At 39.1% G+C, this 72,089-nt stretch overlaps 3 protein-coding genes across 7 annotated transcripts; 1 reads left to right on the forward strand and 2 right to left on the reverse strand.

The window, feature by feature from the left end:
- Positions 1-3,477: 3,477 nt before the first annotated feature.
- On the reverse strand, positions 3,478-28,099 carry mlxip (MLX interacting protein). 4 transcript variants are annotated; one of them, XM_081365344.1, is made up of 17 exons: positions 27,596-28,099; positions 21,600-21,706; positions 21,422-21,507; positions 21,200-21,289; positions 21,017-21,058; positions 19,559-19,805; positions 19,379-19,468; positions 18,005-18,099; positions 16,412-16,940; positions 10,734-10,825; positions 9,596-9,716; positions 9,363-9,475; positions 8,924-9,031; positions 6,541-6,668; positions 5,440-5,563; positions 5,221-5,350; positions 3,478-4,584 (listed from the first exon to the last, which is right to left on the reverse strand). In XM_081365344.1, the coding sequence occupies exons 1-17, from the start codon at positions 27,895-27,897 to the stop codon at positions 4,469-4,471; spliced, it is 2,520 nt and encodes an 839-aa protein (XP_081221470.1). In that variant the 5' UTR covers positions 27,898-28,099; the 3' UTR covers positions 3,478-4,468. The 4 variants fall into 4 exon arrangements, with proteins under 4 accessions (XP_081221470.1, XP_081221473.1, XP_081221471.1 ...); XM_081365347.1 differs by having other exon boundaries at positions 19,559-19,736; positions 21,017-21,052; positions 27,596-28,038; XM_081365345.1 differs by having other exon boundaries at positions 21,017-21,052; positions 27,596-28,038.
- Positions 28,100-55,055: 26,956 nt separating this feature from the next.
- On the reverse strand, positions 55,056-65,976 carry unga (uracil DNA glycosylase a). Of its 2 annotated transcripts, XM_081366377.1 has the most exons (7): positions 65,755-65,976; positions 64,868-65,071; positions 64,691-64,786; positions 60,636-60,733; positions 58,249-58,337; positions 55,625-55,803; positions 55,056-55,492 (listed from the first exon to the last, which is right to left on the reverse strand). In XM_081366377.1, the coding sequence occupies exons 1-7, from the start codon at positions 65,839-65,841 to the stop codon at positions 55,352-55,354; spliced, it is 894 nt and encodes a 297-aa protein (XP_081222503.1). In that variant the 5' UTR covers positions 65,842-65,976; the 3' UTR covers positions 55,056-55,351. The 2 variants fall into 2 exon arrangements, with proteins under 2 accessions (XP_081222503.1, XP_081222502.1); XM_081366376.1 differs by lacking the exon at positions 65,755-65,976 and having other exon boundaries at positions 55,068-55,492; positions 64,868-65,412.
- Positions 65,977-69,239: 3,263 nt separating this feature from the next.
- sebox (SEBOX homeobox) lies at positions 69,240-71,099 on the forward strand (the record flags this gene model as incomplete). Its single annotated transcript, XM_081364722.1, has 3 exons — positions 69,240-69,336; positions 70,146-70,348; positions 70,440-71,099. 3 exons carry the CDS (start codon positions 69,240-69,242, stop codon positions 71,097-71,099), a joined length of 960 nt encoding a protein of 319 aa, XP_081220848.1.
- Positions 71,100-72,089: the final 990 nt, after the last annotated feature.

Consider the following 72,089-nt stretch of genomic DNA (forward strand, 5'->3'; position numbering starts at 1 on the left):
ATGTATTTACTTTTGAATGTGTAGCAAAAAAGTAGGCAAGCTTTGGGACATACTACTTCGTCATCTTTATCGGACGTATCTGTCGCGTCACTCGTGTGCATCCTGTCACTTAAACTGCCCTGTCAATCATCGTGTCACAGTTAAAATCCTCTATTAAATCTAATTTAATTTCCTACCGTTTGGAGAGAAATGTAGTGGCACGTTCATCTGCCAGTGGGTCTTTCATGGAGACTGTCCTCATGTGTTTGCAATTTGAATATAATAATGCATTTAACCCTTGTGCATTGTTTAAATTTCAATTTTTTTTTTTGCATTAATCTATTAATCAACCCCAGTCCTGTTCAAAAATATTAAATGTTTAAAAAAAAATCAGGATTTTAACTCTTTAATTGCCAAATTCGTAAATGATGTCACTGATTTGGGGGGGAAAAAAACACAAAATTACTCATTTTCAATATAAAATGTGATTGTGGACTGGATTTTTTTTTTACCTTTTATCACAGTCTTGGACATGTTGAAGATTAGAAACAACATTGGTTTTGATGCATTGTTAGTTTTTGTGCAGCATCAGATTTGAACTTTTTCTCCCTCATTTACTGTTCGTGGCTGTTTTTGCCCCATTGACTTCCATTATAACCACATTTTTTGATTGCAAAGCCATGACACCATATAATCATGCATTTTTGATTGTTGGTGGTTTTCCCTGTTGGGAAGAGGTAAAATTTGTATTTTTTACTGTTGATAACCAGGTGGCACCATTAACCCTTTAGATAGGCCTGTGCCAAAAAAAGCTTAGTTTCTGGCTTTTACATGGAGTTACAGTGCCCTCCACAATTATTGAACCCCCTGGTAAATATGATCAAAATTGGCTGTAAAAAATAAATCTGCATCGATTATCCTTGTGATCTTTCATTCAAAAAATGTGCAAAATTCTAACCTTTCATTGAAGTAAAAGAATTGAAAGTGGGGGGAAAATCACATTATGAAATAAATGTTTTTCTCCAAAACATGTTGGCCACAATTATTGAAACCCTTTTATTAAATACTTTTTGCAATCTCCTTTTGCCAAGATAACAGCTCTGAGTCTTCTCCTGTAATGCCTGATGAGTTTGGAGAATAACTGACAAGAGATCAGAGACCATTCCTCCACACAGAATCTCTCCAGATCCTTCAGATTCCCAGATCCATGTTGGTGCTTCTCCTCTTCAGTTCAGCCCACTCATCAGGTCAGGGGACTGAGACGGTCATGGCAGAAGCTTCATTTTGTGCTCCACAACAAATTTTTGTTTTGATTTTGATGTTTGTTTTGGATCGTTGTCCTGATGGAAGATCCAACCACGGCATATTAAAAGTGTGGTTTTCCACCAACGCGGAGACAACTCCCTTTCTTCAGCCTGCCAGAGGCGTGACTCCAGGGCCGACGCGCTATGCCATCACAAGGCATAGTCATACATGTTTGTATGACTGTACAAACATGTATGTGTTGACGCAAGTCATGCTGACAATGAGGTCAATCATCTCCTCCGTAAAAAACAGATTGAACACGGAATCCATGTTCTGGACCCTTGCGAAGGCATAGTGCGTCGGCCCTGGAGTCACGCCTCTGGCAGGCTGAAGAAAGGGAGTTGTCTCCGCGTTGGTGGAAAACCACACTTCGCCGTTTCTCCCAATCCACCCAGATCCAGGATCCTCCGAATCCTCCTCGCCTTCAGTGGAAGCTAGAGAGGATGATGAGGGTGCCACATCCAAATCAGGATCTGACTCTCCTGAGCCTGTGGTGTCAGAGGGAGAAGACGATACACCCTGCAGCTCGCTGGAGGGGTCAGGCTGCATAATCATCTCTAAAACTTCACTACAAGTCAAGCCCTTTCTCATGTTGCTTGCTGCTCTTCTCACCATCAAATGACCAGCAGGCTTGCATGCACGCGTTTAAATCCACTTGCTTTGTTTTTGTTTAGTCTGCATTTCTCACCATCAAAAGGCAGCAGGTGCATAAATACACTTACTTTGTTTTTGTTTACTCCATGTAGTTCTGAGAGCTGAGGTGCATATTTAGATTTTCTCAGACGCATCAAGGTGAGTTGCACACACACACGAACAGTAAATGAGGGAGAAAAAGTTCAAATCTGATGCTGCACAAAAACTAACAATGCATCAAAACCAATGTTGTTTCTAATCTTCAACATGTCCAAGACTGTGATAAAAGGTAAAAAAAAATCCAGTCCACAATCACTTTTTATATTGAAAATGAGTCATTTTGTGTGTGTTTTTTTCCCAAATCAGTGACATAATTTACGAATTTGGCAATTAAAGAGTTAAAATCATGATTTTTTTTTAAACATTTAGTATTTTTGAGCAGGACTGAGGTTGATTAATAGATTTCTGCAAAAGAATTTGAAAAAAATATTTATCTGATACATTTTTATAGCAGTTTAAAGTAGTGGCTGTTTTCAGCCACGAAACATAACGAAAGGGTAGTAAATTTGCCCACAGTGTACTGTTGAGTTTTTGAAAAATTTCAAAGCATTTTCCCAAAATATGTGTCAAAATAAGATTTGTCACCAAGAATCATTCCATTTGCTGAAACACAGAAAAAGTTATGGCCAAATTTAGACTCAAAAATACCCCATAGTGGATGAAAACATCCCCAACAGCACATAAGGGTTAAAAGTTGCTGCGCTTCACCAACGGACGTCGCCCAAATGCCTCTGGGCACAATTGGATAGACCTAAAAACCAATCAGAGCGATCGTCATCGTGTAAAGCCCGCCCCAGCGTTTCTGATTGGTGCCGCGATTTCGACGGCTTGGAAAAGGGCTTGAATGAGCTCTTTGCCAGACTACTTGCAGAGCAAATCTAAATTTGCCAGAAGTTGTTTGGGTTTTCCCAGGCTAAGTTCTGTGCAGATTCACAGAAGGGAAAAAACCAACATATTGCACCCTTGTAGTTGAGCGATGACTTTTTCAACCGCCATCAAATCCAACATGACTGCTCTGAATTAAAAATCATTATTGTAAGCCTACTATGAAGGCTTGAGGTAAGGCAAGAACTCTGAATTTACATTTTACGTATTCATTCAAAAACAAAAAGGGAGAAATCATCTAAAGTGTGTTTGTGAAACATAAAACAGAAGTTCAAGATTGAAAAAGAAATGTGAATTTAAATGATTTATGTAATGTGTTGACTGACTATTGCATTAGTGAGATTCCTTTAAGAGGCTAAAAGCCTGGGGAATGTGTGTTTTTTGCCAGAGTGTTTCAGGGTTGGCAGAGATAGATGTATGTTCAATGCTGCCTTGAGTTCAGTAAAGGTTCACCAAGTTACGAACGTCTCCTCGTGTTATTCAAGTATATTAGGATTTAGTTTAACTCTGAAAATGAAGCCTGAACTAAAAGGAGACAGTACAACTTTCTGTATGGTAAATAAGTTACTTATATCCTGACCTGCTTTGCTCAGATTAGTGAAAATACCCACCAACTTCCCATACAAATGACTTTATTTAGTCAATTGCCTTGCATATAAATGAATGCAAAATTCATACATTTTTATTGGGAACAGTCCACAGTTAATTCGTTTTTTTTGTTTGTTTGTTTTTTCACCAGGAAAATGCAGAAACAAAGTGTTGACCAAATCAGCATTCAGAACACAAAAAAATAAAAATAAATAAAAGTTCAATATTTAATAATAGATGCTTCCTGTGGGCCGTTTAATATGAACTGCTGAAATGTGTCTGACATTAAGACCCCCCACCCCCCTACTAAAAAAACAAAAACACTAATCAGCCTATCGAAAGTCCTTTAAATGTTCATCTTAAGAAACAACAAATGCACCTCACACTTACATGAGTATAAATATTTGTTTTATAGGCACATGCATCTGTCCAAGCGCTTAAATGCTTCAATAAGCCAGTCTCGATCCTGGTATTTGTTAAATGGTGTAGCAGTTTTTGGAATAAATTTCCAAAAGGTCACTAAATAATCAGAATAACAGCATCAAATACAAAATACACCAAAACATATGACAAAAAAAAACACCCTGAGTCTCAAGGCAACAGGTCTAGTAAAACTATGCAGTCGGAGACATGCCAGCTGTATGGCTCTCAAGATGATGAACGTAAACAAGAGAGATTGACTTTGGTTTGTCATTTTAAAATAAATCGCTTATGCTAAAAAAGAAAAAGAAAGGGGGCTTACTCTTTTTTTAATTGAGTGGCCATTTGTATCTTCCAGTACATATGAGAAGCAAACAATTTGACCATGTACGTAGAGTTCTCCATTTTGTCCACTTCTATGAATACATTTAAAGTAGACAATCAAGCAGTTCTCTTGCATTTCCACCATTTTGAGTGGAGTTTTCAGTAACAACAAAGCAACGACCTCACCACAGGGCAAAAGGCTCCTGAAGCCTGATACGCCTGGATAAAAAATCTTGAAATCACATTTTAGATGTCAGAGGGTTAAAACTGAGGATCATGAGGAATGTTTTTTAGGGTTGAGGACAGCTTTTTTGGCTTCCTCGGGTAACAGTGCGGGATCAGTCAAGATGGAGGTGGTGGTACACAGCTGTCGTAATGTCTTGAGTACCACTGTAGGATACAGAAAAAAAACACACAAAGAGAAATGGTGAACATTATACACAGATATACAAGATACTACATCAAAATGAAGAAACAGTAAACACCGAATAGAAAGCGCCAGGTTAAAACAAAAGAAGTTTGTGCATTTGAGACCACCAAAACACTATTACTAACATTAGATATTTCTATCATAATTTCATTTCACATCATATTTCTATTATCATTTCACAACCCATTGGCAGTTCCTGCAGACCTATTATACCCTTTTTCAAAGTCTTGGTTCAAAAAAACACATTATTTTCCCCTTATTCTACATTGTTGCAGCTCCTCTCTTCTCAGTCTGTCAGTAATGGTCTGTTTAGTTTCTGTCTCTATGAAGCCCCTCCTTCTAAAAAGTGCAAAGTGCTCTGATTGGTCGGCTGGACTAGTGTGTTGTGATTGACTAAACATGACGCTGAACAAAACAAACTATGATTGGTTGCTTGACATGTCGGTCAGACGTCCCCTTGGCAAATGAAAGCTGCTATGGAGTCCAGACCTTCTGCCGTCAGTCTGAAGGTCCGGCTAGGCGAGACTACTACTGTCCAGTCGAAGAAAAAGTTTACATTTGCAGGACATTTCAATAAAGTGGAACGGTGAACTTACTAGGTCGGAGGACAGGGAGGGCACAGTAACGATCCAGCCACTGCATGGTGGATTCACATAGCTCTGTGTTGTTGGTGGTAGACACTGCCCCATTGAAGGACTCAAACAGAGGTTGAATAATGACGCTAAACTGAGAGAGGAGGTATTAAAGAAAATAAGAGTCCAATCCAGTACAAACATTTTGTCTATTCAGTTCAATCTTTTCAGGCTTAAGGATACTATCCAGAATTTCCAGTTCTGAAGAGTTCTGTTCTTCACATAGTCCTCAAACTTCTCCCTCATGTGGTCAAAGCGATGGCGTGTGACGGGAACCCCTGTATCAGGGAGCTGTTCCTGGCACAAGCTGCAATAAATAATGGGCATCTTTTACAGAGAATAAGCAGGTCTACATGCACTAGGGCTGTCACTTTTTATTCGACATTCGAATATGCATTCGAACATGACGTGAAATATCCGAAATCGAACTATAAATAAACTATCCGGTTTTTAAAGAGCCATGTTTTGCGCATTTTTTACAGTCTATGATTAGACCGTTTGCTTTTTATTTTATTGTTTGCCATCTAAGTAGCGGCCGCTCTAAACGTATTGTAGCGTAGGCCCATGACCAAATCAAGCGAATAATAGCCAATAGCCAGCTTGTTTTGAAAATGGAAGATAACGACAAGACTAAAGAGACCGCGCTGTAATTCCTGCCTATTACACACACACACACACACACACACACGACCCACAGAAAAGACGCGTGTCAGTATCGAGTTCTCTTTCGGGCTTGAACAAACCACAACACACAAATTATGCCAAATGTCCGTTTTGTCGAGTGTCCTCATAAATAAAGTCTTAAATGAATGTAGAGATTTGCGAGAAAATGGGACGCGTGTCAGATCGCGTCTCTGTCCGCAGCGGCTGGTCTTAAAGTGTCATTAATGTTAATCAGAATTACTCACTCAGACCCGGCGCCAGGATGATTATTATACCGGTAGCCTAATAATCATGAATGTACTCCGCTATCTTTTAACACATCTCCGGCGAACGGCTTTTTCACGCAAAAGAAAAACTCTTCATGAAGTGCAGTGAAATTCAGCGACCATGTGGCGTTTCCTGATGGATCGAGGTTGTTCGTTAACTTCATTTTACTCGTAGATATTCGAATACATTGCTTGATGATGTTCGATATACGTTTGAATTTGATTTTTCTCAAACGTGACAGCCCTAACATGCACACAAAGCTTTACATTGAAATAGCCTGGCTATGAAGCAGCAGTTTTTCCAAATGTCATACTTTCAATCAGTTCCCAATATTTATTTTTAATGAACACTTACCTTATAGATGAATTAAGCTCCTCAATCTCCTCTCGTAGTCTCTTGGTCTCTTCCTGCATCTGTTGTCTCTCTAGTTGTAGCTTGCCAATGTAATCAACAGTCTTTTGAAGTGTTGAAGCATTACTGATCTGAAAACCCAGATATGGGTGACAAAAAATAAAGTTACATCACCAGCATATTCTGCTGTTTAAAGGAGAACTCCAGTCAATTTTAACATTGAGCTCATTTTTTTGTACATTTGGAGTGCTGTCAATACAGAGAACAACGACAAAAATCGGTGTTGCCTACACCGTGTTATCCTCTTTTTAAAATTTGCACCCTGTTGACTTCAATGGGGCAAGTTTTAAACCTGCTTTTAGCCTCTTAACATCCTTCATGTGTCATTACAAGTGCACAGGTCATGTGAGTGATTCCTTCAGAGTTAACACGGGTGAATCTGACTGCAGTAGATGTGAAAGAAATGGATAAAAATGATAATTCAGCCAGCGCACATACCTGTGTTTACATCCTGTTTTCGGTCGAAGTCCACAGTAGTTGATTGTCGAGTTTACGCGCATAGGTTTAGTTACCTATGATCACGCGCGTGAACTCGACTATCGACTACTGTGGACTTTGACCGAAAACAGGAAGAAAATACAGGTATTTTTGGTATTTCAGGTATTACCGATTTTTGTCGTTGTTCTCTGTATTGACAGCACTCCAAATTTATAAAAAAATTAGCTCAATGTTAAAATTGACCGGAGTTCTCCTTTAAGGGCCAAAATGAAACCGTAATTACATTATTTTACAATATTAAAGAGGCCATATGATGCTTTTTAATGTTTTCTTTTTCCTTTAGTGTGCAATGTCAGTTTGTGCATGTATAAGATCTGTGAAGCCACAACGCTCATAGTCTAACAGAGAACACTGCTCTAGACCTGCCTAAACCGCCTTGATCGAAGTGCAGATTACTACCGCACTTGTCCACGTCACAAGGGCCATGTACAAACTGTAAAGTTTCATTGTGTTCAGCAATTTTAACTTAAGCACAGTGTATTGTAAGCGTTTTTGTGGTTGTTGTTTAAGCTTGGCTCGTATATTAACGTACATTAGAGATGCATCTCTCATCATATCTCTCATAATACGTCATCAACAAATACTTGTTTTGTTCTGTACACACTGCGGAGAAATTGGTTGTCACTACCTGAATTTTTTGGTTAATTCGGTAGTAGAATGCAGTTGTCAATCCTGTAAATGAGTGAACTGTGTGTGTACAGGACAGAATTAAGCACTAAAAGGTGAATTGCAATGTACAGTATGTGAAAAATAATGTTTGGTTACACTTTATTTTATGGTGTCATTGTTACAGTACTATTAAAGGGATAGTTCACTTTGAAATTAAATTTTGGTATGTTTTAGCTTACCTCAAGGGCATCCAAGATGTAGGTGTCTTTTTTTTCCGCAGTAGTTTAAATTTTGATATTTTAGGTCAAACCGTTCTTGTCTGACAGTCATATCATGCAGGTCTGTGGTCAACACAGCCACGTCCAAGTGATCTGAGGGCACGAATGCATCCTGGTGTGTGACGTGTGCGCAGACTGGTGCATAGATATATACACTAGACGTCGCCTTGTCTACGGCAGTTCATTGGAACGAATGCCTTTAAGGCGACATCTAGTGTATATATCTATGCACCAGTCTGCGTACACGTCACACAGCATGAAGCGCCCGCGCCCTCAGATCACTTGGACGTGGCTGTGTTATAAGAGCTAAAAAACGATATAAATACTGTTTGTTTTCTCACACAAACCGCTCGTTTCGTGTCTTAGGCCATCAATGTGTACTTACGATGGGGAATTGTTTTAATTTGCATGCTCTTTGAGACAGTGACCACAGACCTGCATGATATGACTGTCAGACAAGAACGGTTTGACCTAAAAATATCAAAATTGAAACTACTGCGGAAAAAAGACACCTACATCTTGGATGCCCTTGAGGTAAGCTAAAACAAATCAAAATTTAATTTCAAAGTGAACTATCCCTTTAAGCAACTACATGTACTTACTATAGGGTTAGGGTCGGATTAGGATTTGGTTGAGGGTTAGCTGCATGTAATTATGCATAATTTACTGTTAATACTATGGTAAGTACATGTAACACATGCAATGAGGACACTGTAAAATAAACTGTTAACTAATGTTTTTTTTACATTAAAGCATGCTAACCTATTCTAGCACATCCAATAAACAAAATAATGACCTTTGAAGAGAACATCATATGGCTTCTTTAAAACACTTTCTCCCATTACAGTTACGCAGAGACAACTTCAAGCAAATTATATGCTCCACAAAAAAAAAAGGTTAATGTGGATTTTGATAATGAAGTAAGATGAATGCAGATTTACATTTGATTGAGACTTGAGGGTCGGCACAAGATTACACAATGTCTTGAAGCAGACATTTATGGTAAATCGCCTCTTCTGCTCTGCAGATATGTGAGTCACTCTGCGACTCTGTCAAAGCAAAAATGACAAAACAAGACAGACTGAGAAATTGGTAGATATTTCAACATCAAAATTAGTGACAATTATGCTCAATTGGCCAATTAAGAAAGTTGTTAGTCCCCCCCAACACACACAACAAAACATTTTTTTGAGTAAATAATCTTTAAAATTTGCCATTCATTCAATATCAGCAATTTTTTCTACTATGATTTATTGTGCAAATGTTTATATTTGAAACATTCTGTATGAATGTATGTAAATTAACCTATTGCATTTCTGGATACATCGCATCAATGTACAGTTAGACAACACTAATAGAGTGCAAACTCATGAACCGTACCTTACAGGTTTCATTTTTGCCCATGCCTGAACTGGTGCTGAGAGGTGACTGGGGGCTTGGTACCTGTTCTGGTCCCAATGGTGACCCCTGACCTGAAACACGTCCGTCGTGTGCTAAAGAAAAAGGATTAAAAACTTGCTCAGAACCCTAAATTCAGTGAATCCCAAATAAAATAATAACAAAAACACAGAGCAATTTCAGCGTAAATTGAAAGTGACAGGGCTGAATCGAACCTGTACTTGAAGACTGTACAGATGTCTTGTTGTTGGACACATTTGTGGCAGTTTCCTCTTTGGGTACGATTAGTTGGGGAGACTTCTGTGTCTGAGGGAGAATATGAAACCCAGCAGAACCCTGCAAAGTAGTGTGTACATTTTTATTGTAATTTTGGATTGCTTGGGGCCAAAATGAATTATTATTTACAAGGGTTGGGTAGAATTCAAAATTAAGAACTGGCTCCCTTTTCAATTCATGAATCAGAAACGAACCACAACCCACAGGATGCTGAATTGGAAAGATAGGAAAATTTATTTAGTGAATTGAAATTCAAAGAAATTTAAGTCACACTATAGAAAAATGGGCAAGAAATTCCCAAAAACTGTTTAAGCACAACATTCTCTCTTCCGTTTACCTATTTTCTATTGAATTAGAAAGTATGGGCGGGGCATTAAAAAAATATTGTTTACTTTTATAAAATTTACACCCATTGCTACTCATTATTGCTAGTCAGAGACAAGTGTTCTTAGGGTGAGAGAGTTGTATCATTTCATTGAACACATACATGAGTGCAAGATGAGTCAAACATTTTTGGTCTGATTTCACGGAAGAGAAATACTATATTTGTGCATGAGTTGATTGTTAACTTGTAGGAGCAGACACGGCTTCAGACCAAAACACATATACTAACGTTCAAAAGTTTGAGGTCAGTAAGTTTTATTTAAAAGAAATTGATACTTTATATAGCAAGGACGCATAAAATTGATCAAAAATGATGTCAAGACATTTATAGTGGTACAAAAGGTTTCTATTCCAAATATATGCCGTTCTTTTGAACTTAAAATTAATCAAAGAATCCTGAAATGGTTTTATCATCGTTTTAAAAAACAATCTTACCAACTTTTGAACAGTAGTGTAGATGTTGTACATGAAAATGTTAGATCTTTTTTTAGACTGAACAATGTATAAAAATTACTAATAGCCATTATCAATTCTATTTACTTTCATTCAAATTTGAATTATAATTCTGCATCCTGCTTGCGAACTCAATTAAAATTTCAGAATTTAAAATATTCTTTAAATCAATCCTGAATGATACACAACCCGTTTTATCTATTGTAAAACATGATAGGACATGAAGGGTGGAAATCTTACACAAGGAATACTGGAGGAGGCAATGAAACCAGTGGTGGGGACAACATCAGTGTTGAGAGGGGACGAGGTAACAATGACAGCACTGGCGGGACCTGGGAATGGTTATGATGGGATATGTACATGATGAGAACAATTTCAGCATTGCCAATGCTGTTGATTTTTATCCTAATATCAAGTTTTTGAATGATTTATGGGGATCCACTAATAGATGAACACACATATATAGATGAACAGACTAAAAAGTGTGAAATTGTCTCATTGTGGCAGATCAGCAGCTTGTGGAAAGCTAGCAGTAAATGTGTTTTAATTAGAACTGCAAAACTGGTTAAATTATTTAATCAAAATTAATCTTAATGACCAATATGGAGAGGTTTTCTCCAATTATTGATAGATGAAAACATAACCAGAGTCCGTCACTGTATGGCACAAAAAAAAAAGAGATAGCCATTTTAACAGTAAAACATAGTAAAATGCTATGGTTAAAAAAACCTGTTAAAGGGATAGTTCACTTTGAAATTAAATTTTGGTATGTTTTAGCTTACCTCAAGGGCATCCAAGATGTAGGTGTCTTTTTTTTCGCAGTAGTTTCAATTTTGATATTTTTAGGTCAAACCGTTCTTGTCTGACAGTCATATCATGCAGGTCTATGGTCACTGTCTCAAAGAGCATCCAAATTAAACAATTCCCCATCGTAAGTACACATTGATGGCCTAAGACACGAAACGAGCGGTTTGTGTGAGAAAACGAACAGTATTTATATAGTTTATACCTCTTATACACAGCCACGTCCAAGTGATCTGAGGGCGCGCGCGCTTCCTGCTGTGTGACGTGTGCGCAGACTGGTGCATAGATATATACACTAGATGTCGCCTTAAAGACATTCGTTCCAATGAACTGCCGTAGACAAGGCGACATCTAGTGTATATATATCTATGCACCAGTCTACGTACACGTCTCACAGCAGGATGCGCTCGCGCCCTCAGATCACTTGGACGTGGCTGTGTTACAAGAGGTAAAAACGATATAAATACTGTTCGTTTTCTCACACAAACCGCTCGTTTCGTGTCTTAGGCCATCAATGTGTACTTACGATGGGGAATTGTTTAATTTGGACGATGGGGAATTGTTTTAATTTGGACTCTGTGCATGCTCTTTCAGACAGTGACCATAGACCTGCATGATATGACTGTCAGACAAGAACGGTTTGACCTAAAAATATAAAAATTGAAACTACTGCGGAAAAAAAGACACCTACATCTTGGATGCCCTTGAGGTAAGCTAAAACATACCAAAATTTTATTTCAAAGTGAACTATCCCTTTAATTGGTTAACGGTGAGTTCCCTTACTTTATAAAGTGAAAAACTGATCTGATGAGTCATTTTCATGTTATTTTACAATGAATTGATGATGAATTTACAGTTCTCGGAAGTGAAAAAGAACAAAGCATCTTATAATTTACAGTGAAAAAAAAATAAACTGACGTTCTCAGAATTCTCTGTGCGACAGCTCACATTTGATCGTTGTTCATTGAAATCTTTGTTTCTTCTTAGTTTTGTTCTCAGTTACGTACGTTAGGGTTTTGTTAATCTTATGTTGTTAAATTATTGCATTATTTTAGTGTTGTGTTACCATGATGATGCTTTGTATTTGTGTGCATGACACATGACACCACACACCTTCTATATATATATATATATATATATATATATATATATATATATATATATATATATATATATATATATATATATACAGTGAGGAAAATAAGTATTTGAACACCCTGCTATTTTGCAAGTTCTCCCACTTAGAAATCATGGAGGGGTCTGAAATTGTCATCGTAGGTGCATGTCCACTGTGAGAGACATAATAAAAAAAAAAAATCCAGAAATCACAATGTATGATTTTTTAACTATTTATTTGTATGATACAGCTGCAAATAAGTATTTGAACACCTGAGATAATCAATGTTAATATTTGGTACAGTAGCCTTTGTTTGCAATTACAGAGGTCAAACGTTTCCTGTAGTTTTTCACCAGGTTTGCACACACTGCAGGAGGGATTTTGGCCCACTCCTCCACACAGATCTTCTCTAGATCAGTCAGGTTTCTGGGCTGTCGCTGAGAAACACGGAGTTTGAGCTCCCTCCAAAGATTCTCTATTGGGTTTAGGTCTGGAGACTGGCTAGGCCACGCCAGAACCTTGATATGCTTCTTACAGAGCCACTCCTTGGTTATCCTGGCTGTGTGCTTCGGGTCATTGTCATGTTGGAAGACCCAGCCTCGACCCATCTTCAATGCTCTAACTGAGGGAAGGAGGTTGTTCCCCAAAATCTCGCAATACATGGCCCCGGTCATCCTCTCCTTAAAACAGTGCAGTCGCCCTGTCCCATGTGCATAAAAACACCCCCAAAGCATGATGCTACCACCCCCATGCTTCACAGTAGGGATGGTGTTCTTGGGATGGTACTCATCATTCTTCTTCCTCCAAACACGTTTAGTGGAATTATGACCAAAAAGTCATATTTTGACTTTCTCCCATGACTCCTCTGGATTATCCAAATGGTCATTGGCAAACTTAAGACGGGCCTTGACATGTGCTGGTTTAAGCAGGGGAACCTTCCGTGCCATGCATGATTTCAAACCATGACGTCTTAGTGTATTACCAACAGTAACCTTGGAAACGGTGGTCCCAGCTCTTTTCAGGTCATTGACCAGCTCCTCCCGTGTAGTTCTGGGCTGATTTCTCACCTTTCTTAGGATCATTGAGACCCCACGAGGTGAGATCTTGCATGGAGCCCCAGTCCGAGGGAGATTGACAGTCATGTTTAGCTTCTTCCATTTTCTAATGATTGCTCCAACAGTGGAACTTTTTTCACCAAGCTGCTTGGCAATTTCCCCGTAGCCCTTTCCAGCCTTGTGGAGGTGTACAATTTTGTCTCTAGTGTCTTTGGACAGCTCTTTGGTCTTGGCCATGTTAGTAGTTGGATTCTTACTGATTGTATGGGGTGGACAGGTGTCTTTATGCAGCTAACGACCTCAAACAGGTGCATCTAATTTAGGATAATAAATGGAGTGGAGGTGGACATTTTAAAGGCAGACTAACAGGTCTTTGAGGGTCAGAATTCTAGCTGATAGACAGGTGTTCAAATACTTATTTGCAGCTGTATCTTACAAATAAATAGTTAAAAAATCATATATTGTGATTTCTGGATTTTTTTTTAGATTATGTCTCTCACAGTGGACATGCACCTACGATGACAATTTCAGACCCCTCCATGATTTCCAAGTGGGAGAACTTGCAAAATAGCAGGGTGTTCAAATACTTATTTTCCTCACTGTATATATATATATATATATATATATATATATATATCAGTATTTACTTTGAACTTTAATTCCTGTGGATGTAGATTTGAGTATATTAACTCTTTCTCCTAGTCTGGCTATCACCAGACCAAGCTCAATCTTTTAAGATTGAACATTAGTCTGGGGAGTCTGCTCTGTACTTTCAACTGCACAAGAGGCGTGATCAACCGGCATAGTTCGAATGACTCTGTGCGCAATTGGATAGTCCTTCAACCAATCAGACCAACGATCTGGGTGACGTACTTTGCAGCGAAAACTCCAGGCAGGAAACGTGTCAACAAACGTGTTGATCAGGGGTTTGAAGAAGCAGCAAAGGAATCGAGCGATTTTTGCAGGTTATGCAAAAAAAAAAAAAACATGAAAGTGAGTGGTATTTACACCCACTCGAGCGATTTGTTTGCTAAAAAGAAGCCATTGAGCATCGTCAAGAGGTTAAAAGGAATTGAACAGACCCGTAACAGATCTGGAATTGGATTGGATTAAACCCACCAATAGCGCGCCAGGTGGATAAGCCAGTTTGTGATTGGTTCACGCAAATTTGAAAAGGAAGCAGCAGAGATAAATGTACAGGGGCAGTATTCACAAAGAATTTTAAGGCTAAAAGTAGCTCCTAACTGGCGAATTTAGGAGCAACTCCTAAAAATAATGGCGTGTCGCTCGTAACTTTAGGACTCCTAATTTTTTTGACTAAGAGTAATTCACAATGCATTTTAGCCCTAAATGTAGCACCTAAGCCTGGGACAGCTTAAAAGAAGTCGAGAGGACTCCTAACTCACAAAGACCTATTCACAAACCGCTTTTTGTGGCATTTCACGTTGCGATGTTTTGAAATGCGTATGCGGCGGCTACAGGAGCTTCCAATCGCGAGGGAACAATTTTGCATTGTAGGCATAACTAGGGATGCAATAACGCCACCAACAACAACAACCAAAACTAGGCTACTCATTGCATGTAAACTAATTGTAACGTTTCATTGTGAATCAAATTAAAATGTTCTTCTCTTTGCAAACGTAGGCAGAGGCATATAGTGACAGATTAATTCAATAATGTTGCAAAGATATTGCATCAATCCATATGTTTCATTAGGCTACTAGACTATTTGTTTTGCCTTACTCTTTATTCATTTAGGCTATTTATTCAGTTATTCATCATCTTCCGTCCTTCGCACTACTTGTGTAGCGCACGCATTCTCAGACCTGTCACCTGTCACTCATCATCGTAGGGGAGGTGTTTGGAATCATTCCCGCGTTACAATCATCAGCCAATCAAGGTGGTCACTTCAGTCAAGCTCGTGCATGAGTAATGACGTCATCCATAGCAACGAAGACTCACTCTTAGTTTAGGAGTTGTCATTTTTCTTTACTAAGAGTAGGTCTGAAAGGCGTTGTGAATAACTTTTAAGAGAAAACTCCTAGCTAAAATCTTTTAGTGCGATTTAGGAGTTCTCCTAGTGGTAAGATAAAATGCTTTGTGAATACGGCCCCTGGTTTCAAGCCTGAGCTGCAGGGCGAAATCAAATCGCCTGTCTATCTTTCCCCGTCTTTGACAGAATTTTCCGGCTTTCAGTGATTTCACTGTTACACGGTAGGGGCACTATGACATCTTCTAATAGAGTAAAGAATCTCCTGATCAAAAGACAGGCATAGAAGATGCAGAAACAAGCGATATATGCAAGCAGATGCATATGTGAAATAACACAATCATCAACATTAAACAGCATATAAATCCAAACTGCCTAATGTTTCTGCATGAAATGTTGACCCAGGATGAGTTATAGGCTGTGCAACCTTAGGGGTGTTGATGGACTCGATCTACTCCATCTGTGTTTTGATCATCATTCTGAATCCGATCCGGATAAAGTCTTTGACAAAAATGCAAATTTCTAAGCTTTATGCTCAAAAAGTCGCTTTTTTTAAATTAAACTTACCCATATTCAAGTTTTTTTTGTATAAAAGCAGAGGGGCTGTTATTTCTTTTGATATATTGCATGTTCAGATATTCATACAACAAAATATTGTAGAGGGCCATGAAACTTTTGTGAAAATGATCAAAAATGCTAATTTCTTTGCTCATTTATAAATTTTTTCAGTAAATTTAAGTTACTACTAGCTACTGTACTTTCTTCTGTTATGTTCTTACAACCACAGCTGCCGTTTTCTAAAGCTTATGCAAGCTGTTATAAAAATATCAAACTGAAAATGTGTTGCTTATTATTAAATAGTTTACAGAAATATGTAATTGAACAACAGAATGTGTTAAATGTGTTATTATTTGTGCATTTTGTCGTGTGTGTTATTGAGCATGTTACAAACCTGTGAGTATCAGCTGGGACGGCAGTGGATTGGCCGGGACAATCTGTCTCTGTGGGTGTCTGGCTTTTTTGCTAGGAACAGAAGGCGGAATGGATTTGGGCAAGGCGAAGTTGACTGACTGTGAGTTTGGTGAGGCAGAGGTTGATGCCGCAGGCTGTGGAGACTCAAAGCTGGACCTGCGACTGAAGGTAGTGGCAGCATCAGTGGGAGTTACTGTGGAAGGGGCGGAGTGTGTTATTACAGAAGGAGATGGGATGTTTGGGGTGGGCTGAGGGACTGTAGTGACCGTAGAAACATCTCCTGTTGGGAGAGGTGGAGCTGGTGGTGGCAGCAGAGATGGGACGGAGGGGGTCACTTGCTCTGTGAAAAGAGGCATGTAGGCTTGTTGGTAGGACGGGCCGGCAGCATTACCATTGTCCTGGTTGGCGCCTGCGAGATGGCTGGGCAGTGGAGCAGACGGGATGAGGCGGTAGTCCAGAGGCAGAGAGGGAAGCTCTGAGGAGAGCGGCATGGATGACAGCAAGGGATTCTAGCAAACAACAGGCATCAATATCAGCACAATGCATACTCTTTTCAGCCTTTGCTTTGTGCGTATCATTGTTTGAGAAAAACAAGTACTAAACCTAACAAGTAGGGATATACCATTTAGTAAATATTTGCAATATTTTTGCTATTACTTTGCAAATGTGGTAGAAGATATAATACATTAATACTCATTAAAGCTACAAGAGCAGTGAGTGGTTTCTTCATTTTTGGTAATTACAGTTGTTTTAATTAATATTAACAACATGAAGTCAGCAATAGGTATTTTCAGCTATTATACTGCATTCAAACTTAGTCATTTGATTAGTGCAAAACATAAATCCTAATTTATGCAAGTTCAATTTCAGATTGCAGTAAAAGTGTTTTGAGTTCATAACATAGCATTGTGCAAGGAACAGCACAAAAATAAGCCATCAATCGATAATCTGCCTCTGTAATCATAATTTGCGTGAAAAGGAATAAAAGTTGTTGTTTACTGCAAAAATTTAGATTTGGGTTTAATGCACTTTTTATTTGAACAATAGCTTTGTAAAAGACTGCCAGTATGCTAATTTAAGGCCTCTTTCGCAGGCATGACTGTTACAGCTATATGTTTATTATAGTGTCTACAATTTAAACAAATCATGTGTATCATGTCTGAAAATGATAAAAGTCCTCCATATAAAACGTTTTAGTAAAAAATATACAGTTTTGGTCAGTTGTGGCAGAATCTGTGCAATGTTAATAATTTTAACAAAATAAGAAGGATAATAAAAATGGCATGTTTTTTTATTTTATTTTATTAGTACAGTCATGAATAAGCTATTTTAAAGCCATACATCCCATCCCTGCTGTCCATTGTAACCAACTGAGTCTTATCATAGTATGCACATTTACACAGTTCTGTAATGCATACTAATCTTTAATTATTCTAATGGGTTACAAAGACACTGCAGAGTTTCGTAATTAACATGAAGCAACTATGCATCTGCGGTGGAGGAAAGGAAGTGCACACAAAACAGGAAGAACTTCGAGCCCTACAGATCTGTGTTGCATGTTCAGGATGGTTACCTGTGTTTGGGAGCTGCTGCTGGTTAAGGGAGTGACTGGTGGGGAAGTTTGGGAAGTGAAGGGGAAGGCTTGCGGACGCAGGGTGTGAAACAGATCTAGTTGGGGACACAAAAAAGACTTTTGATCCAGTGAGTAAACTTTACAACTACTCTGACAGATTGAGTGAATTTGTAGGAGATTCATCGATGACTTTGATGAAGAATGTTCCACAAAACTGTTTGATTGATTCATGAATTCAAAATTAACAACTAAAAGAGTGATTTAGTCACAAAATCACCAGTTGCCAGTAGATGTTAGGACTTGGTTGACTATTAAGTTAAATTAATCATAATTTAATAACATTAATTACAAAACGCTTTATGCTTTGTTATTATTAATATGAAACAAAGTCAATTTTATGACAAAATTCAAACAATAAATACCATTTTGGCATAATGTGACGTGACAGATCTCTGTAGTGCTTCAGTTCAAGCGGCATGAGAACCGATCATCTCTTCCTCTTTACTAATAGTTATAGCATGAAATAAAAATGAATCAGAATGTATGTTGAAAGATACAGTGCAATGTATGTAAATGTATCATGTCTCATGTTTCAACCATGGAAAGACATCAATAAAACAGCTTTTAACTATATGTCATGTAACATTACATTTAAGAGCCAATAAATGTCCAATTAGCTTAGCTCCATAGCTTGATCGTTAGCTAGAAATATTGACTCTAGAGAGAAGTTGGGGGCACTTTTTCAATCAGTGTTGGGTTCCCATTTACAGAAATATATGTACTATATCATATTTTTACTTAACCTGTTCTTCAATATTTCTTTTATGTTTGACTAAATATGTCTTTTTATTTCAGAAAGACATTGTTTAAATGTTTATATTTAAAAAAACGGATTGGAGCAGACAAGTAATTATATCATTACAAATGTTGTTCATAAAGTTAGTATCAAAAAAATACCTTATGTGTAATTTAAATGTTTAAATACAGGTTTCCGGAAGTAAAAACACAATTTTCTCCATACAAAAATAAAATAAAAAATGTAACGATTTATATAAACCTTTAAAGAAAACTTTACTGTGGGCTACGAGGTTGTCAATCGATAGTATTTGCAGTTACACTTTATTTTAAGGTGACGTAATTACATTGTACTTACTCAAATAAGTTACTGAGTAATATTAATAAACTACATGTACTTACTATAGAGTTAAGGTTAGGCTTTGGTTTAGGGTTTGTTACTTGCAAATATTAAATTTGAAATTTGTTTCAATATCAAGCCCAAGTAGATGGAAGGCCGTAACATTTCTTCATCAACTAGTCATTGTGTCAACAAGTCAACCGTTAATCTGCAAGTTAACAAGAGGAAGCTCGCCACACCTTGCAGAGGCTCAAAAGTGTCCATGAAGTCCAGGTTGGGCTGCAGTGGGATGAGGCCTGGCTGGATCATATCTGCATTCCCTGCATGGGCTAAGAGGACAGGAGGGGGCTTGTCAGTTCATCAGTTCATCTTACTCAAGAATAAATGTGTTAACAATGCTGGCTTGACTCATTTCTCACCAATCTCCCTTGGATTGGGCCATGCTACAGGTTGATGAGAGGCCAGTGTGGAGAAGAGTGTGTCTGAGAATTCAGACATGAGCACGTCCATGTCAAAAAGGGAGTCCATCTCCATTGGAACGGGTGAATCACGACTCCTGCGGGACCTGCGACGACCTCCCACACTGACATCCTCATCCTGGCAGAAGAGGACACGGTAGGTGTCTGGCCACACTTCCCCAAAGAGCGAAAACTGTTCCTCCGCACCCTTTGGGAGGTCAAAATGCAACAAGCAGGCCAGGTCAACAGACACACTCGAGGTTCATGCAGAGCAAAATGCATCAAGCATCAAGAGTGTGTATTAGCAGCACACGCACTACCAGTTAAAAGTTAGAGGACACAACTGACTTCGTGATCTTAAAGCATTTTGATCAAAACCAGGGGTTCCCAAAATATGACAGCTGAAGTCATAAAATATATACTTGAAGTAAACCCTGTCATTTTAAGTTAATATTTCAGGACACATTTACATGTTTATGGTTCATCCGGTTATTGGCAAATGTTTTGGCATTCATCACTGCAGGCTTAAACAATTTTGGAACTGTCATTTGGCTGTAAAATAAAACCGACTTCATTCCAGTCATCAAAAGCCAGCCAACCCTCCATGTTCTTGCACTGACTGACACTTGAAGACACCGCCAACTTAACTTTGGCTTCTCCCATATTATACACATCTCCTCTCTACATGCATCTAAATACTACTATAAAACGTCTGTGCTCCACTCTAAACTTCAGTCTTGACAACATTTGTCCAGGACCAACAGCAAGGATCCAACACACTCAACAAGGAGTCACAAATTAACTTTCCAAAGCAATTTCACTGCCCCTGAGCAGAAGAATCCCAAAGGAAATTGAACAATGCAACTTTTAAACAAGGCACCTGTTCAACAACCATTATGCACTTAATATACTCAACTTACCCTTATAAGGACATGGTGATTTTATAAAATGTATATTTCAATGCTTCTGCGTTCAAAGTTTGCTCACAAAACTTTTGTGAGTGAAATAATATGACGTGGGAGTAAAACTTTTTTGCGAGTGAACGCAAAAGCATTAAATTATAAATTTGCCTCCCATCTCATATTTTATTTCCATCACTGTGTCCCTTAAGTGGCTTCAGAATATATATATATATATATATATTCCAAGATTCAATATTCCAAGATTCAAGAACCAAGATTCGTAACTGAAAATTAGTCTTTGCAAAAACTCTGAAATGCATGGATTATTAAAATCTGATGTGACATTAAGACAGGCAGTGCTGATCTCTTTATATCAATTAATTACATATGAACAACAAAGTTTGTGTAACAAATAACAGAAAACAACTGCATGCATGCGCACACTTTTTACTTGGATGCAAAATTACTTGAAAGCAAAGCTTTTTTTAACAATAGTGGAGAACATTCTAGAAATTACCTTGAGAAGGCTGGACAGGTCTTCATCCTTGTGCTTCTGTAACTATAAATTCCAATTTGTGAGTGCTATTAAAGAAATCTTATTAATTGGTGTATTTATGTTGTAAATATAAGACATTTATAAATAACATCTGAGTTACACAGTACTGTAAGTTAGTTCAATGTAAGGGGAAAACAAACATACCCTTTTCTTAAAATATGTTCTCCATTTATGATATTCCCTGATGACGATTTCAATTCTCCTTTTCCAGTACTTGCCTTCTGTTGCTATTGCCTATGAAACAGAAGAACATGGTGATCTAACTCAAGAAATGAACAGTGCAAATTCTTCAAGGGAAAAAACAGGTTTTTAGGCCTTCAGGGCTAAAATATCTGAAAAGTCAAATGACACTCCAAACATGCTCACCTCTGTTGGTCGATGTACTCCCGAATCCATATTGCCATCCAAAGGTGTGACAAAATGGCACACAGGGTTCTGTCTCTTCTCTACATCTTCAAGAAAGACAGGCATTGCAGACAGAAATCAACAAACTCCTGTGTTTTCACATTTCTAAGCAGTATGCGTGTTTCATTATTAATCTTACATTGCATATACCAGGCTCTCCAAATAGCATTGTTGAGGCGAATCTTGTCCCTCCACAGCAGCTTGAGGCCTTTGAAGTTTTTCCATTTTGGTGACACCAACCTTCCACTGTGGACACAGAATAAATATGTGTTTGTTAGGACTATCAGATCATGACATTTCGGGTGGTGATTAATTAATCGTGATACAAATAGTTGTTCTATTTGTTCATGTCAATTACAGTCTAAGCTTGATATACATTGCACATTATAGATATACCCAAATATTGCACGGTCAGGGATGGAATTAGACTAAATATTTAAAATATTTTGCTTTTGTATCCACTTAACTCCACTATTCACACTTATTTTCTGGAACCATCAACCTGAATTGTACAGTAATATGTATTATCAGGTGGCCTTAACTACTATGTACTAAGATTCAATGCCTACAAGACTATGAAATTACAGTGTAATTACATATTCAGAAAAAGTATCCAATATTCACCGCTAATGAGTTTAGGTTTAGGAGTGAAGGCAGGGTTGGGATTATAGGGGTTCGAGTTTTGGTAATGGTTGGGGTAAAGTTAACTACAGATGTTATCAAATGCAAGTACTTTAAATATCATTACAATGCACCAAAATGTATGTAAATAAGTCAATTGAGTCAAACGATTAAGGCCACTTTATATAAAGTGTGACCATTATTATATTGGTTGGTGTTGCTGTTATGCATATTACAATGCAGTGAAAATATTAAAATATTTCTTCATGCATCACTGTGGTCTTGACTTATAAAAGGCCACATTTTTTGCCATTATGCCAATATATAAATAAAATAAAACCGTTTTTCTCAATTTTCAATTGATTATCATCATAATCGGTCTATTGTATTGTTTCATTTCTTGTTGTGTTGAGTATTTGGGCCACATAGGCCTTTACATATACTCAAATGTGACTAATCTGGTTAAAAGAAACACTTGCAGCTGGAGTAAACTTGAAGAGAATCCTCATGAGAGGATCGCATTGCATTGTGGTCATAATACCACCTCAGGGAGCAGTAATGTTAAATAACGAAATGATCTGTTGTCAATTATTCCTTATTAAACCAACAGATTACTTTGGAATATGGCTGTACAGGCTAAATTCATTCTACTACTTGTAAAAAACAGTTAAATAACACTCTAGAGCAACTCTAATCGAAAAAATTAAATCACAAATACAATGATGGTTGTTTTGCTTTCTTTCTAGGCATAATTCATTCACAAGCACAATGATAATTATATTTTCCATGCGTGCCCATGTGACGTTGTTCAGTCAATGTCTTGATTGAGCAATAAAGTAAATAAGGAACACTCAAGCGCTCCACTTGTTTTGGATATGTAGCAAACAACCAAAAAAAAAAAAAACCTGACATGGTAGTCCTGACACTCAAATCTATATTTCATCACGGCCAGATGAAAACGCTAAATTATCCAAATTGACAGAGTGTGTTAAAGATATAAAAGATTGGATGACGCATAATTTTCTTTTATTAAATCCAGACAAGACAGAGGTACTACTTATCGGTTCAAAAAACCACCCACAAAACCTCTCACAATACAACTTTAACATAGTAGGATGTCCTGTTACTTCATCCTCTACAGTAAAAGACCTGGGTGTTATATTAGACTGCAACCTGTCTTTTGAAAATCATATTTCATATGTTACAAGAACAGCCTTTTTCCACCTTAGAAACATTGCTAAGCTACGTAATATGCTATCAGTTTCTGACGCAGAAAAGTTAGTTCATGCATTCATGACCTCGAGACTAGATTACTGTAATGCGTTATTAGCCGGTTGTCCTGCATCCTTAATAAACAAGCTACAGTTAGTCCAAAATGCCGCCGCTAGAGTTCTAACTAGATCAAGAAAATATGATCATATAACACCGATTTTATCATCCCTACATTGGTTACCTATAAAGTCCCGTATTAATTACAAGGTATTGCTACTGACTTATAAAGCCCTAAACGGCTTAGCTCCAGTCTATTTAACCGATCTTCTATCGCCCTATAATCCATCGCGCTCTTTAAGATCACTAAATTCGAGGCTTTTGGTCATACCTAGGATATCCAGATCCACCAAAGGAGGGAGAGCATTTTCACATTTAGCACCAAAACTCTGGAATAGTCTTCCGGATACTGTTCGTTGCTCAGACTCACTCTCCCAGTTTAAAACTAGATTAAAGACGCATCTCTTCAGCCAGGCATTCATATAATACTTTTAATCCTACAGTTAAATCCGACCTCTAGTTCATAAACGCCAGAGGAGAACTGGCCCCCGACTGAGCCCGGGTTCTCCCAAGGTTTTTTTTTTTTCTCCATTAGGTCACCTGATGGAGTTTTTCGGTTCCTTGCCACTGTTGCCTTTGGCTTGCTCAGTTGGGGATATTTGGGGATATTTAATTGAATTAATCAATCAACGATACTATTGATCAGCATTACCGAACGTAGACGTTCCACTAGAAACAAACATTGATGTATTGTTCTAATTTATTACTGTGAAGCTGCTTTGATACAACCTGTGTTGTGAAAAGCGCTATATAAATAAACTTGACTTGACTTGACTTGACTAGTCCAGGCAACTAAGCAACGTAATTCAGACAAAACTACACGAGCAAGATCTGAATGAGATAGCAGGGTCATGACATGTATGATTTCCACAAGGCGGAACAAAATTGTGAAATTTGGGTTTGAACTGCGAGATTATAATTTGAAGACGGAAATCTAAAAAGACAAAAAGATAACCACAGTATTTAAGTCTCAATTTAAATGTCACTTTGACTTGAACGGATGCCGGTGAATGAAAACAAGTGTTTGTTGTCAGTTTGAGATGAACATGCTTGGTAATAAAACAACCAACACAGATGCTAAAAAAAGGATATTTGGGACAGAACCATTTCTGAGGATTTGTAAAGTGACTGTGAAAACTAGACTGTTCTGCTATCATACTAAATTCAATAGCACAACTGATTCATGCATTGTCCACATAACATGAAAACCCTGAAAACAAGGCACAACCCTTAAAGCTACAATTAACAATCACTGGATGTGAGATTTAATGTTTTTTATTCTCTAAAACTAAAACTCAACTATTAAAGATGAAAGAAAAAAGAAGCAGCATCCTTGTATAGTAATTACATACTATCAAATGGCTTTACACTTAATCCATATTATCACTCATCAAAATGTAGTGTATTCTGGGCAAGCGCACTAAACTTGACAACTGTAATCCTTTTGAGCTCATTTTCCAAAGCTAAAATCTGTAAAAATGTAATAGGCTACAGGATACTTCTACAGTCAACATTATATATTTCTATACACAGTAGTCAACATTTGAAGTGGACCAAACCGTTCATCAAAGTTATACATGAATTTAGGACAACCTTGATGAACTACTGTAAATATCAAAGCATTTAAAAGAGCATAATAATCATCAGAACATTTCTAGTCACAAAGAACACGTTTTCACAAACTGTCTAATCTTCAGTAAAGCATCATAATACAGTGTTTTAATGCGTTTACTGTATTAAGCGCATGTAAACTTTTTTGTTATTTTGTCTTGAGTACTATATGTAAACGTCTGTTATGTGAAACTAAAACTCAAAAAATGACATGCAATTTTTATGCGTTTAGGACCCCAGATTGGTCTAAAACGGGGGACTGAAGGGGGTGGACTGGAATGCACCGCTGCTACAATGTATATAAGTGATTATAATCAAGGTATTAATCAATATGTTTCCTTCTAAATATCAAATGAGTTGAATGAGTTCTCTGGAGATTTCACTTTGTTATAGAGGTAACCACTGTGATTACTGAAATGATCTTTTCATGTATTCTTTAATGTCTGTATTTGATATCTGAATGCAGTGCTTGCTTATTTAACCCGGCTTCCAGAAATGAAATAGGGACTTGTTTGTGTTTGAGAAAGGTCTTCAACATGTTAAAACATATAGGACTTTCCTGTTTATAGTTAGAGCCTGGCCAAACCCAACCTTGAAAAAGCTGTGTGTCGGTGTGTGTGTTAGTCTTCTTGGTTGCAGGTTAAGGAACCACTGGCATTATTGGAGATTGACTGAGTTGTTGTTCTGGACATGCTGGCGGCCGGCAACCCAAATCTGCGAACTGGAAGGTCACGACGTGCCTGACTTCAGGGTCTGAGTGTCAGCCGCATTATCGATGGAGATATGCTTCTGTCTATCTGTATATGTGTGGAAAATTACTGTTTATCTATTTCTTAGCCAATCAGAAACTGCAACCTAAGCAATGACGTAGCTTAGACCTTGGTGTAGGGTATAACTGCTGTGTGTGTGTGTGTGTGTGTGTGTGTGTGTGTGTGTGTGGTGAAGGGTATAACTGCTGTGATCTTTGTAACTGTAAGCGGGGCGGCCTACGAACTCCAGTGTGAGTCCTGAAGCTGAACTTCTGCTGATGAAACTGCAAACTATCTTCAGTAAAACTTTTCTTCAATTTATTGTAATTCTGACTCCGGGTCTTCTTTCAAACATCTGGTCCTTGGGTCCTAAACTGTTACCCTCTAAAAGTGTGTGCATCTGTGTATGTGTATGCGTGTGTGTATGTGTGTGTGTGTGTATATACAGTACAGGTCAAAAGTTTGGAAACATTATTATTTTTTTTATTTTTTTGAAAGAAGTCTCTAATGCTTATCAAGGCTGCGTTTATTTGATCAAAAATACAGAAAAAAAAACAGTAATATTGTGAAATATTATTACAACTTAAAATAATAGGTTTTCTATTTGAATATACTTTTAGAAATAATTTATTCCTGTGATGCAAAGCTGAATTTTCAGCATCATTACTCCAGTCTTCAGTGTCACGTGACATTCGGTCTATCACATGATCCTTTAGAAATCATTCTAATATCCTGATTTATTATGAGTGTTGGAAACAGTTCTGCTGCCTAATATATTTGATGAATAAAAGGTTAAAAAGAACTGCATTTATTCATAAAATAAAAAAATATTTTCTAATAATATAAATCTTCTTTCCTATCACTTTTGATCAATTTAACACAACCTTGCTGAATAAAAGTATTGATTTATTTCAAAAAAAAGAAAGAAAAAAAATTACTGACCCCAAATTACTGACCAGTCGTGTATATTGTTGTTACAAAAGATTTCTATTTTTAAAACATTTGCTTTTTTTTTTTTTACTTCTTATTCATCAAAGTATCCTAAAAAGGCATCACAGGTTATGAAAAAATATGAATCAGCAGAACTGTTTCCAACTTTGATAATGAATAATCATATTAGAACGATTTCTAAAGGATCATGTGATAGACTGGAGTAATGATCCTGAAAATTCAGCTTTGCATCACAGAAATAAATGATAATTTAAAGTATAATAAATTGACCTGTAAATTTCCAAACTTTTGACCTGTACTGTATATATAAACACCAAAAATAATTTTTATTCAGAAATTATAAACATGTCCATCGCAGAATGATTGTGTATGAATTTATAGTGCATTCATTTCTGAATAAATAAACAGATCTGAAAATAAATCTCGAATTTTTATAGACACATTACTTAAATAATAATGTTTTGACTCTCTGTGTGTAGTAGGTTGCTAAGATTGGAAGGGGAAAACAACTATGCAACACTTCCTCACAAAAGTGGCGTCTGATTTTGTAAACAGTTTCACATATTAGATTTAGTCTATTATGTCATGCCTAAAGTCAAAGTTGATGAGTTTTATTCAAACTAAAAGTACAACCCTAAACAGGCTAATACAATTGTATTTGTGCCTAACAAAAAACCTAGGAGTTGTCGGCTGTTAAACACCCTGATAAAACACAAACAACACCTCGGGGAAATGAAAAGCCAAGTCTCTTTTGTCCCAGCTAGCAGTGCGCTAACATCTTCACAGGAATGATGGAATAACATTTAATGTGGCCCAACTAAAGTCTTCGCACAAAGAGGTAGTAAATCGCTCTTTTGTTCACTAATAAACCCACCTGTAGGCAAGGGTCATGCACTCGAAGAGCTTCGTCAGGGAGGCATCAATAGAGAGATGCGACGTGCTAGTCTTCCCGAAATGATACGTCTGGCAGGTTTGTTTATTCACAGTGTCGAAATCGTAACCTTTCTTTGGGGGGTGATCGGTGTGAGGAGAAGACACCATAAAATGACCACTATGGATGATCTGAGATTCGCGTCCATCAGGTTTCTTTAACGAAATAGTCGATTCCTCTGCGTCAGAGTCGTCGTCCTGCTCTTGCTTGATAGGAGCTCTCCGGTATTGCCGTGTATTAGCCATATTAAAAGACTTTTGCTACAATTTTTGGCACTGGCGATACTTCACATTATGCCACGACTTTCGTCCATTGCTACTGGGTTGATTTATATAGTTGTAGAAGCTATTTAGGTGGCCAGACTTTGCCGCTCGCCCTCAATATTAGCATGCATGCTAGTAACCTGGAGATTCGGTGGTGAACTGAACTCAAGACGGTCGTTACGTCGATTGGTTGACTAGAAAGCACACCCACTTAACGCTGGGAAACACAATGAGGGCTGCAACTGTGCAAGTCAGTCAAAACATATTTTCCTTCGGTTTCACAAGCACGGTTTAAAGGGATAGTTCACCCAAAAATCTAAATTCTGTCATTAATAATCACCCTCATGTCGTTTCAACCCCGCAAGCAGTAGCATTCATCTCCACAGAGGCCAAGAGTACGTAAAAATTACGTGAAAATATCTAGAAATAAAAATCTTGTATTGTGATTTCAGCATGAGATTTTTAATTTGATAATAATTTAAATACACAGAAATTTAAATCCAGTTAAAATAATTAAAATAAAAATTATCTTTGGTAAAATATGGAAAAATTATATATAATTTAAGTTCCATTTAATATTACACCAGATCCTTTTTTTAAAGGTAATTTTGTTTTCTTTTTGTTTTACAATAAACAGGACCCAAAATATGCATTATTGGGGACAGCTACATTCGCCGTGGGGAAAAACATGCGAGGGAGACCATCGGGACCAACCTGGGTCTGAATGCCCAGGTCCGGTGGTTTGGCTGGGGTGGCATGGTTTGGAGAAATCTCCTCTCCTTCCTCCATCAGTGCCTTCGAGGAAGAGCTGTGCCAGAAGTCCTGATGATCCACTGTGGCGTCAATGACCTTGGGGCCGTCAAAAGCCTAAAGCTTGTTGCAGGGATCAAGCAGGACTTGCAAGACCTAACAGTGTGATGTCTTCCTTTGTTCATACTCTTGGTGGAAAGATTGTACATCATCCTCAGATAAAGCATAGAGATCCTGGACAATTTTTGTTCATTTCACCCCTCTGGGAAATGATATATTTTTAAAAAATATTGCCCGGTGTCTAAAAGACCAAATCCAGTAGAGTGATGCTGGATTTGGATTTCACACCAAAAGTTTTGGCATTAAAAGTTGTCCAGGATTTTTATACTTTATGTGATGATCAATGTGCAGTCTTTTGTTAATGTACAAAGGTAGGCATCACACTGTTCTGTCACAGCTCTTCCTCTCCCTTCCTTTTCCTTTTCCTCTTTCTCCAAACCCCTTGCTTTACCCCAGCCATTCCACCTGATATGACTCCCTCAATTGTTTCCCCACGCACGGTGAATGTAGTCAGGAGTTTGTATATACCTGTAGTTGTTTATTATTTTTGTTTGAATAAATACTGTATATATTTTAACTTTTAAGTCTCTTTATTTTTTATTCCAGAGTAAATGTATTGGCTCAACATAAAGACCTCCACGTGAGGTTTTATTGTCTTCTGTCTGTCAAAGAAAGCATACATTACTTTAAAAAATAAATTTCTCATACTCCTGGGATGAAGACAGAAGACTCGGAACTCGGATAAGGAAACCATTGGAGAAGTTGATGACATTTTTAATGAATTATTTCATCAGTATCGACCTATCCATCTTGTCTATGTGTAACTTATTACTTTCTTACAACACCTATTGCAGGTTTAAATGACAATACATTGTGTGGCCTTTTAGAATTTTTATTAAGTTTTTCATTTACAAACAGATACTCCAATATTAAGGCAAAGAATCACATAAACCAGAGGTCTTCAATCCTGCTCCTGGAGGGCCACTGTCCTGCAAAGTTTAGTTCCAACCCTAATGAAACACACCTGAGTCAGCTCATCAAGCTCTTCAGAATCGCTTGAGTATTCAAAGGCAGGGGTGCTGAAGCAGGTTGGAACTAAACTCAGACAGTGGCCCTCCAGGAGCAGGATTGAAGACCTCTGACATAAACGATATGGATGAGAACTACACATTTGGTGAGTCCTCAATGTTGTCGCGGGCTGGCAGTGCTAGGTGTGAGGTAACTGATGCTACCTACTGGACAGGTTGCATGAATCTGAGAAGCATAAAACAGAGTGGTTTTACTGAGAGAGATTTGCAGATCAGTCACAGGAAAAATGCAATAAGGATTAGTCCACCCAAAGATATTATCCTTCATTGAGTATCCATCAAGTATCCTTTCTCTTCAGCATCTCCAATGAACCTAAGACAGGAGCAGATACATTTTTTTTTTTTTTTTTACACACCAGATCCAACAAACATTTCAACGTACTGTAGGTGGCCTATCTCAGTTGAAAGCCCACTCACCACGACAAGGTGCAGGCCATGAGTGGGGACACAAGACAAGACATACTTGACAAACAAGACAAATGCAGACGGGACGAAACACAGATAAAGAAATTGAAAGTCCTAACTATATACAAAAATATAAACAATACAACAAAAATATAACATTTACATAGATGTAACATAAATAACGTGAACATTTTCATTTTATCAAACTCAAATGAAAGGAATGCTTAAAGTTTTTTGATATAACTTTTATTTATGAACATAGCCAAGTATAAACTGTAGGAACTGATAGTTACAAAACTCATAATGTACTCTAAACTTGAAACTCTTGAGTACAAACTGTTTTTAGAAAAACACTGTCAAACTATTAACTTAAAGGATTATTACAATTACATTATTAGTATATAATTACATTAAACTTATTTACATGGAAGTGCAGTAAAACATTAATTTATTCACAAGTGCTTCCTGTGATTAAACAGCTTATGAGTAATCTAGTCAATGATTCAGTCCTGTTTATGCGGACTGTAAATCATCACCATCAGCAACAGAACTTCAGGAGGATCGGTTGAGTCGATGTTTCTTCTGTCAATGATTCAGTCCTGTTTATGCGGACTGTAAATCATCACCATCAGCAACAGAACTTCAGGAGAATCAGTTGAGTCGATGGGCCCTATCTTGCACCCAGTGCAATTGACTTTGTACACCGACGCATGTATCATTCCTATTTTGCACCCGCGCAAAGCGCACTTTTCCCTCCACAGAAGCACGTCGCTAAACTAGGGAATGAACTTGCGCATGTTATTCATATGCTATTTTAAGGGCGCATGCTTGGCCATAATCAACGTAGCGTGTGCACAACGCGCATACACTTTGATTCTCTCATCTACACAGAAGCAGCAGTTTTCATTTTTGCAAATCATACATTATTACGATAGATAGATAGATAGATAGATAGATAGATAGATAGATAGATAGATAGATAGATAGATAGATAGATAGATAGATAGATAGATAGATAGATAGATAGATAGATAGATAGATAGATAGATAGATAGATAATTTATTATAAAAGCATACATCTAGCTTACACATTTACCCAAATTATTATACGCCTTTTTAACCGAAGTTAATTTGGGTGGGTTTCTCCATCCCCAACGTCCCTGACGAGAGCGTTGCTCTCCTTGGCTGTGAACGCTCCTGGCGCGCGCCTGGCAAATCCGCCGTTATAATAGCTCTTAAAGGGAATGTGAGATGACGCTCTGATTGGTTTATTTCACGTTACGCCCAAACCACACCTATGAATAATAAAGCTACTTCAGACCAACCCCTTTTAGATTTGCGCCTGGCGCAAGAGTCATTTATCCTGCCGGGAAAATAGCAACAGCGCCAAGACCCGCCCACAAAGTTACTTGCGCTTTGACACTTGCGTTTCAGATCGCTAAAATAGGGCCCGATGTTTCTTCTGTCAATGATTCAGTCCTGTTTATGCGGACTGTAAATCAACACCATTAGCAACAGAACTTCAGGAGGATGTAAACCCCCTTCCCACCACAAGCAACAATGTCGCTGGGTGTCGCTTTTATAATGGCCCTGTTTCACTAGTGGGATTCTAATAAATATATAACTGTATAGTATGCATGCGTTTAATAATAACTATTATTTAAATTATATATAATTAATTATATATTATAATATATATCATATATTTGTTATATACTTAATTTATTATTTACTTATTATTGATTTAATTGCATTATTAATAATAACCTATGTGAAAACATACGTATACAGTGAGGAAAATAAGTATTTGAACACCCTGCTATTTTGCAAGTTCTCCCACTTAGAAATCATGGAGGGGTCTGAAATTGTCATCGTAGGTGCATGTCCACTGTGAGAGACAATCTAAAAAAAAAAAAAATCCAGAAATCACAATGTATGATTTTTTAACTATTTATTTGTATGATACAGCTGCAAATAAGTATTTGAACACCTGAGAAAATCAATGTTAATATTTGGTACAGTAGCCTTTGTTTGCAATTACAGAGGTCAAACGTTTCCTGTAGTTTTTCACCAGGTTTGCACACACTGCAGGAGGGATTTTGGCCCACTCCTCCACACAGATCTTCTCTAGATCAGTCAGGTTTCTGGGCTGTCGCTGAGAAACACGGAGTTTGAGCTCCCTCCAAAGATTCTCTATTGGGTTTAGGTCTGGAGACTGGCTAGGCCACGCCAGAACCTTGATATGCTTCTTACAGAGCCACTCCTTGGTTATCCTGGCTGTGTGCTTCGGGTCATTGTCATGTTGTAAGACCCAGCCTCGACCCATCTTCAATGCTCTAACTGAGGGAAGGAGGTTGTTCCCCAAAATCTCGCAATACATGGCCCCGGTCATCCTCTCCTTAATACAGTGCAGTCGCCCTGTCCCATGTGCAGAAAAACACCCCCAAAGCATGATGCTACCACCCCCATGCTTCACAGTAGGGATGGTGTTCTTGGGATGGTACTCATCATTCTTCTTCCTCCAAACACGTTTAGTGGAATTATGACCAAAAAGTCATATTTTGACTTTCTCCCATGACTCCTCTGGATCATCCAAATGGTCATTGGCAAACTTAAGACGGGCCTTGACATGTGCTGGTTTAAGCAGGGGAACCTTCCGTGCCATGCATGATTTCAAACCATGACGTCTTAGTGTATTACCAACAGTAACCTTGGAAACGGTGGTCCCAGCTCTTTTCAGGTCATTGACCAGCTCCTCCCGTGTAGTTCTGGGCTGATTTCTCACCTTTCTTAGGATCATTGAGACCCCACGAGGTGAGATCTTGCATGGAGCCCCAGTCCGAGGGAGATTGACAGTCATGTTTAGCTTCTTCCATTTTCTAATGATTGCTCCAACAGTGGACCTTTTTTCACCAAGCTGCTTGGCAATTTCCCCGTAGCCCTTTCCAGCCTTGTGGAGGTGTACAATTTTGTCTCTAGTGTCTTTGGACAGCTCTTTGGTCTTGGCCATGTTAGTAGTTGGATTCTTACTGATTGTATGGGGTGGACAGGTGTCTTTATGCAGCTAACGACCTCAAACAGGTGCATCTAATTTAGGATAATAAATGGAGTGGAGGTGGACATTTTAAAGGCAGACTAACAGGTCTTTGAGGGTCAGAATTCTAGCTGATAGACAGGTGTTCAAATACTTATTTGCAGCTGTATCATACAAATAAATAGTTAAAAAATCATACATTGTGATTTCTGGATTTTTTTTTAGATTATGTCTCTCACAGTGGACATGCACCTACGATGACAATTTCATACCCCTCCATGATTTCCAAGTGGGAGAACTTGCAAAATAGCAGGGTGTTCAAATACTTATTTTCCTCACTGTATTCTAATACATAAATAACTAGTTGCGTCATTACCATGATTGCATGCTCATGGTGTGAATGGGGCTGAAATCATCACTAGCAGAGGATAAATTTGGTAGGTGGTGACGGCGACAAATATACTGAAATTACTCGCCATAAAAATGGATCAATTTAGTCAGCTGTCTGCGAACCATCTTGCCAGATTTTGCTATTTCAGTTTTCCTTCTTGCAAAGTGATTAAATCTGACTTTGCAATACCACAAGGAGGCCATCTTCACTAGAAATTGAATGTGGTTCACTTCAACACATGTATCAAACATATGGTTGTGGAGATGTGGGAAAAGATCTTTATCAGCACAATCTGCAAGAACCTGATTGACAATGGTCAATGTGACTCCACGTCCATGGGGAAGCTCACCTCCATTTGTTTTGATCCTCCTCTGAATGCATTTCTCTGTGGCCAGACACACAGACACCATGCCTGGTGCTGGTTTCTGCAGACCGCCTCTGTCTTTTAAATGAATGAAATCATGTGCAGCACCATCAGTTGTCAATGCCTGTGAGCAAGGCAAGCAGGAGATTTTCTCTTTCATCTTAACCACAAATCCTGTGATGTAGCTGATCGCTGCCTCTTTGTTTTCAGAAAGGCTGCATACATCTGGGAGGTCAGGAATGGTGTCATCTTCAGGCACACCCACTTCCACCAACTGCACTTCCATTCTGCGGGCAACATTTACAGCTGCAGGTGTTGAGTTGAGAATGTAAGTGTTGTCTCGAAGCAAACAGTTGCCTGTGCCTGTTTTCACTTGGTGCCTCACAAGTAGGCGTTTGTATGCTCCCCTGAACTGCCTGGCATTGGGGTTGTCATTGTGCCCACCCCTTGCTCTTATGGCAGAAAAAAAGAGCTCCAAGTGGTCCTGACTAAGTTTGTAGGTCAGAAGATATCTGCATGGTGCATTGGCCCTCTCAACAAGATCATGGTAGATGTTGAGTGCACTTCTGCCATTAGCAATAAAGCCATATATGGCAGTCTTCTTTTTTGTTGTGTGAAGTGTCACTATCTTGTTGTACTGCTGAACCTTCAACTCACGGAGCAGAGTGTCTGCCTGCTTCAAAATGGTCTCAACCCGGTCTTTAGTTGTTGGCTTGATTGGGGCTTTGGGACCTTTTCCGAGAGGATTACGGCTGTTCAGTACATCAAAAGCTGCATCTACAGTGCGCACAAACTGCACAGTTGCAGCACAACCCTTGAACTCCTCTAACTTCAAGCCTTGCTCACAGAACTCCATAGCGTCTGCCACACTGCTGCTGAAGAGCTGTGCTGCCAGGTGAACTTTCATTTTTTGCTTCCTCCACTGTATATGAGCCATCTTTAGCCTGTTTCCAAGTCGCAGACCTTCTTTCTCCTGAAGTTCATTGAGGGCTTCAAAGTACTTCCACTTAATCTTCCTTCCATCCTCTGTCTCAAATTCCAGTGAAGATGCAAAGGCATTCCGAAGAAGCTTTAGCATGTGGCATGCATCCAAGAACACATGTACTTTATGTTCAGGGTCCTCAGGATGCAAGAAGTAGGGCTTCATGTTGTTGATGTTTAGGTCAGCGCCAAGTTCCCTTATCATGCTCAAGTTGCTTGTGGGGGCATCACACGTAAGTGAGACAACTTTAACACCAACCTCATGAAGCCTGCTAAGGCTCTCCCTTATAACATTTGCCTTCTCTTTTCCATCCATACCTGTGATGAGGAAGTATGCTATAGGAATTTTCTATGACTCGTTGACAGCAACAACCATGAGTACCAAGGCCTGGGTGGCCATTGTGTTGTCAATTTCTCCAGTCCCAATGTCCACATAGCCATGGAACTGGTCCCCTGCAAATTCAGTCATCTTGTGAATGTACATTTCATCCATCATTAGGGCACAAACAGTTTCTTTTCCTATCTCTTTGTTTGCCTGTACATGACTTCGTAGTGCTGTGAAAGACGCCACAGTAAATCCAGGATCGGCTGAGATGCGGCTGTACCAATTGCGGATGGTGTGACTATGTGGCAGAGCTTTTTGAAAATTGTTTCGGACATACTCATATGCCTTTGGGGAGTAAAAGTGCAGTGTGGTGGCAAACTGCTTCAGCTCCTCTGAGTACTGTGCTGACTTTTTCCCCTGCTGTATTGTCCGCAAGATGTGTTTCGGCACTTCATTAATTGACTCAAGCAAAGAGGCACACTGATTTGATATTAACATATTCTTCCTGAGTTATTTTGTGACCCCCTTTAAGGTGCAGACTTTTCTTTTTAAACGTCTGGACTTTTGGCATTGTCTTCTTGAAGAATTTGCTCTGTGGCCTGATTTTTCCGTTTCAAAGTCCTTGGAGACTCAAGGTTGTAGCTGTGATCTTCCCGAAAGTTGTCGCATTTTGCATATTTAGCAGTTGAAGCTGCATAACTGTGATCCTCAGTATTTATATCCACTGTTACAGCAGTGTCAGCTTGACAGATGTCATTGCCAAGCAGGATGTTCCCATTGGCATCTTCAGTCAGGGTGGCATTGCTGTTATCGGCAGCAGATTTCACGCTAAAGTAGAGCTTAGATCGGGCCCAACAAATCAAGCCCGACCCTACCCGAGCCCGAGCACGTTGTGTCCGAGCCCGGCCCGACACATTCACTGTAATTATGAGCCCGAGCCCGATTTAAACCCGACCATTTTTAATATGTGGGCCGTTATAACCAGGGGCGGTGCCAGAATTTTTTTTAACGCAGGTGCTGCTGTGCTAGATCATTTAGGCTACAGGGGGGAGCTGCGCAGTTATATATATTATATAAATACTATTAATAAATGAGAAAAAATTGGCCACTCAATATTAAATATTCAATTATTTTAATTATTACAATTAAAGTTTAAATTTTATTAAATATCTGTGCATATCTTTTTTTGCTGTCATAGGCGAGCAGCGTGCCGCATTTAATGCACGAGACAAAGCCAACACATATTGTCACTCCGCACGACTAGTTTAAAATGTTTCCATACCTTCCTCCAAACTTGCTCAAAGTTAATTCTCCTGTTTTAATTTTTTTCTTTGCTTCTTCAAGCTCCATGTTGCACTTAAGCAGCAGAATAGTAGCCTACAGCACGCACAGCAGGTGTGATGCGTCACGCGTGCGAGACTGCGAGTGAGAGTGGACGAGACGCTGCACATGACACGTAACGTGCTTTATCAAGGGCCCGACCCGACCCGACCCGGCCCAAGGACAGTGGCGGGAAATATCGGCCCGACCCGGGGCTCGGGCTCGGGCAGAGAATCTAAGCTCTACGCTTAAGTGGCAGTTGTCAACTGGGGAATCCTCGTTTTTGTCCCCTGACATTTTGGATAACAAAGGGGCACTTACCTCTGTATTATTACTGCCTAAAATCTTGCGTCTTACACTCTTACCCTTGGACCTCACTAGATGAGTTGAGAAGATAGTTGGGACTGCTGTGCTCTTAAGGCGAAGATTTCCCTAAAGAACCAAAATAATGAAAATAAGAAAATACAGGAAAAGATTCAAATATAATTATGTTTGTTGAACCATACTACTCTAGATGCCATTAAAAACGTGTTCTCAGTCTTATATGAATGTTAAGTATGTTAATGTCATTTTAAGAAAGGACATGGATCAGTTAATTTCTGTTTATTTTGATTGTTACTAAAATTACTTCACATGTCTACTTACATAACAATGTTGTCAAAATGATGTCTACTATCAAATGAGGATGTCAAATACAATTTTGAATTTTAAATATTCTTCGAATGTACAATAAAAATTCCCAGTCAAATGCTTAACTGTGTATTCAGATTTTTCCACCATAATAAAGCTTGAGTCTGTGAGACTATTGAGTCTGTAGGAACGTACTATTGTTCCAGCATTCATCTAACACCTTGAATATTGTAGCATTTAATTTCTCCTTTTCCTTTCTTCACTTAACTACATGTTTTCACTTTATTATTGCACACACATTTGTTAACAGCAAGCTGCCAGCAAGGTACTGTATGTTCTTGAGTACAAAGCTAATGCATGTCTCAAACTGGTCAAGCAAAAAGAAAAAGCAGATTTAGGTAGGCAGATTTTTACATTTGAGTCCTTGGTGAAGTCATTCTCTTCAAAATGAGCACTGCAAAGACAAGATGATGTTGTTGGTCTCCAGTCCTTCCGTCTCATGTTCACCAACCATTGTTTAAGTCTTAATGCTTCATGCTTACCTAAAGGAAAACTGCGAATATATATATATTTAATAATGTTTTAATTATATGCCTTGAGAAATGGACAATGCAAGATTTGATCATTTGTAAATATAGGAATGATTTTTAAGGTTAAGGTTTGTCCAAGTAAAGTACAATTAGGTTAGCAAAAGTAAAGACAGGCTTCACTTTTCAGGGCTTGTGCGGCTATCTTTACTATCTTAAACTTCACACTCGCTTTCTTTGATTAAGCTGAAAGATCTAAATATAACTGCATTACCCACAAAACCATTTGTATTACTTTGTTCTATTTTGTATGATTTATAATTACAAGTGTCCTTTGCTGAAATTAAGATTTCACCTTGTGACAAGCCATCTTTGGTTCTGATGTTATCATTGACCTCGTCCAAGTCTTCTGAGTCTGGAAATTGCCCACAAAGCAGCGCAAACAAGAGTATCAGCGAATTTCAGCACCACCTGATCAACAAAAAAAAAATGGATTTGTGTTAATTATTTACAATGTGTGTGCAGAGTTCATATCATTTCAGTCAGATCAGACATGTTCAATGTCACGAATTTAAATTCTGATCATGTAGAGCATGTCTAACAATTTAAACAGGTCTGAAAGGTCAAGTGCTCTAAGTAGTGAACATAAGATACACTGAGAACGCTTGAAAAGAAGAGATTGATTCGAGTATAAGATAGGGCAAGAACACTTTGATAGATAAATCATGCAAGTAAAATAAGTAATACCTCAAGGCCATATTTCGGGTGAATCCCTGAATAAACGCTTCCAAAGCCTCCTTCACCGAGCTTCCTGCCGATTTCATAGCTGTAGAAACCGACGTCTGTTAAAAGAAAAATAAGAAGAGTTCATATGAAAATTGCTTTGTGCCTGAGTAAAGACATATATTGTATCAAGCGTGTGTTTGTCTTGTGTTATGTCGGAGTTTTGACAGTAAACTTACCAATAATCTCATTATCTTCAGGCTGACAAATAAAATATTTAAACCAGTTGTGGAGACAGACAATGTCCAATTCAAGCCGCTTCTTTGGGTTTCTTTGCAGGAGAGAGCAAAGTAATTTGCAGCATTCTGTGAAGAAAGAAAAGAGAAGTCCTATTACTATCTTAAACTTCACACTCGCTCTCTTTGATTAAGCAGAAAGATCTAAATATTACTGCATTACCCACACAACAATTTTTCTATTATTACTTTGTTATTATTACTTAGTATTACTTTGTTCTATTTTGTATGATTTATAATTACAAGTGTCCTTTGCTGAAATTAAGATCTCACCTTGTGACAAGCCATCTTTGGTCCAGATGTTATCAATGAGCTTGTCTGTCATGATTCATGTCTGTGTTCCTCTATCTTGTCCTTGTCCCTGATAGGACCTTGGAGGCTGTGCCGCCATGGTATCCTGAACTGTCTGGTCCGCCCTGCAACCCTGAACCGTCTGCTCTGCCCCGGCCTCCTGAAGGGTCTTTTCCTCCCTGGCCTCCTGAAGGGTCGTCTCCTCCCTGGCCTCCTGAAAGGTCGTCTCCTCCCTTGCGTCCTGAAGGGTCGTCTCCTCCCTGGCCACCTGAAAGGTCGTCTCCTCCCTTGCGTCCTGAAGGGTCGTCTCCTCCCGGGCCTCCTAAAGGGTCGTCTCCTCCCTGGCCTCCTGAAGGGTCGTATCCTCCCGGGCCTCCTGAAGGGTCGTCTCCTTCCTGGCCTCCTGATGGGTCGTCTCCTCCCTGGCCGCCTGAACTGTCTGCTCCGCCCTGGCCGCCTGAAGGGTTGTCTCCTCCCTTGCGTCCTGAAGGGTCGTCTCCTCCCTGGCCTCCTGAACTGTCTGCTCCGCCCTGGCCTCCTGAAGGGTCGTCTCCTCCCTGGCCTCCTGAAGGGTCGTCTCCTCCCGGGCCTCCTGAAGGGTCATCTCCTCCCTGGCCTCCTGAACTGTCTGCTCCGCCCTGGCCTCCTGAAGGGTCGTCTCCTCCCTGGCCTCCTGAACTGTCTGCTCCGCCCTGGCCTCCTGAAGTGTCGTCTCCTCCCTGGCCTCCTGAAGGGTCGTCTCCTCCCGGGCCTCCTGAAGGGTCATCTCCTCCCTGGCCTCCTGAACTGTCTGCTCCGCCCTGGCCTCCTGAAGGGTCGTCTCCTCCCTGGCCTCCTGAAGGGTCGTATCCTCCCGGGCCTCCTGAAGGGTCATCTCCTCCCTGGCCGCCTGAACTGTGTGCTCCGCCCTGGCCGCCAGAAGGGTTGTCTCCTCCCGGGCCTCCTGAAGGGTCGTCTCCTCCCTGGCCTCCTGAAGGGTCGTCTCCTCCCTGGCCGCCTGAAGGGTCGTCTCCTCCCTGGCCTCCTGAAGGGTCGTCTCCTCCCTGGCCTCCTGAAGGGTCGTCTCCTCCCTGGCCTCCTGAAGGGTCGTCTCCTCCCTGGCCTCCTGAAGGGTCGTCTCCTCCCTGGCCGCCTGAAGGGTCGTCTCCTCCCTGGCCTCCTGAAGGGTCGTCTCCTCCCTGGCCTCCTGAAGGGTCATCTCCTCCCTGGCCGCCTGAACTGTGTGCTCCGCCCTGGCCGCCAGAAGGGTTGTCTCCTCCCGGGCCTCCTGAAGGGTCGTCTCCTCCCTGGCCTCCTGAAGGGTCGTCTCCTCCCTGGCCGCCTGAAGGGTCGTCTCCTCCCTGGCCTCCTGAAGGGTCGTCTCCGCCCTGGTCTCCTGAAGGGTCGTCTCCTCCTTGGCCTCCTGAAGGGTCGTCTCCTCCCTGGCCTCCTGAACTGTCTGCTCCGCCCTGGTCTCCTGAAGGGTCGTCTCCTCCGGGGCCTCCTGAAGGGTCGTCTCCTCCCTGGCCACCTGAAGGGTCGTCTCCTCCCTGGCCTCTCCTCCCTGGCCTCCTGAAGGGTCGTCTCCTCCCTGGCCTCCTGAAGGGTCGTCTCCTCCCTGGCCACCTGAAGGGTCGTCTCCTCCCTGGTCTCCTGAAGGGTCGTCTTCTCCCTGGCCTCCTGAAGGGTCGTCTCCTCCCTGGCCACCTGAAAGGTCGTCTCCTCCCTGGCCTCCTGAAGGGTTGTCTCCTCCCTGGCCTCCTGAAGGGTCGTCTCCTCCCGGGCCTCCTGAAGGGTCGTCTCCTCCCTGGCCTCCTGAAGGGTCGTCTCCTCCCGGGCCTCCTGAAGTCGTCTCCTCCCTGGCCTCTCCTCCCTGGCCTCCTGAAGGGTCGTCTCCTCCCTGGCCTCCTGAAGGGTCGTCTCCTCCCTGGCCTCCTGAAGGGTCGTCTCCTCCCTGGCCTCCTGAAGGGTCATCTCCTTATCAATAATCTCATTATCTTCAGGCTGACAAATAAAATATTTAAACCAGTTGTGGAGATCGACATTGTCCAATTCGAGCCGCTTCTCTGGGTTTCTTTGCAGGAGAGAGCAAAGTAATTTGCAGCATTCTGTGAGGAAAGAGAAGAGAAGTCTTATTACTATCTTAAACTTCACACTCGCTCTCTTCGATTAAGCTGAAAGATCTAAATATTACTGCATTACCCACAAAACCACTTGTATTACTTTGTTCTATTTTGTATGAATTAGAATTATAAGTGTCCTTTGCTGAAATGAAGATCTCACCTTGTGACAAGCCATCTTTGGTCCAGATGTTATCATTGAGCTTGTCCAAGTCTTCTGACTTTGGAAGTTGCCCACACAGCAGCTCAAACAAGACTATCCCGAGTGACCAAACTGTCGCTGGTTCTCCATGATACTTGCCGTATAAATCATACTCAGGGGGGCGGTACTGTTCTGTGCCTGGAAGAAAGAGATTTTGTCTGATTTATAAACTTGTATTAAAGCAACATTTTGACTAGGTATTCATTAGCATGGAAGAAATTATTTGATGCTATTGATTCACAATGGTGGATTCCATTACATGATGCTTTGTAAGACCTTGACTCATTCAAGTCGAATGGTCTCAAACTCGTCATCTAAGTTTGAGACCCACCTTACAGCTCTGAGGAATAATACATACCAGCAAAGGACGTGTATCCTGCATTGGTCAGGATTTCACCGCACCCAAAGTCAATCAGTTTGACTTCCAAGGTGTCCGGGTTAATCAGCAGGTTTTCCAGCTTTATGTCGCGGTGCAGCACTCCACGTTGGCAGCATGCTTGAGCTGCGAGTGTTGCCTGCTTCATGATAGCCTTTGCTACGTTCTCTGCGATGTCGCCTTTGTGGCGTCCTAGAAATTCAAACAAGTTCTCACAGGGTGTAGGCAGCTCTAGAACCATGATGTATTGTTCTGGCTCTTCGACCCAGTCCAGAAGCTGGATGATCTGGGGAACCCAGGGGCCTTTGCTGGCAAGAATCAGCAGACCGATCTCCTGTGGAACGGGTTCAGGATGACCCTCCTAGAAGAAAGACAATTGTTATGATCTTACATGGAGAAAGGATGTAGACCACTACTAAACTACTGACAATACCAGTTTGTCTATTGAGAAATAGACTGAGAGAAACAGAGTACTTACAATGTCGATCCATTCTGTCCCCACTTTGTCAGCGAATTTCAGCGCCACCTGATCAACAAAACAAAAAATGGATTTGTGTTAGAATTGTTTACAATGTGTGTGCAGAGTTCATATCATTTCAGTCATTAACCTTGAACAGATGTTCAGTTTCAATGAATTTAAATTCTAATCATGAAGAGTCAAGTCAAGTCAAGTTTATTTATATAGCGCTTTTCACAATACAGATTGTATCAAAGCAATCTGTATATAGCATTTCTAACAATTTAAACAGGTCTGAGAGGTCGAGAGGTCAAGTGCTCTAAGTAGTGAACATAAGATACACTGAGAATGCGTGAAAAGAAGAGATTGATTCGAGTATAAGATAGGGCAAGAACACTTTGATAGATAAATAATGCAAGTAAAATAAGTAATACCTCAAGGCCATCTATCAAACGAATCCCTGCATAAACGCTTCCAAAGCCTCCTTCACCGAGCTTCCTGCCGATTTCATAGCTGTAGAAACCGACGTCTGTTAAAAGAAAAATAAGAAGAGTTGATATGAAAATTGCTTTGTGCCTGAGTAAAGAAATATATTGTATCAAATGTGTGTTTGTCTTGTGTTATGTCAGAGTTATGAAAGTAAACTTACCAATTATCTTTACTTCAGGCTGACAAATAAAATATTTAAACCAGTTGTGGAGATCGACATTGTCCAATTCGAGCCGCTTCTCTGGGTTTCTTTGCAGGAGAGAGCAAAGTAATTTGCAGCATTCTGTGACGAAAGAGAAGAGAAGTCCTATTACTATCTTAAACTTCACACTCGCTCTCTTTGATTAAGCTGAAAGACCTAAATATTACTGAATTACCCACAAAACCATTTGTATTACTTTGTTCTATTTTGTATGATTTATAATTATAAGTGTCCTTTGCTGAAATGAAGATCTTACCTTGTGACAAGTCATCCATGGTCCAGATGTTATCATTGAGCTCGTCCAAGTCTTCTGACTTTGGAAATTGCCCACACAGCAGCGCAAACAAGACTATCCCGAGTGACCAAACTGTCGCTGGTTCTCCATGATACTCGCCGTATAAATCATACTCAGGGGGGCGGTACAGTTCTGTGCCTGGAAGAAAGAGATTTTGTCTGATTTATAAACTTGTTTTAAAGCAACATTTTGACTAGGTATTCATTAGCATGGATGAAATTATTTGATGCTATTGATTCACAATGGTGGATTCCATTACATGATGCTTTGTAAGACCTTGACTCATTCAAGTCGAACGGTCTCAAACTCGTCATCAAAGTTTGAGACCCACCTTACAGCTCTGAGGAATAATACATACCAGCAAAGGACGTGTATCCTGCATTGGTCAGGATTTCGCCGCACCCAAAGTCAATCAGTTTGACTTCCAAGGTGTCCGGGTTAATCAGCAGGTTTTCCAGCTTTATGTCGCGGTGCAGCACTCCACGTTGGCAGCATGCTTGAGCTGCGAGTGTTGCCTGCTTCATGATAGCCTTTGCTACTTTCTCTTCGATGTCGCCTTTGTGGCGGTCTAGAAATTGGATCAAGTTCTCACAGGGTGTAGGCAGCTCTAGAACCATGATGTATTGTTCTGGCTCTTCGACCCAGTCCAGAAGCTGGATGATCTGGGGAACCCAGGGGCCTTTGTTGGCAAGAATCATCAGACCGATCTCCTGTGGAACGGGTTCAGGATGACCCTCCTACAAGAAAGACAATTGTTATGATCTTACATGGAGAAAGGATGTAGACCACTACTAAACTACTGACAATACCAGTTTGTCTATTGAAAAATAGACTGAGAGAAACAGAGTACTTACAATGTCAATCCATTCTGTCCCCACTGTGTTAGCGAATTTCAGCGCCACCTGATCAACAAAACAAAAAATGGATTTGTGTTAGAATTGTTTACAATGTGTGTGCAGAGTTCATATCATTTCAGACATTAACATTGAACAGACATGTTCAATTTCATGCATTTAAATTCTAATCATGTAGAGCATGTCTAACAATTTAAACAGGTCTGAGAGGTCAAGTGCTCTAAGTAGTGAACATAAGATACACTGAGAACGCTTGAAAAGAAGAGAATGATTCGAGTATAAGATAGGGCAAGAACACTTTGGCCTCGTTTACACTGCAGGTCTTGATGCCCAATTCTGATTTGTTGCCTATATTCCATTTTTTTCACCGTCCGTTTACATGTTCTTTCAATTGTGACCCATATCGATTCATGTGTTTACACTTGCCATGTGTTTGAAAATGCAAGCATAAGGCTGTATACACTTCTTGCACTAGGCTTTACTGCCTTCATGATCCATGGCTTTCTTCCAGACTCAATGATGTCTGTGATGCTGACTCCTGTGATTAAGGATAAAGCAGGAAAAGTGGGTTCCTCAGACAACTATAGACCCATCGCCCTAGCTAATATATTATCAGAAGTTGTGGAATTAATTCTCCTTGAGTGGATCAATGAATTAATTATCTCTGCAGATAATCAATTTGGTTTTAAACCAAAGCATGGCACGGATATGTGCATATATGTCCTGAAGGAACTACTAAGCAACTATAAGAGAAAAAACTCAACTGTTTTTATATGTTTTTTAGATGCATCTAAGGCATTCGACCGGGTGAATCATTGGAAATTATTTAAAAAATTGGATGCAGCAGGAGTCCCTAAATACATTGTCAGAATCCTATCATATTGGTATGCCCAACAGACCATGCAAGTGAAATGGGACAGCTGTATGTCGGCTCCTTTTCATATCAGTAGGCTAATGGAGTAAGACAAGGGAGCATCTTATCCCCCATTTTATTCAATTTTTACATGAATGATTTATCATATAATCTAAACCGAGGTAAAACTGGCTTGTATGGTCGGCAATACAGTGATGAACCATCTTATGTATGCAGATGATTGTGTGATTTTTAGCCCGAGCTCAGCTGGACTGCAGCATCTTCTTAGCATATTTTCTGCGTTTGGGGAAGAACATGATGTAAAGTACAATGATTCCAAAAGTGTTATCATGATTTGCAGAACCGCAGAAGACAGACATTTAACCTTTCCTGTTTTTAGGCTCGCAGGTAATGTTCTTAATATCTGCAGTAAAGTGAAATATCTTGGTCATCTGATTACAGATCAGCTTACAGATGACGATGACATTAATCGTCAGTGCCGTATGCTGTATGTGCGGGCAAATGTTCTGGTACGCAAATTTGGTTGCTGCACTGCTGGAGTCAAGTTAACCCTATTTAAAGCATACTGTTCGCCTCTGTACACTGCACATCTGTGGCTGAACTATAAAAAAGCTAGTCTTCAGAAATTGCAAGTAGCATTCAATGACGCTCTGAGGATGTTACTAAAAAAGCCCAGATCAACTTGTGCGACTGAGTTGTTTGTGAGCACCAGAGTGGACACACTGCAGTCTGTCCTGCGAAAAGCGATGTTCAGGTTCATTTGTCGGCTGAATGATTCTGTAAATCAAGCTGTTGTGTTGCTGGTGAATGTTAGGTACAGTGCCACACGCTGCATGTCTCAGTTTTGGGAACACTGGTATAAGTGTCTTTTAAAAACGAGTCATTTGTAACTTTGTGTTGTGTATTTTGTGTTGTTGTTTTTTTGTATTTGTATTACTATTTTTTTTGTATGGATGGACCATGAGTCTGAATAAAAAGATACTACTACTACTACTACATACTATCTGAAACATTGCGCATGCTTAAAGGGTTAAATTCTCTTGCACAGATGGACAAACACGAAATATGCTTGATGCTAGCTCTGCGATGCGAAGTTCGCCAAACATCACCATGATTTTGAGGCGGAGGAGGATGAAAAGAGCCATCATTGCAGCCTGTGCTCATGCTTCAGTTATTGAGTGCGAGAGATCTCTGGACTCGTGGGAGCATTTTGTGTATAAAATATTGGCTTTAACGAGGAGCGGTCGGTCCGAAATTTTAGGATGAGCAAGCCAACCTTTAATATGTTGTGTCAACATTTGTCCACATTCCTCTCCTACAACAACACAATGTTTCGTCCCTTCGCAGATGCGAGTCGGGGTTGCTCTCGTCATTAAACCGCGGAGATGTAGATAATGCCTTAGAAAATCCGATCTGCCTGTTTACATGACAGTCGCATTGGCACATATCTGATTTTTTTCCACATATGAACGAGGCCTTAAAACCGATCTCGAAATATTTGAATGCATGCGTTTTTTTCTGCTTACGCGGTCATAGAACACATCCGATCTGCGTCACACGTGAGCAAAAAATCGGAATTGGGTCACATTTCACTGACAGTGTAAGCGAGGCCTTTGATAGATAAATAATGTAAGTAAAATAAGTGATACCTCAAGGCCATCGTTCAAGCGAATCCCCGCATAAACGCTTCCAAAGCCTCCTTCACCAAGCTTCCTGTCGATTGCATAGGTGTAGAAACCGATGTCTGTTAAAAGAAAAATAGGAGTTGACTTTAGTAAAGACAGATATATCAAAAGTTTGTCTGTATTGTGTTATGTTGGAGTCATGACAGTCAACTTACCAATAATCATATTACTCTCCAGTTGCTTCAACTGAGGTGATACAGTGTCCCCTGTCGGTCCGACATGGGGGACGTTGACTCTACAGTCTGACGTGGCACAGACTGGAACTTGAGGGACATCAACAAACAAGTCAGCCACATTCAAGCCTGGAGATGATGTGGCACAGACTGTAAATTGAGGGACATCATCTCTACAGTCTGATATTTCACAGACTGTAACTTTAGGGACATCAACACAACAGTCAGCCACATCCAAGCCTGGAGCTGATGTGGTACTGACTGGGACTTGGGGGACGTCCACACTGCAGTCTGCCACATCTCGGACTGGAACTCGAGGGACACTGGCTCTATCGTAGGCCACTTCACAGACTGGAACTGGAGGGACACTGGCTCCATCGTAGGCCACTTCACAGACTGGAACTGGAGGGACACTGGCTCCATCGTAGGCCACTTCACAGACTGGAACTGGAGGGACACTGGCTCTATCGTAGGCCACTTCACAGACTGGAACTGGAGGGACACTGGCTCCATCGTAGGCCACTTCACAGACTGGAACTGGAGGGACACTGGCTCTATCGTAGGCCACTTCACAGACTGGAACTGGAGGGACACTGGCTCCATCGTAGGCCACTTCACAGACTGGAACTGGAGGGACACTGGCTCCATCGTAGGCCACTTCACAGACTGGAACTGGAGGGACACTGGCTCTATCGTAGGCCACTTCACGGACTGGAACTCGAGGGACACTGGCTCCATCGTAGGCCACTTCACAGACTGGAACTGGAGGGACACTGGCTCTATCGTAGGCCACTTCACGGACTGGAACTCGAGGGACACTGGCTCCATCGTAGGCCACTTCACAGACTGGAACTGGAGGGACACTGGCTCTATCGTAGGCCACTTCACAGACTGGAACTCGTGGGACACTGGCTCTATCGTAGGCCACTTCACAGACTGGAACTCGAGGGACACTGGCTCTATCGTAGGCCACTTCACAGACTGGAACTGGAGGGACACTGGCTCTATTGTAGGCCACTTCACAGACTGGAACTCGAGGGACACTGGCTCTATCGTAGGCCACTTCACGGACTGGAACTCGAAGGACACTGGCTCTATCGTAGGCCACTTCACGGACTGGAACTCGAAGGACACTGGCTCTATCGTAGGCCACTTCACGGACTGGAACTCGAGGGACACTGGCTCTATCGTAGGCCACTTCACAGACTGGAACTCGAGGGACACTGGCTCCATCGTAGGCCACTTCACAGACTGGAACTCGAGGGACACTGGCTCTATCGTAGGCCACTTCACGGACTGGAACTCGAAGGACACTGGCTCTATAGTAGGCCACATCTCGGACTGGAACTCTATTGTCGGATGTAGCACAGACTGTAGCTTGGAGGACGTCAACACTCAAGTCAGTCGCAACACAGACTGGAGTTTGGAGATTATTGACATTAAAGTCCGAAAAGATACAGCTCAAAGAGTTGAGGACGTCGGCACCCCATTCTGACGAATCTCCGACTAAGTCCAGGAAGGCGTCATCACTCCACTCGTCATCGACTTCATCATCAACAGGTTCCTCTGCAACGCTGAGGACTTTGGCCTCACTGGTACTGGTGACATGCTGAGAAGTCTGATCTAAAGAGGGAAATTATATAACCAAAAGATGGTTTTAATGAAATACTATTAATAAAGATTGATAACCGTATACATTACTAGACACTAATATTGCTGCAGCTAAGCTTGCTGTAAATTATGAAGTGAGTTTTTGGGGCTTTCAGACAGGAATGTTCTGTTCTCTGTTTAAGTGTCAATTTAAAAATAGTTCAACTTTTCAAAACATACCCCAAATAAGTTTCATTAAGTTTACATTCATTAAGTTAGTTTTACATTAAGTTCCATTCATTTGTGTGTGTGAATATCAATGGGGCAATCCAGATGTTGCTTGGTAACCCTTTAGGAACCATAACAGTTACATGCTCAAATGTAGAATTAATTAATTTGCCATCTGATTAGCACAACATTTTCATTTTCAGACTTGAATTCGGCCCACTGGGCAAACATCACGCAGCATAATTATTATTCTTGAGCAATTTCACCTTGTTAGGACTTAAGTTGTAAAGACAGCATAAAAACTTCAATAAAAATCTGAGGTAATACATTTTAAAGTCTGTTTAAAGCCATCTACGCATCTTTCATCAATATATGTCAAGTATATTATGTTACTGAATTCTCTAGTAGTTTTTCAATTCATGGTTGAGCATTATTATTATTTATTAGACTTTAGTTAGTTCTTATTCGCTAGTTCACATTCTGGTCCTCTTTCTAACCTTGTCTTGATCTGGTCTTGAGCTTGGTTTTTGCCTTCTTCTTGACTTTCTTTTTTGTGTGTAAATTGTCCTCACGGTCAGAATCATCTACACATTTAACACAAGAAAATTTTGAACCCATTTTCAAATGCTAAATAACGGCGCTACAAGAAATGCCTGTAGTCAGAAAACTGTCAAAGTAATTAACAGAATCCGTCTATGACGCATCTCAATGCAGACTCAGGCTGCGCGTCACTGATTAGCTTCACTCTGTGGGCGGGGCTTCTGCGTAACTGAAAATTTGAAATGGTTTAAACTGCGTTTACGTAGCCTATCTGAAATTACCCAGGTTTAATCGGATTTAATGTAAACTATTTTTAATAATGATGTCTAGCCTGAAAAGAGACTGAGGCACATATTGTATAGCAGCAGCACGATTAAGTCAATCATTAAAAGATCGCGATCTCGATTCAATCAAACACGCGATACAACGATTCAGCTATTAAAATTTGACAAGTAATTTAATCAATTATCAATTGTTTGATTAAATAAAACCTTGCTTACTCAAGGTATGCTGGTTATAAATACTCGTCCGGGAGTAACAGATAGCAATTACGTTTGGGCCACATGTGGGTATTATCTGGCATATATGGCCTAACGTTATGTGGCATGGCTGAACAGATATGGGCCAAATTGTAGCCATATTTGTTTTGCCATAACTTTAAAATCTGCGGGAAATGCTCTCTTGGTTCACAACTGATTTTGAGGTATATGGCCCAGATAACAACGAACACATGATAGCCATATGTGGTTGAGCTATGACACACAGTGAGAAACACCGACTTGAGGTAAACATTTTGCTTATACGTGGAAAAACATAGGAATCCTGAAATCAAGTGCGGCAAACATTTGCCGTTCCGCACCTCAGGTTGCTCTGCATCTTCCCTCCTATGGTGGCATTTTAAAGTCATAATTGAAATATGCACCATTATGTGTCAATATTGCATATTATTATGCGTTTAGTTATTCGTTTCATCGAGGAAAGGGTTGAACTAGCTAATATTTTCCTCAGTATACTGTGCTATACAATAAACTTTAATAGGCTATAGCAGTTCGCTGGTTTGCCGTTTTAAATTAAGATGTTTTTGTTTATAAATCAACATCACACTGTCATACACATATAAAATAGTATAGTTTGACATGTGTAGTAGCCTATTTGTGAATTAAGGCGACTAGGTGTTAGCCTAGCCTACTGTTTGTCAAAAAACCTAAATCCTAATTTGTGTTCACAATCATTCAACTAATCATAATAATATAAAAATGCCAAGAATAAACACATTAATACGTGTGCATTATTGTATGTATCTTTTTATTTAACTCTGAAATGATATTCAACCAAGACTTTTTCTCATGACTTTTCCCTCTTTAAAATTAAAGTTGTAGCGTTAGGCTAGTGTCAAGTCACAATACCAAAATTATGACTTTCGATACAGTACCTGATTAAAATACCTTGTTTACATGAACTAATAATGAACTGCACTTCTACATCATGCATTAATATGTGTTAATGTTAATTTCAACATTTACTAACACATTCAAATAAAAAATTGTAGGCTACTTGTTAACTTTAGTATGCACTGTGAACTAACATGAACAAACAATGAATTGCTGTATTTCTGTTAACTATCAATTAATTGAATGTCCATTCACTGCCATTATAAAGCTTGGAAGAGGCAGGACATTTTTATAATTACTCTGATTTCTAACGATAGAGATTATATACCATGCTATGGTATACTGTCATACCGCCCAGCCCTAATGTGCGGTATGGGTGGGGCAATGACAATAATTTCCATATTAAAAACCTAGAAAATGTGGTTTCAGATGGAGTAAGTAATAGTTTATAGTTCATTTTTGAATATAAAAGCACTTTCATTTTAGGGTGGTCTATTTAAATGCATATTTCAACCACTTACACAATGTTTTTTTATTTTTTTCCTATCAGATTACCTATCTGGGTTTGGTTGGTGGCTTTGACCTGAATAACACTGTGTGGAGAGTGCTGAAAGCCACTTTTACAACTGCTGTGGCATGTTATGAATTGGAGAGAAGTCAGTGGGAAGATTGGTGTCCAACGCCTGGTCGTAAAGGAAGTTGTCATTGGTGAGACCTTTTTTAGAAGTCACTTTTATTTGTATAGCACTTTGCACAATACACAACTTTTCAAAACCACTTTACAGAACATTGTATCTTTATTTCTGTTATCTCAGTAATAGTAATAGTCACTAATTCATGGTTCAAAGCTTAAAGGGATGGTTTCAGAGTAAAATCAACCTATAGGGTCATTTGCACCATGAGATCGAGCCAAACACATTTACATTACATTATCACGATTTATATTAGAGTGTGCATGTCTTAAAAAAAAAAGCAGAATACATGCAGTGCTGTAAATTTTAACCGGTTGGTGCAAAAATATTCTAAAAATCTAAAAATGATGGTATAATTCTGGCCCACATATTGAAAAATACAATTTGCAGTTCCTTTTGATAATTTACTGGAAAAAAACTTTCATAGAGTGGTGATTCAGAGGTGTTTAATTTGTTAATAATTGCAATTAAAATATTAAAGGAAATTTACATTAATGATTTTTTTTTTCATTATCCTGCAGCTCTAGCTTCCAGGTTGTATTGCTGCTAACATTATTTAAATTCTTCTTTATTGCAGGTGCAGTCAGGCAGAATCCCCTTACTGGAAAAGGTCAACACATTGCCGACCCTCATTGGAGACTTCTCTGCACATCAACACACTTCTCAACTCTTTACCTTTCAAGTTTGCTTTAACTTTCTCAATTTCTCTTTAAAGTTCTCTTTACCAAGTTAGTGTGATTTATTACTCTCATTAGACTAATTGAACATAACATTAATATACGCTTTGATCGAGTGTTTTGAACTTTGGTGTAAAAAATGTACTTTGAATGCTATTTATATTATTAATTTGTATTCTTAAATGTTTTCAACTGAATTCTACTTAAAATAAGTACAACTGAGTAGCTGTAATTCTATGTATTCTTAAATGTTTTCAACTGAATACTACTGTAATTAAGTACAAAACTTTAGCTGTAATTATTTAAATGCTTGTCAAAATAAATAGTTTTGAGTACATTTGTTGTTGAGTGTTTAATTTACCTGTGAGTTAGTAAGACTTTAAATACTGTCAGCTGCATGTGGGCCACATAAGGGCCGTTAGATTTTAACAGAACTCAAGTTGCAGGCTCACATATGGGCCTCATGAAATTGTAGTATTTGGCTCATGCTTGGTGGAGTTATGGCAGTCCTTTGGTTCAGCTCTGGCAAAGGAGATGTGGGCCATATCTGGGCCGGCAAACACAAACTAATCTGGGCAACAGCTCAGCTGTTTATCTGGCCCACATCTTTGCCAAAGGAAATTTGCTGACTGGGAGCCAACCTAGATAGTATGTTCACGGTTAACTATGAATCGACGAGTCACCATGGAAACGGAGGTTAAGAAAAAGCGCGCCATTCTACTTTCTTCTTTTGTTTAATGCCGATTTACATACTTGGTAAATATATCGCCACCTATTTGGTGATTGTAATCATTTTTCAGTCTTTTATTTTAATAATCTTTAATCACTGTGAATAAGAACTATATTGTTTGTTTGATGCTAATCATATAATAAAAAGAAAGACTGATTAAACAGTCTGTGCTTGCAAAGATAACACGGCTGTGAAGTTTATTCTTTATGTTTGGTCATTTTGCCTCCATATTGCTTGAAAGTTAAGATATATCATGTTTTTATTATAGAAACACATTATGCATAGAAAACGTCCTGTTGCGCCCTGTTTGTTGTCATGGTTTCAGATTATAGTTGTTAATCATTTCAGGTGTGTTATTATATATCCTTGTTTGCACGTGTTCCAGAGTTCCTGTTTCTGTTCATTGCTGTCTTGTCTCGTCTGTGTCTAGATGTGTTTTATGCTGCTGTCTTTGTGCTGCTTTATGCTACTTATACGTGTGGATTTTTAGCCTGAGGGAAGTCCGTTTGACCAGGTGTGCGATCCTGTTGTACCATCCATCGTCGTGGGAGTTCCAGTGGAGTTCGAGGGGATTGGAGCGAGCCCCACACTCCCGCCACTGAGAGTCTGGGCCGGATTATCCTATGGGCACGGGGCCAGGGGCCAATGCGCACTTGGGGCCCAAACAGGGGGAAGAAAACATTTTTACATTTCTGATAATGGAGTGGCTCTAAGTGTAAATAACCTGATTTTTTGGCTAAAAGACACAGTCCACTTAACGTCTGCTGTGGAGGAGGCCGTAGGGAGTGTGGCATCTGCATGAAGCCTTTGACACATTCGACCAGAGTTTGAAATCGCCTTTTACCCATCACATATCTGATTGGAAAGGCATTTATTTTCAATAAAAATGAAGAAAATATTTGAAAAGTGGATATAAAATGCCCAACGACTGTTTAATAATAAAATGTTTATTGGAAACATTATTTTTATTTTTAATAGAATCAGCAGTCCTTAAAGCAAAAAAGCATATAAAATAATAAACATCACATTTCAACCCTTTTAACCATTATTTAAGAAAACGGATGAGACAATATTATTATATATTCTAAACACATTATTATCCAAATTGTTGTGATTTTTAGAATGCATATTAGCTTCCCCGTCCCTCAAAACTGGATTCACCTTCAATGTTTAGTAATTGTTGATTTTCAAAGCACTAAACTGACACTAAAGGTCGTCATCCAAAACATATTACAGTTTTCTTTAAAGGTGGTATCAGTGATTTCAGGCCCAAAAATATTTTTATCACATTCATCTAATCTTTCCTAACGATCCGCTAGCTGCCCACCCCATAAGCATGCAGTCAAAAAAACGCGTCTCTGTAGGCAGCCTAGGCTCTGAGATCTGCACACAAAAACAAATGGTTTAGCCAAACACTCAAAACCAAAACAAATAGTGTTCCAACCAATCACCGACAGGGGGAGGGTGTTGTGAGGTTTTGAGCCAGCTTTTTCTTCAGCTCTGACTTAAATAATAAATAAAAAATCTGTGTTAATGACATGCTATTAATGGTTTTAATTTAGAATGTGTTTAGAACTCTCCAGAATGATATTTGCATTCACTTCATGTTGGTGTAGTAGTAGCCAATAGGCTGTCTTCCCTGGGCTCCAGTTCGCTCAGCCCAGAGCCCATAGAGAGCATAGACTGTAAAAAAAGATGGACGACGCCCCTTCGCTCTCTTCCATTTATGAAAAGTGAAGCCGCCAGTGTCCCGATCGGTCCCGATCATAGACTGTAAAAAAATACAGCTTTTCAGATATACCAAATGTTTGGAGGTTTCACCATGACTACAAATTCTCCTTGGTCTTTAAAAATGGCTGACATTAATTTAGTGGTCAAATTTAGTTGATAATATTTTGTAATTATTTAAATGACTAATTTTCATATTGTTTGTCATAAATCAACAAAGAAATTATATATCAATGTTCCAATGAATAATTATATATTATTATTAAAATGTTGGCAATTATTACTCCCATGAATGAAAGAAAAAACCCATTGGTTCTGCCTATATGTCATTTAATGTATTATTTTTTAAACAATTGGGTCCTGGTCCACTGTCCCCTACTTAATATACATGTGAATAAAACAATTCTTATAATATTTTTTTCTTCCATTTGTTTCTTATGCTCTGAATGTAAATGACATGAAAAAATACAAAAACAAAAAAATACAATTTATGGGTATTTTTCCCCCCTAAGGCACAATCCTGGCTCAATCTAAGCTGGTCTGTGAAACCAGGCCGTAAATGTTCTTCGCTGAAAAGGCTGGTTTTGCGATATTACATCTAATCTGGCTTTGAAACACTTGTAAAATAGTCTATCCTACTTAAAACGCACAGATTTAGATTGACAAAGGAAGTGCACATACCATTCAGTAGAAAAATAGTTTATTGTATTAACAGGCATAAATGAAAACATTCACCATTGTTAGTGTTTTACATGACTACCTAAAAGGGATAGAAGCAGAAAAGTAGATGAAAACGAACAGCAATAAAGTAATTAAAATAAACTATATACCTACTCTTCGAGAAGGGAAAAACATTCAGAACCAACACACTGATAATTTTAGCAGGAAATGGAAAAAAAAGAAGGTTACTTTTAAAACAGGACAAACAGCATCCATTTACACGACTGAATCGACCAAACAGGGAATCCTTCACAAAGCGCTCCAGTCGATGGACTTCTTTCCTGACTTCTTCAGCAGTTCATTGGCCTTTGAGAAATGTTTACATCCAAAGAAGCCACGGTGAGCAGACAGTGGCGAGGGATGGACGGCTTGCAGAACATGGTGTCGATTCTACAAGTCAACAATCAGAAAACAATGTACAACTGTTTGGAATATTTATCGGATCTACTGGCATATATTTTCTAGTTGTTCAGTTATGAATTGAAAGAATTACACACATCAAGTTCTATGTTTCCAACATACCTTGTTAATCGCAGCCCCTTTCTTCTGAGCATAAGAGCCCCAGAGAATAAAAACAAGACCCTGCATGTTAGTGCTGAGCCAGTGTACCACCGCATCTGTGAAAATCTCCCAGCCCTTGTCTTTGTGAGAGTTGGCCTGGTGCGCGCGCACAGTTAGCACAGCATTCAGCAGCAGAACTCCTACAACAGACATTTATAAAGAGGTTGTCATTAAACACATTTACATGCACAAGGAAATTAGCTTATATGGCTATATATTCATTATATTGCATCTAACAGTAAACATTTTACTTTTTCAACTTTCTTTAGTGTGTAATATTGCTGTTTGAGGATGAAAAAGGTCTGCAAAGTTACAAAGTCACTCCAGCAGGAGTTATTCTCTTTATATCAGTAGCCTCGTTTCCATTAACCTTCACATTGCGCAAACTGAAATTGCGAATTGAAAATACGCCCAATGGAAACATGTCAATTTCGCAAAAACTCCCATTTATCGCAAAAAAGGTTTTTCAGGCAATTCGAAAAAGAAATATTTCACAAAACTTCAATGGAAACAGTTTTTGCGCATTTACAGGTCAGCTGACGTAGATGACGCGGTGTGATTGGACAGAATACGAGACAGAGCTCTTTATTAAATTCATAAAAGGACAAAGAATTACAGGAATAATGGATTCTAAACCTCAAATAAATGCCACAATCAAGACCTCGAAGCAGATATGAGGGAGAAACACCCAGAAACACGTCATATGAGCCGCTCACAAGTATAATAAGGGTCTTTCCTTGCCATTAATGATTGGATAACACACATACGTCAAATAATAATAATGGCCAGTGCAGTGGCTGGGATATACATAAACCTACCAACGTCCGTTGCCATGATTTTTGGTATGGCTAATCACGAGAGGAAAAAATTAGAATGGACGGAAACGCCGTCATTTCGCAATAGTTTTTTTGTCGACATTTAGAGGAAAAAAAAAGAAAAGAAAAAAGAAAAAAAAGAAACGCTAAAGTTTTGCGCAAATCTGTAATGGAAACGCGCCTATTATCGCTGTTTCTGAACTCCCTGAAATGCCTCAGTTGTAGTCTTGAGTTTTCTTCTGGGAACAAACACGTCACAATATTCCTCATTTTAATAATTCCTGTACAAGACATATGCTAAATAAAGGGGTTGAGTTGCTTTAGTAGTGTTTTGAAACTTGAGGTTATGGTAAGAGGCGTGACATTTCCGAAACATGCTCGAAGCGGTTGACCAATCACAACACACGGATCTAGCCGACCAATCAGAGGAGCATATTGTCCTTTTCAGAAGGAGGGGCTTCACAGAGACAGGAACTAAACAGGGCTGCGTTGTGTTTTGAAACTGCCAATGGTTCTACGATCAACTTAAGCTTACAATGTTTTTGAGAAACGCAGCCCTGAGCGTTACTGACAGACTGGGAAGAGAGGTGCTGCAACAATGTAAAATATGTGAAAAATAACGAGTTTTTTTTTAACATTAAAGCATGAAAACCTATTCTAGTAGAGACTCTAAAGCCTGGAACACACCAAGCCGACGCCGACGCCGACGAACTAGCGCTGATGAAAGCCGACTGTGTTGTCGCCTTGCGTTGGGGTAAAAAGCTGCACTTGAACACACCGAGAGAACTACTGCAGACTGTCTGCCGACCGTGTAAATGAGACAACTGTCTATTTCTGCAGATATATTCGTCTATATTCGTCATTCAAAAAGGGAAACCGACACTGTAGGCTGCAGATACACAAACCATAAGCAAAGCAGTGCGTGCTTACTGATTTGAATATCAATCCTGCTAAACACTTTCTTTATTCCACTCCGCTCATGTTAATATCGAATTATTCGCCAAGGAACACTCAGGTAAGATGACGTAACATTAGAACAGCCTTCTATCTGTACCGTTTTTACTTTTTTGCTCGCTGTTTTGCTATTATTCTCATGCACTGTCTCTTCACTAAGCTGAACAGCCAATCAGAGCTCTCTCTCTTTCAGCGACGGCCCGACGCTGATTCAACATGTCGAATCGGCCGAAAAAAAGACGACGAGGACCAATTTCTGCCGACAGTGCGAAACCGCGAGACACTGAGAAACCGTGCGGACTTAAGACTTTGAAAAAAGGAATAATAGGTCAGATGGGAGAAAATCATTTTTGCAAATTACTGATTCAGAAGATTGAGTTTATGTAGAAAAAGCCTAATTAATGTGCAATTCCAAATATTAGTGGTTTAAACAAGTGTTTTCTTTCTTATTTTCTTAATAAACAATGGTTCCGGTCCTACATTTGCTTTGATTTGTTTGCATTGTGCACTGGTCCAATGCTCCTCTCTCTGATAACATAACATTTCTTTTATATTTCCTTTTTCTAATATTTTCAGAGTGAGAGAAGACAGGAAGGAAAGGGAACAGAGAGAGGACAGCAGGATCAGGAAAGGACCTCGAGCCAGCTACTGAAATTGTTTTCATATTGCAATATATATAGCAGAAAAACTAAATATCGCTATGTAAGTTTTTTCCAGTATCGCGCAGCCCTACTCTTGACATATCGTGCGGTGTCATCAGTTCTGTAATGAACCAGTAAAGTGCATGCCATGAAAAGGAGAAAGCATGAATCACACCTTGCGTTGCCCATCCTGTAAGATCTCCGTGGCCGGGATGCTCAAAGCCTTCGATGTCTGAAGCCAGTTCTTTGAATATGTTCACCAAGCTGTGAACAGCAAAAGTGACAAAATAATTGCATCCAAAACAAAGAATCATATAGCCCTTATAATATTGTGTAACATCCTTGTGCTTATCTGTTCAATGTTGTTAAAAATAACAGAGGTTGAAATTAAACATAAGCTGTCAGAATATAATTTCGCACAGTGTCTCGTTAAATTGTCTTTTACAGTTATGAACCTGAGAATTATGTTTGATTATCTTTTTATTGCCTTTCTTAACCTTGAGGTACTTATCTCAAGGGCATTAAGCCCATCTTGATCCAGACGGATTTTCTACCTTATCTGTAAATCAGTAATGAAATTCAGGAACACTTATGAAGGGTCCGATCCCGGAATCCACTGCGCATCAATGTATATCTAATGAGTGATTTATAATCAAGTTATTAATCAATATTTATCCTTCGAAATATTAAATGATTTGAATTACTTCCTGCGTATGTTAAAGCATTTGTTTTACTTTTTCTCTTTAATCTCTAGAGAACTCCAACCTTGAAGAAGCTGTGTATCGGTGTATGTGCGCTAGTATTGTTTGTTACAGGTCCTGTATTGGCGAGGTAAACATCTGGCACCCTGGGGAGATTGGCTGACTTTAGAAACGCAGTTCTGCGACCTGGAAGGTCACAACGTGACTCAAACTAGGGTCCAGGTGTCAGCCTTATTATAAATTGAGATATGCTCCTGCATATCAGCCCATGTGGGGAAAATTTCTCTATTTCTTGGCCAATCAGAATCATCCATCCTGAAGTAATGACATAGTTGTGACCTTAGAGAAAGGTGTAACTGCTGTGAAATGTGAATGTATGGCAGAGCGGCCTACGAATTCCTTGCTGAGTATTGAAGCTGAACAATATAGTAACATACACTACCGTTTAAAAGTCTCTTCTGCTCACCAAGGCTGCATTTATTTGATAAAAAAAAAAAAAAAAAACAGTAATATTGTTAAATATTATGACAATTTAAAATAACTGTTTTCTATTTGAATATATTTTAAAATATAATTTATTCCTGTGATCAAAGCTGAATTTTCAGCATCATTACTCCAGTCTTCAGTGTCACATGATCCTTCAGAAATCATTATATTATAATGCTCAAAAAAAACATTATTATTATCAATGTTGAAAACAGTTATGGACCTTTTTTTCAGGATTCTTTGATTAATAGAATTTCAAAAGAACAGCATATACCATTTACACTTGGCCACATAAATATGTCTCCACAAAACAAACATAAATCCGATCTTCAATTCCAGCGCTACATGCAAATTTGACAGAGTTCACGTCAGCGAAAGCAACAGATATGAGCTGCATTTTATTGATCATCAGCTTATTTCAAAATTAAAGACCACAATAGGAGAGAGCGGCAACAGCACTGGAAGATCATTTAGTTTCTTTACTTGTAATGAAGTTGATTGTGTGTTAAGCGTCTACGACTTAGTTTTATTTGCAGTAGTTTGTGCATTGTCTTGCTGAAGAGATACACTGCTCATCTGCGGCGATGTGTGTTGCAGCAGCGCTGTTATATCTGGCTATAACGTCATATAGCCAATAACACTCACATGTTTCTTTTTTTAGCATTGTTGAGATGAATAACATTTACATAATGTGGTTTCAACAACCAGATGCATTTACACTTGTCCAGTTTCGTCTGGAGTGCGTCTCAGAACAACTCCTGAAGTGGTTTGAGTAATCAGAGTTAAATCCTTCTCAAATGCGTTTAATAGGGCATTTACACCTGGTCTTTACGATCAGATAGCTATCCGATCTGAGAAAACGCATGAAGTGACCGGGAGTAAACAGGCCCTTTGGTTAGAATAATAAAAAAATGTGTAGTGTTGGGAAACACAAATCTAATATCATTAAATATTAAAGTGTCTGTATAATATGTGTTAATTAAATTCAATTTTAGGGGTAGTTTTGTTTGTTTTATGGAGAGCTTAGATAATCAGGCCAATAAGAGACTTTTAACTACAATTTACATTTTTATTATACAAAAGTTTCATAAAAAAAGGTCTACAGATTAATAGCGATCAAGTAAAACCATTTAGAAACTGGTTCATGGTTCACAGGAACTGCCCCCTAGCTGCAAACCATTAAAATGTTTTGAAACAGTTATGACAAAGTCTTGTCACGTGACTTTGGCAGTCCGTGCTCCGAATCACTGGTTTAAAACAAATGGTTCAAAACAAATCAATTGCAAATTGATACATATCACATTATAGTAATCTGTAAAGATGCTTTGAAATGATGTGTATTGTGGATAGTGTTATGACGACTGCAAGACAAAACCTTGGTGGAGGTGGCACAGGTCTCTGAACGCTGAAGCAAAGCCCGTGAGCCTGGTTCGGCCCATGATAAGGGTCCTGGCCCAGAATCACAACCTTTACCTTGAATCACAAGAAAAAAAATATCATTATAAGGCGCCAGACACAGTTTTTTGTTTTTTAGTTCTGCATGATGCCATTTCATGCAACCTCTTTGGACCCTTTAAATTTCTTATAGTTTCCATTCACCACCATAAAAGTTTATATAAATTATTTATCAGTGCACATCTTTTTATTTAGTAACGCACCATTGTAATCTTTAATCTAAATATCTTCCCCTCCCTCTTGCAGCACATCTCTTCTCTGATGATGTATTTCCTGGCGCGAGGGAACCTGTCACATGAGATCCACCAATAGCAAACCACTAGCCTGGGTGCCAGCCCGAACCCCGCCCACAACATTTTTTGGTCGGGAAGTTCGGTCTGGACTCGATCCATTGAGGAGTAATTATGCTCGGCTCCCAGAAGGCGGAGCCAATCAAATTGCGGGGTCGGGCTTTAATCGATGATGGACAGATGATCTGCGGTAACATAATCACCCACGTCATCAAAGAGCGCTTGGGTTGAATTAGTTTACAACAAAGATGACTGCCGCTGGAGAATTGAGATTTCACGAGTTCACACTTACAAATAAGTCAGATAGAATAAATGCGTATATGAGATTTAACGAGTTCACACAAATAAGTCAGATAGATGACGTGCTGTCCGAGGAGAGGGCTGTGGGCTCGGTAGCCATACTCCCCCCATGTTCCTGGTTGTGAGAGAACAAGACAAGAGTGAGGATTCGGGGTGGTGGAGGGATGCTGAAAAACTGTCAAGGAGTGTTAGGTAAGTTGACAGAGTGAATTTGCTTCCTCATGCTGATATAGGGTAACGTTAGACATGGTATTGTTTGATGACAAGTTGATATTGGATTGATTATTTGTACGTGCTCCTCCCGAACTTTGTTTATGAAACATCATGTGTAGATTCCGCCATCGCGACTGTAATAGAAGATATCCACAGCGCCTTCATTTTAAAAGAGGAACAGAGAGCCGCGGCATTTTGTTGGTTGAAGAACATGTGTCATTTACTCTGTTGCTCTGATTGGTTGTAGGTCTATCCAATTGAGTGCAGAGTTGTTGTTTTTTCCTGGTTCGGTTGAGACACGCCCCATAATAAAAGCCCTATGAAGCAGTATCAGACTCACATTCTGACTAGAATATGAGTATGACGAAGTCAGGCTAGCAAACCACAACCATCCAAACAATTCCCCATGGACAAAATCAAGTCCCATCCTACATTTTTTTTCTTGCTCGAGAAGCCGTTTCACTCAGATATACGTCACAATAGTAAAGAAAAGACTATCGCAACTTCCATTTCATGTCGATTTTAAAGACTGTTTCCAAACGCCTATTTAACATCTGACTGTAAATGTTTTAGGAAAACATTGCTGATGATGAGCACATGCAAAAATACCACTTCCATCTGAAAATATGCATATCAAAAAGAGATCTTTGCAATGTATGCATGTCATCACATATATGGGGATGACTATAAAGCTAATAGATTTTTTGACTTCATGGAGTCTTTAAAGCAAAATAAAGCAGCTAAATTCTCTCTGCAAGCTAAATGCTTTTGAACAATTCTTTATCTGGTGATTTTAACATTTGCCAACTAAAACCAAAATAAAATTGCCTCCTAAATGTTTCATTTTGTCATTTTTTTCTGTCTAAAGCATTGCTAGGGTTTAAAGGAAAACTCCGACTTTTTGGGACTTTAGCTTATTCACAGTATCCCCCAGAGTTAGATAAGTCCATACATACCTTTTTTATTTCTGTGCGTTCTGTAAGTGTTATTTGACACACCCACCGCTAGCCTAGCTTAGCACAAAGACTGGATGTAAATGGATAATGGTAGCATACTAATCCCAATAAGTGACAAAATAATGCAAACATTTTCCTATTTACATGTTGTGATCTGTAAAGTCACAGCGTGTACAAATAACAAGGCTATATGAGACCATTTTTAATCGTATAAATCAGGGGTCACCAAACTAAGGCCCGCGGGCCGACTCAGGCCCGCCACCCCCCTTTGACTGGCCCCCCAGCCCCTCTGCCCCCCACTACTTGAATCGGCCCTATGAGGCAATCCCCAAAAGTCGTCATGGACGGTACGTCATGGTACGGGCGTCACAGTTTGGTGCATACATTTACACGGAGAATACACGGTATAAAAATAAATAAAAGTTGCGTGCAATTTAATTAATGTAATGCGGAACTACTGTTAGATACGCGGATTCTTAGGGACACCTAATCTGTAGCTCCGCCGCAGGCTGCGGTGTAAAGATTGCTATGCTGGAATATGTCGAGAGAGAGGTGTGGGCGCGATCGAAAAGTCGTAAAGTGTTTACTTATATGTGTGTGTGTGTGTGTGTGTGTGTGTGTGTGTGTGTGTGTGTGTGTGTGTGTGTGTGGCGCAGCCGCGATCGAACAGTGGAAACATAAAAACATACTCCGTCATTTCGTTTATGCAGGACATCATTCAAACTGCAAAGTGTTTAAGTTACTGTGAATTACATTTTTAAGGAAAACAAATATATTAATCTGAAATGTAGCAGATTCATTTTCAATTAATTCAGATACAATTAACGTTACCAAACATATCAAGGTATTTTTATTAATTGAATTAATGAACTAATTATATAAAACTATTGCCAGTGCACTACAAATAAACTGGTTCTATGCCTTTACTTTATTAATAAAACTTATTTAAAAAAAATACAAGGCTTAAGACATTTATTTTTCTTTTGGTGGTCCAGCCTGAGACATGCACAAGCCTTCTGCATTTTTGTTTTGCTTTTCCCTTCATTGTACCCAACCGTGATGTCTGATCCGAGGTATGAACCGAACCGTGACTTCTGTGTACCGTTCCACCCCTAAAAGAGAGTGCAGAGTTTTCAAAGAACAGTGGACCAACGATTATTTGTGAAGAATAACTTTAAATAAAACAAAGTGTGAAGACTCGATGACAACTTTTGCAAACCACTAGTATTGATATAGTAGTGTGGATATAGTAGTGGGGATGGCTGTGCCAGGCTAGTAATCTCTACTACACAATAAGGCCCGCTGGTGGTCATTTTGGTCTGGGTCACAATTCTATGTTATATAGCTGACCCGGCCCCGGCCCCCCATCACAGTCAGGAACGATAATGTGGCCCCCAGAGAAAAAAGTTTGGTGACCCCTGGTATAAATACTGGGAACTATATTCTCACTAGGCGTAGGAGCACAGCTAAATCAACAACAGGGCGTCTCGTGTGCTGCGCTAATCACTCCGCCCAAGTAGCTGTGCTCCTACGCCTAGTGAGAATATAGTTCCCAGTATTTATACGATTAAAAATGGTCTCTGTCTCATATAGCCTTGTTATTTGTACACGCTGTGACTATACAGATCACAACATGTAAATAGGAAAATGTTTGCATTATTTTGTCACTTATTGGGATTAGTATGCTACCATTATCCATTTACATCCAGTCTTTGTGCTAAGCTAGGCTAGCGGTGGGTGCGTCAAATAACACTTAAGCCTGTTTTATACTTCTGCGTTGAACTGCCGCCGTAGCTACGTCGTAGGCTGTGTGTAGCGCGCGTACCCTACGGCGTACCCTGACGTGCACCTCTCCAAAAATGTAACAACGCGTCAATTCTACGCGGACACAAGCGCGGTGATTGGTCTGCCAGAACCCCTCCCTCGGGGTTTCACATGCTCCCTAGGTGCGCGTCAACACGGACAACGTCACAGAAGTATAAATTAAAACCAACACGTTGCCTACGGCGTATAGGCTCCGGCGTAGGTCCGACGCAGAAGTATAATGAGGCCTTTACAGAACGCACAGAAATGAAAAGGGTATGTATGGATTTATCTAACTCTGGGGGATACTGTGAATAAGCTAAAGTTCCAAAAAGTCGGAGTGTTCCTTTAAACGCAAAGGAACAACTGATTAGTTTGACCTGCCTTACATACAAACATAACATTCAACTCACATCTTGTATGTCACATGTCCGTGTCCAGGAGAAAACTTCATTTGAGGGAGGATAGATGGTGTGTTTTTTCCTCTCCTCAGCAACAAAAGACATCAACTGCGAAAGACAAGCACTGCTGTATATTACTCTTCTTTTATCAAGGGTTAAAGTTAAAATGATTGTTCATGTCTTACTTACTGCCTTAAAGTAGTTCTTTCCGAATTCTGCACTGAGAGCTTTCCTCCAGCTCTCTCCAAACCCGTCCGGAGCAGTTTGGAGAGCAGAGAGCCTTTCCAGAGCCGCCTTTTTGTTTTTGTTGATCCGTTCAAGTTGCTCAGGACTCAGTGATGATGAAGATGAGGAGCAGGTGAAGTCTTCGCTCTCCAACTTTTGCTTTTTCCCCTGAGGCGATATTTTAATGTATTTGGTTGAATTCCATGATCGTTTGGCAGCACGACCGAGCATTTGTACATTTAAAAAACGAAGACAAGCTATACTTGAAAACATTGTCTATTTGTTGTGTCATAGAATGCCTTCTCAAAAGTTTTGATGCCAAGCCTCAAATGATTTAGTAAACCGTTAGCGCTCCACCATATTGGTTGCAGGCACGACCAGAATGCGCGAGATTTTGATTTATAAACAACTAAAATATGTGCAGTTGACATGTAAGCCGTTTTGTTTACACTAACATTTTCGCAGTATGTTGTTTGAAGTGGTAGCCAAAACTACTTCTTCTGTATTATAAAGGTGCATTAGCGCCAACTACTGGACTGGAGTGTGGGCAGCAGATAGACAGGAACAAAAAAGTAAATAAATATAAAAATTATGATTTAATTCAATTATTTAATTATTGAATTAAATAATTAGTATTTTTCAGATAATTTAATAGGATGTAAAACTACTTCCGGAATTGTGTCAACTACATTTCGCGGGAATATGGGAAAAGACTTGCTCGTGAATGACACTATGTTCAACATATAAATAAAGCACCACCACTTTCATTCATATTTCCAGCGAAATGTGTCGACATATGACTCCCAGTCCAGCCGCAACAGACCAGAGTAAATAAAGTGTGTTTTACTCACATCATCTCTTGCATCTCCTGAGCATGTAAGATTTCTTTTTTTGCACGCTGGCGAAAAGAACGACTTAATACTTTTCTGTCCAATCATTTCCGCAAATAAAATAAATATTTAAACGAAATCGACTTTAAAAGAGCTATACTCGAGGTATGGGGTGCGTGCAGTTATAACTCCCGCCAGATGTCAGTGACGTATTATATGACGTGAGGACGTCACGTGCTCGGCGTGCGCACATAGAGTGACAAAATAAGATAAGTTGTTACATTTAATACTTTACATAAATGTTACCCCTGTAATAGCACGCTTTCTAAGTAGGCTATATTCAAAACTATTGAGAAAAAAATGCTATTTTTGTTCTTTTATTTTTACAACATAAACTTTTGGATTCTGGGTTGACGATAATAGGATATAATTATGTCTATGATGGTCACAAAAAAATCTTTGAAATGTCAAAATTACCCTGTGTTTACACTATAATATCCTTAAGGCTAAATGTTTTTCTCTGGCTATTGGTTTTGATTTTATTGATGTTACTATTAGTTACTTGGTAGTATAATTTAAAGTAAGCCGATTTTTGCATGAATAAAAAGCTTGTGTACGCCATGGCTATAATGGTTTTGTACATGTAACTCTGTTTTGTTCTGTACTTAAAGCACTTTTTTTTTTTTACAATATAGGGTAGCCTACTAGGCTACTACTACGACTACTACTATTAGGCCTATTTTCATTAATAATATGATTAATATAATAATTCATGATTATAAATTATTTAATGAAAAGGGATGTGGCATGGGGGGAAAGACAAGGGAAGACATTCCATAAGAGTCTTGCAAGAAAGTGAGTTTAGGCTAAAGATAGACATGTCAATAAAACCACAGCGACCCTGTGTGGTCACTGGTGAAGCAAACTGCAAATCCATTACACTATAGTTTTGCATAATGCTATTTATTATTTCCAAACAAAGTTTGTTTTCTCAACTGTGATCATGATATTTTGTGAGGATGACTGCACACATAATGTGTTGCAATTTTGCCAAAAAACAAGAAGCATTGTTATAATGAGCATTCTTGTTCAGATACTCTCTTTATCTTTTGCTATGCGTATAAAGATTTAGTTTCTATTTAGAAGAAAGATTATACCAACAACCCTTCTCAAGCAAAACATTTCACAAAAAGTTCAAATGTTTCAAATTAAATGTTATTGGAACATAGTTCATATTCCATTGTTAATTTGATGACATAATTCTGAAAAATTAGATCAAGATGTCACTTGGTTTGATATTATCTAATGTAGAATGGGGTGAATTCATATTAAGTGATGGGGTTCATTTCAGGATACTGTATATAATCTGAAATCTGTTTATCATTTTGAAGTGACGGCTTTGTCAAGTAAAAATGTATTTTCAAGAATAGCAACGCTGTTTTCCTCACTCTTCTTCAGTCATTTTCTGTGGACTTCTGTTAAGGTGAATAGCATGTGGTAAGCTAAATTAAAAAATAAAAGACAAGCCTATAGGAAAAAGAGACAAAAGCCAGTGTTGAATGAGTTAATATGAGGTATTAAACAATAACAACACTGAAATTAACCATGTGAAAAAGTTATGGTATGAGGTGTCTATGTTTAGGCTATTAAGGAAAAGGTACTCTTCAATTTTGATTTGCATTTTGAAAATGTAATTTTTGGATATTCAAAGTATGTTAATAGTGTGATTAAGGAGGCTTTTGTAATTAATCTGTTAATTTTATTAGTCAAATTTCACATCCATAAGTGTAAGTTTTCTAACAAAAAGCCCCTTTTCTCAGTATTCCTAATTCCTTAATTTGTGTAACTGTCTTCAAAATCTTTGATTGATATTATTTATTTTGATATATATATATATATATATATACACGTGTGTGTGTTTGTGTGTTTTCTTTGCTCCCCGTCTCTAAAAGTGTATGTTGTATTGTTTTAAAGCAATAAATAAATACAAATTAACCAATTTGCATGAAAAAAAAAAAACTTTACAATTATTCACTGATACATGATTTCATATTAGGCTATATTAGTGTTTTTTTTTTTTTATCCCGCCCATCGGTCCTAACAACAAATCATTGTGTATTGTAACCTATTGGTAAGGTAATTTTTTATTAATTAAACACAGAACGCGCAATACATTTATCATCGTTGCCAGCTTTAGCCAAAACCAGGAAAATACACATTTCCCCCCATTACGCGGTTAGTGGTGAAATGTAAGATTTGTCTGGAGTGTGTTTCATCTCTTTAGCAGTTGATGGAGCCACTTGTCGCTAATAGGCCTTTCATATCAAAGCGCATGGAGTGGCCTATATGTGTATTCTAAGCGCAATGTATTGGGTAAATGATGGAACAAAATAGAAAGGGTCAGTAAAAAAAATAAAAAGGCTGTCATTTTCACAACAGGCTATCCTATATTAAACAGCGCAACTCGACGCAAAGTCATCTTTTCCCCAAATGTTGCACATATTAGGCTAATTGTGTGCATTTGGTAAGATGGTAAAAAAGAAAGAAAGTTGTCTTTCTGACCTGAAATTGACCTGAAAGTGATGGAGCCTCATGCCAACAAAGTTGAAAAACGCACAGATTACTGAAGTAATCTCGGGTTTAGATTACTGTTCATTCGTCGTACACCGCTCTTAATCCGTAATATCAGCCTTAGATAATAATATGTCCCTGGATATTAGAAAAACGCATCCAGGGAATAGGTCTAAAAATATTACCTATATAACGGAACACGATGTTTAAGTGCTGACTTTAGCTTTGTGTATTGCCAGGCTGTACACAGATTGCTGTGACAAATCCTTTGCAATTTTTCGATCATTTTGAATTTAAGTTTTGATTTGATGAATACAATTTTTTTTTTTTTTTGATGAACGAAACTCTCAGAACGCGTTTATTTATTCCCCCTTTTATTGTGAGGTTGTTGGAATATCATCTGGTCTCTTTATTTGCTTTTTTTGATAGCCTAGTATTTTATTTATAATTATTTAATTAAAGTATTTATGTGCATTTTTATTTGATATATGCCTATTAACTTGCATTGAAATAACTTGATCGAACGCCAACATTTTCTGTGGAAAAGAAGATGTTGGACATCTGAGCCTTTGAGGAGAGCGTGTGTTGTGGTTATTTGCCTGATAAAGGATCTGAAAGACATCAGACAGAAGCGGATCTCTGTTTTCCTGCAGCTTCAGGACAGGAGATGGCCACGAAGTTGCCAGACATGCTAGAGGGATTAGGTGGAGAGGGGTGGGGGGGAATCAAAGTTGAAAGCATTTGTATTCTCCCCTGATTCAGGCTGTCGCTGTTCCTGCGACGACACCTTGAAGCGCGATAGGAGCGTGTGGGTGTGAAGAGCAGCGAGTATAAAGTGGGTGGGTTTGAATGCGCTCGGAAACATTTCAGCGTTGGACGCGAGCAGGACTGGAACCTCAGACCGAGAGCCGAACTTTTACAGTGCAAGCTGGACTATGGCATTGTTTTTTGACCAGTCATTCGATTTAGTTCAAAAAATAACCGTGGACACTGAGAGAGATTTTATTTTCAACTCAAACATCCAGTTTACAGGTGAGCATGTTAACCCATAACTTTGGGTTAAACGCGTTTGTTGGATTGGGTAACACATTATTTTAAAGTAGGCTATCCTTGTTAGCTACATATGTTACATGTATATAAAGATTTATCACAACTTAAAATTCAACATTAGAAGAAGAAATAGCTAATGTGTTGTTTTAACTTAATAAAGAAGGTGTTCGTAGGCTACTTGACTTAAAGTATTAAGTTTTGTTAACTTTAGTTTAGTTTTTCATATTTAAGTTATTTTAACGAATTTTTAAGTTGTTATAGCTTAACTAATTTCAGCAAAAAAATGTACCATAGTAATAACAGTAAATTATGCATATTTACATGCAACTAACCCTCAACCAAACCCTAATCCTAGTATGTTGTTAATTAATATTACTTAGTACTTAAATATAGAATTACACTTATATGACATATTAAAATAAAGTGTAACATTGGATTGTTATAGACTACTTTGAGCAATTGAATAATCATTGTTCGTATTATATCTTTTGTGTTATTTTCGCTATATATTTTTTTAAATAGAAAGACCGTTCTTTATAAAGACGTTCCCTCTAAAAAAATATTAATGAATTATTATTTATTCCATTGATGGTTCCATGAAGAATCTTTAACATCCATTGAACTTTTCAGCTGGACAACAGGTTCTTTAGATTATTACAATGGTTATTTTAAGAAAAGGACTTTATGGAACCCAGAAAGGTTATTCAATGGGCGCGGGACCTTATTTTAAGAATGAATCGGGAAAGATGTGTTTTCTGACACTTTACTAAACAAGTGACTTTAATTTTTAGACGTAACAACCAAGCATACGCTGTCTTCTCCTGAACTCGAAAGAACTTACAGTGCTGAGGGGCAGAGGAAAAGGAAGAGGACGATTTTTAGCCGCGCGCAATTGTCAGAACTGGAGCGCGCGTTCATGATTACGCCGTATCCAGACATCACTCTGCGCGAACGACTGGCTGCGCTCACACTGCTTCCAGAGAGCAAAATTCAGGTAATACAACTGTAGTGTAGTACGATGAATAGGCATATGATGTTATTTTGATCTCAACGTCTTGATTTGACATTTTAATATTCATTTCCAGGTGTGGTTCCAGAACAGACGGGCTCGCAGTATGAAAAGCAAGAAGCTGACCACACCAGTAAGGAGGAGTCTAGGCGGGGAAGTGAGCTCTGGGTGTATACCTGTCACTACCTTTCAACCAACCAGTCTTGATTTAAACCCAGAACTAAATTCTGGCGTCCATGAACAAAGAGACAGGGCAACAGAGGTCAACAGAGGCCCGGGTCACCATCAGCAAAGCCTTAGACAAGCTCTGAGTCCCTGGTCTCAAAATCTCCCGCACCCAACGCCACCCCATCCCTCAATCTCCCCAGACCTGCCTGGAGTCCTACAGTGGGGGAACAGACACTCGGAAACAACCGGAGCATCATCTTTCTCCAATTGTCCATCAGACAGATTGGCTCAGTATCCGTTCCAAAACCAGTCGAACAGTCTCTGGCAGAACAACTGCTTCACGGCTCACCCTGAAGCGTTCTCTGGACACCAGCTGAAATCTTACTGTCCTGCCAATCAGGCCATATATTCCTCCATGTCTGTGGACCAAGTGATCTCCACACATCAAACCAGTTTAGATGGAGCACTTCAGAGACAGGCTTTGACACACTATCCTCAGACCTCACTGGGAGATATTTCTGACCTCATATATAAAGCAGCTGTAGTCACCAATGTGGAGGACTGCTAAACAGAATATTTCATTTATTGTTACATGAACACTATTGTAAAAATATTCTCTCTGGTGAACTTGTATTTGTCTCCAATGTCTTAAATGTGCTAATGGTACTTATGTTTACAGTAATATGTGCAAATGGAACATGCTTCTCCTCCTCCTTCTCTTCTTTTTTATTTTTTATATATTGTTGTTGCTATTTTGCACAACTACAAATGTGAAGAGCTAGTTTAGGATTGTCCAACATTGGCAGGATTGTGAAAATGCCAGCTGTTTCCCTGTATTAATTAATACAAAAATATTTTGTATAACACGTAAATAATGTGTTTAATGTGTTTCTGTGGGTTGTGATTGAAAAACTTTCCTCTGTATTCTCTTTATCAAGATGTTCACATTGTGTGTATTATTATTATGTAAATAAATCACTTGTATATTTATTTACATTCACATTTAACAAATGAATTGGTATCTGCCATAAAAATTACACTTACATCTGACAGCAGTAATTCTTCACAAGTAAACATCTCCTTTGTTTGCTAAACGTGTAACATATTAGGATATTGTTGCATTAATCTAGCATGTACTAATGCGCAAATCAATCTCGACCAATCTTTTATTCATAACATCAAAGGTATTGTTGGGGTTTTATATAATCTTAAAGATAAGACATGTGAAATACAATGTGTTGCAATAACTAAGGAACAGAAATGAAATCAAAATTCCACCTCACCAGAACAAAAACAAAACCTGGGAATAAACAACAAATGTAAAAAACAAAATAAAAAACAATAAATGAAAGATAAAAAAAAAAAAATTAAAAACCCCCAGGGCTCATGTTTTATCAGCTTATGGGTCTTAGATTACATTTGGATTTGAAGATCCAAACAGTATATTACTGTCGAAGTAATTATGGAGAAAATATCAGGGATAACTGGACACTGATCTCTATGTATCATAATCATCTCAACACAAAATAATCTTCAAATAAAATATAATAAATTCTCA

Source organism: Scardinius erythrophthalmus (genome assembly GCF_964197995.2).
Source record: "Scardinius erythrophthalmus genome assembly, chromosome: 5".
In the NCBI taxonomy this organism is placed as follows: Eukaryota; Metazoa; Chordata; class Actinopteri; order Cypriniformes; family Leuciscidae; genus Scardinius; species Scardinius erythrophthalmus.

Bases quoted from the DNA above. Each gene is read 5' to 3' on its own strand.
- unga (XM_081366376.1), bottom strand. From the start codon at position 65,176: ATGTTTTCAAGTATAGCTTGTCTTCGTTTTTTAAATGTACAAATGCTC. The intron at 64,787-64,867 runs GTAAGTAAGACA...TGTCTTTCGCAG, and splicing joins GAAAGAACTACTTTAAGGCA to TTGATGTCTTTTGTTGCTGA. The intron at 58,338-60,635 runs GTTTTGTCTTGC...TGCTGTTCACAG, and splicing joins CCTGTGCCACCTCCACCAAG to CTTGGTGAACATATTCAAAG.
- mlxip (XM_081365344.1), bottom strand. From the start codon at position 27,897: ATGGCTAATACACGGCAATACCGGAGAGCTCCTATCAAGCAAGAGCAG. The intron at 18,100-19,378 runs GTGTGGCGAGCT...GTCCCCAACTAG, and splicing joins CACTTTTGAGCCTCTGCAAG to ATCTGTTTCACACCCTGCGT. The intron at 10,826-16,411 runs GTTTGTAACATG...AACCATTCCCAG, and splicing joins GTCCCAGCTGATACTCACAG to GTCCCGCCAGTGCTGTCATT.